The sequence below is a fragment of the Rutidosis leptorrhynchoides genome, chromosome 3, assembly GCF_046630445.1.
Source record: "Rutidosis leptorrhynchoides isolate AG116_Rl617_1_P2 chromosome 3, CSIRO_AGI_Rlap_v1, whole genome shotgun sequence".
NCBI classification, from domain to species: domain Eukaryota; kingdom Viridiplantae; phylum Streptophyta; class Magnoliopsida; order Asterales; family Asteraceae; genus Rutidosis; species Rutidosis leptorrhynchoides.
In genome coordinates, this window is record NC_092335.1 from 37,642,581 (window position 1) to 37,714,669 (window position 72,089).

Sequence of the window (72,089 nt, forward strand, 5' to 3'; positions counted from 1 at the left end):
GAGGTGAATGTGGTGGATGGAAGGGATCACCTTCTTCTTGTCTCCAATGATTAAGTAGGCTACGAACCCATCCCCAATTCATCCAGAATAGGTGATGGCTGATTGGTTGATCCATTCCGGTTACACTTTCTTCAGAGTTCAGGTGAATATCCATATCGGAATAGCTGTCGGAATTTAAGGAATTTAAATTGGATACGGGATCTATCTTGTATAATTAGATATATGATTTTTGATATGAAATAGATTATAGAATTTAGATTGGTACTCTTCAATACATAATTTACATATGTATATATAATACCAAAATTCCGTAAATTACGGAGAAATTTTCGGAAGATGGCAGTCAAAGTTTACAGTAACAGATACGCTAAGATATGAATTTTGTCTATACACTATTCATGCAATCAATGCAGTAAAACGTGTCTAGACTTAAGAATGATAAGCATGTAATTTTCGACAAGAAATGATAAGCAAAACTTTTAACATGCAGACACGATCGAAGTCCAGACTTACTAATGCATCTTAATAAATATCAGTTAGACACACTCATGCAAGACCTGGTTCGCTAGGATCAATGCTCTGATACCAACTGTGACGATCGCTCCAAATCCATATGGAAGAACACGTCATTCATCGATTTCATTGCGAGGTATTTGACCTCTATATGATACGTTTTGTAAACATTGCATTCTTTTGAAAAGGCACACCATAAATGAATATTTAAATCAAAGGTTTTCGACATCTGATGATTTTTACATATAGACAATCACCGTAAATAAGTTTACAATAGTACTTCCATTGACAATGCAGTCAAAATAAGATACATGGTGATGATTTGGTGAATGCAACGTTTCCTTGATAAATATGCCATGTAAGACTCTATGCACATAGCTTGTCTAACACATAAGCAAACAGCGGAAGACTTCTAGGAAACCTGAGAATAAACATGCTAACAAGTGTCAACACAAAGGTTGGTGAGTTCATAGTTTTAATGTTTCGTATAATCTGTATATAAAGGTGGATCACAAGATTTCAGTTGTTTCATCCAGAAACGTTTATCAAAATATTCTACGAAATTGAGCACCCTGGTAACTAAACTTAACGTATATATAATTTGTACCCTTTGTATAATCATCTTAATAAATACACGCAAACCAACGTGTACGCTTCTCAAATAGCATACGTCCGTTAAAAGGCTAGTGCTCTAGCTCGGACGGGGATATCAAGCCCTATGGATCCATATATAACTACTCGCGCCCACCAGTTCTTATAACCGGCAGTTACTAGTTACCAAAGCTAAGGGATTTTCGGTTCAAACTCGGTGTAGAATTTAGTATGTACTTGTGTCCATTGTGTTTAAAATAAAGTGCATGTATTCTCAGCCCAAAAATATATATTGTAAAAGCAATTAAAAAGGGAGCAAATGAAACTCACGCATATAAATATTGTATATCGGTTAATAAAGCATTTGCATGTATTCTCAGCCCAAAAATGTAGAGAGTAAAAGGGATCATATGAAACTCACCTTATCAGCATATAAAGTCGTTCATCGTAATGTGATCGAAACTCAGAGTATCGAATAACCATAGATCTCAACGTATCAATATTGAGATTTAATATTGTAGAAAAGTACGTAGACGTAACGGAGATGATAAACACTAGGTTTGATTCACAAATATACCCCCGAACATTACCCATAACCTCCTTGGCAATAACCCATAATTTCCTTAACTCTAGCTTGCTCGTAAACTTGTTTTGAAATCGTTTGGACATAACCTCGTCGTAGTATTTTATGTATAATACTAATAATATTACTAATAAAAATAATAAGATTAATAATAATAATATTAATCTTAATAATATATATATATATATATATATATATATTTGAGAGACAGAGAGATTTTGAGAAAAAAAGTAAATATATTGGAACAAAACTTGCGAGCTTTATAGACCTGGCCTGATTTCCACTGCCATGCGATCGCATGGCTGGGCAGTGTAATTCCCATGCGATCGCATGGGAAACTTTTCCAGCTCACAATGTTTTGGCAACTAGCTCGTCGACATATTTTTATAATATATATAATATATAATTTAAATTAATTAATTATATATTATATTTTATTCTCGTGCATAGTTGATTTGTAATTTTTGTTTCGATAAGTCGTACGTCGTCACTCGACTTATGTCCCGGTTCTGGTTTTTCGAATGTCCCTTCGTACGCTGAGAAAACTTGTACATTACATTTTGGGACATGTACCTTAGTAAAAATATAGCCTTAAATTATCCCTAAATTATATCACTCAAAATATAACTTATACATTTGAGTGTTTTGGTCATTTACATCTATAAATCATCGTCTCGCTATTTGTTAAAATACATCTTAAAATAGTGTTTACTGTAGCAAAGTCACTGTAGCAATTTTTACTGTAGCAATTCACTGTAGCAAAGTCAATTTCACTGTAGCAAGTAGTGATTTTCGAAAACACTGTAGCATTTTGAGTACTGTAGCGATTTGAAAATACTGTAGCAAATTAGTGTTTTGCTGGTTCATCTTAAATGCTTTAGTTAACTTATCTAAATATCAATCGAATCAATAAACGAATGTTACTATCGTTTACTAAATAACTTGAAATTATATATATGTATATATCTTTTTAATATACATAAATCAGTTTTTAAATACACATTGGAAGTTATTTATAAATAAATTTTAATAATAAATATTCCAACTTATCATATATATTCAAATAGATATTTAAACCAATAAGTTTAATGTACGGTCTCAACAATTAATACATTGTTACCTTTTCAAATTATAGTATATATGTATCTATTTATATATAATTGTTCGCGAATCGTCGAAAACAACCGAAGGGTATTTAAATATATAAAAGTAGTTCAAAAATTTTGAGATTCAGTTTGACAGACTTTGCTTATCGTGTCGGAAATGTTAATCATACAAAGATTAAGTTTAAATTTGGTCAGAAATTTCCGGGTCATCACATGTATTCTCAGCCCAAAAATATATATTGCAAAAGCAATTAAAAAGGGAGCAAATGAAACTCACCATACTGTATTTTGTAGTAAAAATACATATGACGTCATTTAACAAGTGTAGGGTTGACCTCGGATTCACGAACCTATATCATTTACGTATAGATTAACATATATAATGGTAATCGAACAAATTTTCATATTATTTGTGATATAAATGTTATTTTAATAAATTACAGGTTTCATTAGTAACTTACTTAGATATATTTATTTTTATATACTTTAAGTTACTTAAATAATATTTATTACAAAAATATTAGTATAGTTATATTTTATGTCATAAATATATTTTAATATAGAAAATCTTTTTTTTTTAATATGCTAATAATAAAAATGATAAAAATAATACTAATTATGATAAAAATCATGATAATCCTAATAATGATAATAATTTTAATGATAATAAAATATTTATAATAATAGTTATAATATCTATAATAATAATGCTTTTACTTAATAATGATAATAATGATATTAATAATAATAATACTTATATTATTTATCTTTAATCAAATTCGTAAAACATGTTCTTCCTAATCATAACATAAGTGGTAAAGTTGATATCTTTTTCTAAGCTCATATCCATATCAAACTATATTTATAATCTTAATATAAGTATTAAAGTTTATAACTTTTATCAAAATATATTAGTGCTCATAATACTACTTAAATCATTTTTTTTAAATCATAATTTAGTCCTATCTTCACATTTTAATCTTAATCTTAATATTTTAATAACCTTTAGTCATGATGATGATGATGATAATAATAATAATAATAATAATAATAATAATAATAATAATAATAATAATAATAATAATAATAATAATAATAATAATAATAATAATAATCAATATATTTCTACCTTTAAAGAGGTTGTAAAAGTTTTCTAAAAAATATAGCAGCTGCCAAGTCTCGAACCCACGACCTATTGAATACCCGAACACACTTCTAACCATCCATCCATCTGTGTTTTCCTGTTAATATATGTATCAAATTTGTATTTAACCTAAGTTTTCTGTTTATTCTTCTCTTTCTCTTTCAACATCATAATGTGAATATCATCATCATCGATTTTATTATCTTCATCAACATAATCAAATTCTAATCGTTATCATAATCATTATCATAATCGTTATCATAATCATTATCATAATCGTTATCATAATCATTATCATAATCGTTATCATAATCATTATCATAATCGCCATCCATCACCACCGTATATAATTATTATTCTCACTTAATTCAAACATCATCATGCTCTTAGCATTACTGTCAAGGGTTGTAGCAGTCAAAGAATAAAAATCAAACAGCAATAGCAGCGTGTAAGCCTCGATCGTATAGCAAGTAGCCGGTTCTTGGCCCAACAGAACCATAGTTCTCTGCCCAACCGAATCATAGTTCTCGGCCCAACCATTTAAACATAGCCCAACAATGTTAATTGTTTAAGATTCATCTAAGAAGCCCAAGTATATCGACAAGGCTGTTTCAATAATTTGGTGTCAGTATAAAGAATTAATTAAAGAAATCAAAATTTGCAAGTGGAAGACAGAAAGTGATGTTTAGCATCCGCCATATTCTCTCTTTGATTCACAATAAAAACGTCACCATCCAATATGCCAACCGGTACAGTAGCATCTAATAGTACTCCAATTGTGATGGATGATTTTTTTGGTATTATTTTATGGTTGTCAACAAACGAATCGAACAACAAATAAGTGATGGTTGCGTTGATTTTTCGGTGATAGAAGGTGGTGATGTTTAGGCTGCAAGAACAGGAAGATGAGGTGGTGGACGGTTGGACATAAACAGGATTATAAGATGGTGATTCACGATAGAAATTTGGAGAGAAAGAGATAACTAGGTGTTGGTTCCTTCGGTTGAAGATTGACCATGGTGGTGATGGTTATGGAACTATCAAAGTAGAAGTAGAAATAAGAAAGGATAGAAACAATTTACCGGTAATATAGGATTGGAGATTTTCGGTTGACAACTAAAAGAAAGGAAAACAAATAATACAACGCAACAGCAAAAAGGCTGTCTGCTCAAACAGCCCGCCAAGAATCATAAGTATAAACAGCTGCAGCAGTAGTGGCCGTAGCAGTTGGGAGTGATGATTAAATGGGTTCGATGATTTGGTGATTTCATGGTGGTTGTCGTTGGTTAGGCTAGGGTGATAACCGGTGGTTTTAGTATGAAACAGAAAATATAAAAGGGTGTCGTGAGGTGGGGTAATTATGGTTTTGAGATGGGTTTAAGATGGGTGTGGTGTGAGCCGTAGGGTGATGGTTTCGGATGGTGCTTCTGATCGATTGAAAGAAGAATAGCACAAGTGACTCAGGTCTTGTAAAGATCAATTATTTATATATAATATATTAAATATGATAGTGGTTGTTGTCTTTGACAGATAATATAGAAAGATGGATGGAAAGGTGGAGTGGTTAAATGAGTTGTTCAATCAAAAATATATCAAGGGAAATTGAATATGTCGATAGTAAGCAGGGAAGAAGAAATAATTTAATGTAGTGGAGATGAAGAATTTTAGTGTGGAAAGCTAGATGCATGAACATATGTATATGTATAAATTAAAATATGCTATGTAACTATATATACAACATATATCTATATTTTCAATTAGTGAAGAAGTCATAAAGTAACAATAGTATTCTTCAATCATAAAGCAACAATCACGGATGTAATATATGATTGAAATGGAATATGTGAGTGGTACTCACAAATGGCAGACAAAAGGAAATAAGAATTTTGGTGTGATGTGTTTAATCATTCATATTCATAACATATATATATATATATATATATATATATATATATATATATATATATATATATATATATATATATATATATATATATATGTATATATATATATATAATTAATAATTAACTTAATCACATGTGGGAAATAATAGAATGAACTTTAGAAACACAGTAAATGAATTAGAATTAAAATCTTACTTGTATCTTATTCTTATATATATATATATATTAAAAGAGATGTAGATGGAACTTAAAGATATACTCTGTACATATTTTTGCAAATGGTGATAACTTGCATTTTAAATCAAAAGAATGGATTACGTGATATGCAAAACTCCTCAAAGTTAGAGGACGCCAAATTACTATTGCATCCCTGTTCTTATTTACTTAAGTATATGAGAATGTTCTTAGGGAGTTACTACCCTATATGTAAATACACTTTAATAGTATGATTTTACGTAGATAAATATATTAAGTGTATATCGAACTAATAAATTTAAAGTATATCATTTATGTTATAATTCAGTAGGCTTATAACTACCTTTAGTGGTTTGATTCTTGATGTTATAATTCAGTAGGCTTATAACTACCTTTAGTGGTTTGATTCTTGATGTTATAATTCAGTAGGCTTATAACTACCTTTAGTGATTTGATTCTTGATTTAGAATACTAATAATGAAGTGTAAGAACAAAGATGATAATGGAGAGAAAGAAAGAAACACTTTGTAAGTGTGAGAAATGGTGCAAGTTTAATGCTTGCATTCATGAGTATTTATAGCCTAAAATCTCAATATAAAAATACATACTTTGTGTACCAAAATTGACTATATGTATACACCAAAATTGACTATCCATATCTATATTATTATTATTATTATAACACTCCCCCTTGGATAGCAATTTTATTTTGTTGAAGATCAACTATAAATTACTGCCTCGTTAAAAACCTTGCTAAAGAAAACCCAGTGGGAAAAAACTTTAGCTAAGGGAAAAAGAGTGCAGCATGGAGTTGACTCCCCCTCAAGTAGACATCGCTTCAGCTGTTACATCTTTTGAACATGTCTCATGCCAATGTTATGAACGTGTGTTCTGAAAATAGCAGTTGGAAGTGCTTTCGTGAAAAGATCAGCAGAGTTTTTGCTAGATTGCACATATCTCATTTCAATCTGGTTGTCCTTAATGAGATTTTGAGTGTATGAGAAGAATCTAGGTGGTATGTGTTTTGTTCGGTCACTTTTGATATACCCTTCTTTCATCTGTGCTATGCAAGCTGCATTATCTTCATAGATAGTTGTTGGACTTTTATCGCGTTCTAGTCCACAAGAATCAGTAATGAGTTGTGTCATTGATCTCAACCAAAAACATTCTCGAGTAGCTTCATGTAATGCAATCACTTCGGCATGATTTGACGATGTAGCAACAAGTGTTTGTTTTTGAGAACGCCATGATATTGCAGTACCTCCATTTAGGAATACATATCCAGTTTGAGATTTAGCTTTATGTGGATCAGATAAATAACCTGCATCTGCATAACCAACCAAATCTTGTTTTGATTCGTTAGAATAAAATAATCCTAAATCAGTAGTTCCTCGAAGGTATCGAAATATGTGTTTGATCCCATTCCAGTGTCTTTTGGTAGGAGCAGAGCTGAACCTTGCCAACAAATTAACTGCAAAAGAAATGTCAGGTCTTGTACAATTTGTAAGATACATAAGAGCTCCAATTGCACTAAGATATGGTACTTCTGGTCCAAGAATGTCTTCTTGATCTTCACATGGACGAAATGGATCAGCTTCAACATTGAGTGATCTAACAACCATAGGAGTACTTAATGGTTTTGCCTTGTCCATATTGAAACGTTTCAAAATCTTTTCAGTATATGTTGTTTGATGTACAAGTAAACCATTAGGCATATGCTCAATTTGTAAACCAAGGCAATACTTGGTTTTTCCGAGATCTTTCATTTCAAATTCTTTCTTTAGAAGTTGAATGGCTTCATGGATCTCTTTATTTGTACCTATGATGTTAAGATCATCAACATAAACAGCTATGATCACATATCCGGATGTTGTTTTCTTAATGAAAACACAAGGGCAAGTAAGATTATTTGTATACCCTTTGCTTATCAAGTAATCACTTAATCGGTTATACCACATACGTCCCGATTGTTTTAACCCATATAAAGATCTTTGTAATTTAATCGAATACATTTCTTTGGGTTTTGCATTTGATGCTTCTGGTACCTTAAATCCTTCAGGTATCTTCATATATATATCACTATCAAGTGATCCATATAGATAAGCAGTCACAACATCCATGAGATGCATTTCTAAATTTTTAGAAACTGCCAGACTGATTAAGTACCTAAAAGTAATTGCATCCATAACAGGAGAATAAGTTTCTTCATAATCAATTCCCGGTCTTTGAGAAAAACCTTGAGCTACAAGTCTAGCTTTATACCTTGTAACTTCATTTTTTTTCATTTCTTTTTCGGACAAAAATCCATCTGTATCCTACAGGTTTCACATCTTTAGGAGTGAGAATGATGGATCCGAAAACTTTTCTTTTATTGAGTGATTCTAATTCAGCTCGTATTGCTTCTTTCCATTGAGCCCAATCATGTCTATTTTGACATTCAACCATAGATGTTGGTTCTGGATCATCATCATTATTCATGATGTCATATGCAACATTAAATGAAAATTTCTCATCAAGATTTTTCATTTCATTTCGGTTCCATAATATTTTTGAATATGCATAATTGATTGCAATTTCTGTATTGACATCATCAATCTCCTCTGCAGTAGGAGTACTGATTTGTGGTTCTTCTTGAACACTTTCTTTTACTTCATTATCAGCTGATTTTCTTTTTCGAGGATTTTTATCCTTTGAACCGATTGGTCTTCCACGTTTCTGACGTGGCAAAGATTCATGAGTGACGTTATTGCCAGCTTTTGGAATTTCAATTCGAGCTGGAGTATTTACTGCTGGTATATATGATTTTGTCACCGTTTTTGTATCTGTAAATGCATCAGGCAATTGATTTGCAAGTTCTTGTATATGCATTATCTTTTGAACTTCTGTCTCGCATTCTTTTGTGCGAGGATCAAGATACTTTAATTGAGGTTCACACCATGAAACATCATTTTCTTTATTTTTCATTTCTCCCCCTAATCTAGGGAACAATGTTTCATTAAAATGACAATCAGCAAAACGTGCTGTAAAAACGTCACCTGTCATAGGTTCAATATACCTTAATATTGAAGATGTTTCATATCCAACATATATTCCCAACCTCCTTTGAGGACCCATTTTTGTACGTTGTGGTGTCGCAATTGGAACATACACTGCACAACCAAATGTTCTAAGATGGGAAATATTTGGCTCTTGACCAAAAGCAAGTTGTAGGGGGGAATATTTATGACTTGCACTTGGTCTGATGCGAATCAATGCAGCAGCATGTAAAATTGCATGACCCCATATAGATACAGGGAGTTTTGTTCTCATTATCAATGGTCTAGCGATTAACTGTAAACGTTTAATCAATGACTCGGCTAAACCATTTTGTGTATGCACATGAGCAACAGAATGTTCAACAACAATTCCTATAGACATGCAATAGTCATTAAATGCTTGAGATGTAAATTCACCAGCATTATCAAGTCTCACCCTTTTAATGGTGTAATCAGGAAAATGAGCTCTCAATTTAATAATTTGGGCAAGAAATTTTGCAAATGCCACATTACGGCTTGATAACAGACAAACATGAGACCATCTGCTAGATGCGTCTATTAGAACCATGAAATATCTAAATGGTCCACATGGTGGATGAATTGGTCCACATATATCACCTTGAATTCTTTCAAGAAACATTGGTGATTCTTTCTCAACCTTAAGTGGTGAGGGTCTAGTTATCAATTTTCCAAGAGAGCAAGATGTACATGGAACCATTGTATCATGATGGATTTTTCTATCCTTTAGTGGATGTCCATGAGTACATTCAATAATCCTTTTCATCATTGTTGATCCTGGATGGCCTAATCTGTTATGCCATAAACTGAATACACCAGGATCAATATATTTTTCGTTAACTACCATATGTATTTCTGGTACATTTATATGTGTATAATGTAATCCAGAACTAAGTCTTGGCAGTTTTTCAACCACATGACTCTTGTCAGTGATACTTAAATATTTCTCATTTTCTGTTGTCACTGACTGATAATCATACCCGTTAAGGTATATGTCGGAGAAACTCAATAAATTTCTGCTTGACTTGGGAGAAAATAAGGCATCATTTATTAAAAATTTTGTACCATTTGGTAGTATGAAATTTGCCTTTCCTATCCCTTTTATCAAGTTAGCAGGTCCTGATATTGTATGTATAGTTCCTTCCGTTGGTTTTAGATCAATAAAATATTTCTCGGATTTAAGTATAGTGTGTGTAGTTCCACTGTCTGCTATACAGAGATCTCCACCACTTGATTGATGTTGTATTCCAGCAAAATTCATATTGAACTTCATATATAAGAAATAAATAGTGAGTACATTAATATTACACAATATTTTAAACGCAAATAGATAGTACTGAAACATTTAGCAAACATAATGTCAAAGACAGACGATATTAAATCGTTTATTTTTCAAAAGACACACAACTTAAACATTCAAGAAATCTTCATATAAATCAGATGGTTTCTCAGTGACTGTTGGATCAATATTATCCACAAAATTTACTTCCTTTTCTTTACCTTTCAGCGAATCCTGATACATCTTAACAAGATGTTTAGATGTTCGGCAAGTATTAGCCCAGTGGCCCATTCTACCACATCTGTAGCAAGATTCTTCAGAATTTTTAGAAGAATTTTCTTCAACATCTTGTTTAATGGGCTTGTTTTGTGGTTGATATTTATATTTTCGTGGATTACTATTTCTTTGACCACCACGGCCACGACCACGACCACGTCCACGCCCATTACCATTACCATAAGGATGGTTTCTACCATAGTTATGGCTTTTGGCATGATGATGGTGATGGTTATTATAACCACGACCTTGCCCGCGTCCTTGTCCCTGTTTATAATTATTTGCAGTATTTGCTTCAGGGATTGCAAGTGTACCAGTAGGACGGGATTGCTGATTTTTCATTAATAGCTCATCATTTTGCTCTGCAACTAAGAGATATGAATTAAGTTCAGGATATGTTTTGAACTTTAGCATTCTCAAATTTCTTTGCACTGTGATGTTTGCAGCATTCATTGTGGAGAAAGTTTTCTCCATCATGTCTGCATCACTAATTTCATGTCCACAGAATTTAAGTTGTGAACATGTATTATACAGAGCTGAGCTGTATTCATTTACTTTCTTAAAGTCTTGGAACCTTAATGTTCTCCATTGTTCCATTGCAGCTGGAAGTAAAATTTCTCTTTGATTATTGAATCTGCTTTTGAGACCTTCCCATAAAACATGGGGATCTTCTACAGTCACATAATTATTTTGTAAGCATTCATCAATATGTTGATGAATAAAGCAACATGCCGTAGCTTGTTCTTTTTCAGAACAAGTGTTGTTTTCATTTATGGTTTCAAGAATGCCCATTGATTTAAGATGCATTTTTACTTTTATAACCCATGGCATGTAGTTGTTTCCAGTTGATTCTAAAGGAGTAAATTTAAGCTTTTCCAGATTCGACATTTTCTATTATCAAAAATTAAAACAAACATCATGATAAATTAGAGTCAATTTATATTCATAAGTATATAAACATTAAACATAAATTTAATATAACATAAATGATAAGTAGGTGACAGTGTCGACCATGTGTAAGCAATCATAAATAAATGTTATATAACAAAAATATAAATATTAGTAAACATAAATGAAAATTTGGCGACAGTGTCGACCATATATTTTTTTCAGGTGGTATAACCGACCTATATCATTCTGGTGGTATAACCGACCATATATCATTTTGGTGGTATAACCGACCATATATCATTTTGGTGGCAGAGCCAACCATATTTAGTATTAAGATTATCGTGCTGATAACGTGTTATAATTCAGTAGGCTTATAACTACCTTTAGTGGTTTGATTCTTGATGTTATAATTCAGTAGGCTTATAACTACCTTTAGTGGTTTGATTCTTGATGTTATAATTCAGTAGGCTTATAACTACCTTTAGTGATTTGATTCTTGATTTAGAATACTAATAATGAAGTGTAAGAACAAAGATGATAATGGAGAGAAAGAAAGAAACACTTTGTAAGTGTGAGAAATGGTGCAAGTTTAATGCTTGCATTCATGAGTATTTATAGCCTAAAATCTCAATATAAAAATACATACTTTGTGTACCAAAATTGACTATATGTATACACCAAAATTGACTATCCATATCTATATTATTATTATTATTATAACAATTTATACATTTAATTCTTTGTTAACGTTTCCAAGTTATCATAAAAGGTTGTTCGTGAATTGCCGGGAATGGTCGAAGGTCAAATGGATATATGAAACAGTTCAAAATTTTTGAGACTCAACATTAACAGACTTTTCTTATCGTGTCGAAATCACTTAAAGATAAAGTTTAAATTTGGTCGGAAATTTCCGGGTCGTCACACCACGCATGCGAAGATTGCAACAATAACAATGCATGTTCGAATCTCGGGCCTGGCATGCTGTGGGAAAATGGGTGATGGTGTTTCGCCAAGCTCCAGTGGGCTACCGGGGACCGTTGGATGGGTTGACAAAGTCAACACAGGGCTAACATGTCCCTGCCGATACACATGTTTTTGCAACAACAATACTAGAGTCAATCTTATATTTTATTAAAAAAAATTAGAACAACATACTAATAACAAATCAATAATCATAAAAAAAAAAATATTGCTTAGCAATTAACAGTTAGCAATACAACAACACAAGTAGAATTAATTGGATAGCAAATAGTTCAGAACTAGTTTTTTAACCTTCGCTTCGCGCCGGGGTTCGATTCACAATGTATTTTATTGCGTTTATTTTGGAAAAATTATTTTGTGGCTAACGATGATGTCGTTGAAGCGCAACTCGAGTCGAACGAAAAGGTATAACCCGTCAAAGATTTAGATGTTATCTTAAATTAACAATATATGTGTATTTCCGCGCTTCGCTATGGAGTTGTTGACTTTTTAAAATTTAACGCAATTAACTCGTTAGCTTATATTAACATTCCGTATGATTTAAGAATAGAACATTTACTGAGTAATATCAAAAAAATTACTAAATAATTTTTTTAAAAAAATAATAAGACCCATATGTATATACTGTTAATAGATGAAAATAGTTACGGAGCCCGCGAGGAAAAACTCAACATGTATGAAAGGTGGACTCAAATATTTAGCGTTTTTTAAAAAGCGCCCGTTTTGCGTATAGTTAGTGATATTGTGTTCATAAAGTTATTTCGAGCTTAACGATGGTGTCTGAAAAATTTAACTCGTTGCGAGCGAGAAGATATGACCCGTTGAATATTTGAGTGGAGTTTATTTAATATTTTTTTATGAAAATGTTGATTTGACACTTTACCCCACTGTTTGTGGTTGTCGATTTTAATTTTTGAACAAAGTGTGGGGACCGTCGGTGAAAAAAGGGGGAAAAGGTGAAAGGACGAAAATGCCCTTGGTACTATTAATAAATTTTGTCTAATAGATAATATGATAATTGTTATAATATCTTTACAGCCACATAAGTCAAGATATGGCTGCACAATTTTATTGGATTCATATCTCTTTAACTGTTTAACTTTTGACGCATTATTAGGTTGAATAAAAGTTGTACAGTAACTTATGTACTATAAATATGCAATCAAGTGTGGTGTAACAGATGCACAATTCTGAATATATTTTTCATACACTACTCATACATATACTCTCCTTTTCGTTATGTTATTTATTAGTAGTTTATAGTCAAGAACCAGACTACAAAAGGTAGTTATAAACCTACTAAATTATAACACGTTATCAGCACGATTATCTCAACATTTATACTAAATATGGTTGGCTCTGCCACCTAACTAATATATGGTCGGTTATACCACCTAAATGATATATGGTCGACATTGTCGCCTAATTTACATTTATGTTATCTAACATTTATTTATGTATACTAACATTTACATTTATGTTATCTAACATTTATTTATGTATACTAACATTTACAGTTATGTTCACTAACATTTATATTTATGTTATTTAAGTTATATATGGTCGGTTATACCACCTGAATTATATTTTTTTTTGTAATCTAACTCTTATTAACTTCACTAACATTTATATTTATGTTAATAAGACCTCATGATTGTACGCAACACGTCATTTGACAACACGGTACTTTATGTACGCAACACGTCATTTGACAACACGGTACCGTGGGTCGAGATTAATTCCGATCAATACGAATACGATGGGGTCTTTATATGTTATCTAACATTTATGATTACTTATGCAATTTATCATTATTTATTTCATGCATACTAATATTTATTCTTAAAATTTATTATTTATGTATAATTTCTTTTTTTTTGGTTGATCGTTTATGGTGCCTGCTCCAGAAAGTAAGCTTCAAAGATAAATGGTAGGTAAGGGTTTGTTTGTTTTATGGATCCTGATTATTTTTACTCCATATAATTTGTTTACCAGTTAAAAAAATATGGGGAAAGCAACACGTGTGCCACTAACCCAACTACCCATTTTCAGTGAAGGAACATGTGGTCTAGTAACTTTAAATATCCACTTTCAAAACAACTAAAACATGATGAACCATAAAATATATTTTAGAACATAACAGATCAAAAGATTATGGCGTTAAATAAGATTAGTCATGTGTTACAAAACTTAAAGGTGAAAGTAAATGTGGCAAATGGGTGAGTTGAATAAAAAGTCTAAATTACTATTGTTTTGATATGTGAAAGTAAAATGTGGCAAATGGGTGACTTGGAACGTTTTTTTGTCAAAAACTTTAATTTTTTTTTCTATTTGATATCTTATACGCTAATTGTTCATATTAAAAAAACTGATAGGGTTGATAATGTAACTTTTTCATAAAAAAAGGCAAATTTATGTTTACCGGCAGGGGCGAAAATACTAGGGGGCATGGAAAACACCTGCCCCAGTTTACTTGAAATTTTCAGGCTTAAAGAATTTGGATTTTTTTTTATTTTGCCCTTAGTAGATTTTATTTTTATTATCTTATCTTATATACAATCAAGTAAAAAAATAAAAAAAAAACCTTGAAATTTTAGAAACAACATGGTAATTGATTTGTAGAGGGTTTACGTTTAAAGCAATTTTGAGAAATTAAAACAATGTACCTCGAAGTTTATACGGAGTAATTGTTTTGTGTGAAAAAAGGTAGCCTTGAAATTTTAGATGAAACACTCATAAAGGAGGAAGAAATAGTGAACTTTGGGAATGAGAATGGAAAAGGACTTGGATTAGGAATTGGAATTCTGGAAGAAAAAAAAAATTAAAACAATATGGTATTATGGTATAAGGGTAGTTTCATTTCCACTAATAATTGGGGTAAAATGTGAGGTGTCGGTGAATGGCAAGCAACGCGGGACCTGATCCATGAAGTGGGGGCATTGCATGTGATTATGGACAAGAAAGTGTTTAAATGAGTTTTACAGAAAGGGGGAAAGTAAAGTAATTTTTTTTTCTCAAAACGTGTCAAATGTTTTGTTAAAAACGTGACCGTTTGAAAAAGGAGGTTGAATAATAAAACTTAAAAAATAAATTATTTTTTAAGAGTGTGCATCAAAATGGCCCGTTTAATAATGGGAAGTTAAAAAGACAGTCAAATTGTTTCAACGAACAAGGGTTCAATTGGATGTTTGTAAAAAAAAAAAAATCCAAATTTTCAGTTATTTGATTTTTTTTTTTTTTTTTAAAAAAAAAAATTCGCGGGTACGGGTGATGGATCCAATGAATCCACATCCACGACTCGCGGGTGCCATCCCTAATTGTGACGAGTACAAATCAACTAAAAGTCTAAAAGATAAATGCTCCTATAGGGACCAAATGTTCACAATAATTGCTAAGCTAGATATGAAACAAATAGTTCATCAAGAAAAAAAAATATGCATCTAAAGCTTCTACTAAAAATTAATGTGCAATGTACAACATATAACTATATGGTCAAATTCATTTGAGCCTTCAGAGTCACACACACACACACACACACACACACACACACACACACACACACACACACACACACACACATATATATATATATATATATATATATATATATATATATATATATATATATATATATATATATGATGAAAAGCGCAACGCATATGATAAGCGCATATGATAAAAAGCGCATATGATGAAAAGCGCAACGCATATGATAAGCGCATATGATAAAAAGCGAATATGATGAAAATCGCAGCGCATATGATTAAAAGCTCATATGATTAAAAGCGCATATGATGAAAAGGATATATGATGAAAAAAGCACATATGGTGATTAATAAAAAAAAAAAAAACATATGGTGATTAATGGAAAGCACATATGGTGATTAATGAAAAGTATATTGTGAAAAAGAATCACAAATATTTCTTGAAAGAATTCAAGGTAAGATATATGAACCAATTCATCCATCATGTGAACCATTTTGATATTTCATGGTTCTAATAGACGCATCTAGCGGATGGTCTCATATTTGTATGTTATCAAGTCATAATATGGCATTTGCAAAGTTTCTTGCACAAATTATTAAATTGAGAACACATTATTCTGATTACACCATTAAAAGAATGAGACTTGATAATGCTTGTGAGTTAACATCTCAAGCATTTAATGATCATTATATATCTACATGGATTGTTATTGAACATCCAGTTACTCATGTGCATACACAAAATTAGTTTAGCTGAATCAATAGATAAACGCTTGCAGCTAATAACTAGACAATTGATAATGAGTACAAAACTCTCAATATTTATATGTGGACATGTAAATTTACATGTTGCGATATTAATTCGCATTATACCATGTGGAAGTCATAAATATTTTCACTTACTACTTGATTTTGGCCAAGAGCCAAATTTTTTCCACCTTAGAACATTGGTTGTGCAGTGTATGTTCCAATTGTATCACCACAACACAATAAAATGGTTCTTCAAAGAAAGATGGTAATATATTTTGGATATAAAACATCTTCAATCATAAGATATATTGAACCCATGATGGCTGATGTTTTTACAGCACGTTTTGCTGATTGTCATTTTAATGAAACATTGTTCCCTAAATTAGGGGGAGAAATAAAAAAAATGATGCTTCATGATGTGAACATCAATCAAGGTATATTGAACTCGCACAAAAGAATGTGAAACGAAAGTTCAAAAATAATGCATATGCAAGAACTTGCAAATTAATTACTTTACGCATTTACAGATATAAAAAGAGTGACTAAATCATATATATCAGCGATAAATGCTCCAGCTCGAACTGAAATTCCAAAAGCTGGCAATAATGTCACTATTGAGTCTTTGCCACGCATCAAACGTGGAAGATAAATTGGTTCCGAAGATAAAAATCCTCGAAAAAGAAAATCAGCTGATAATGAGGTAAAAGAAAGTGTTCAAGAAGAACCACAAATCAATACTCCTTCTGCAGAGGATATTGATAGATGTAAATACATAAATTGCAATAAATTATGCAATATTATGGAACTGAAATGAAATGAAAAATCTTGATGAGATATTTTCATATAATGTTACAATGACATCATGAATAAAGATGATGATCTGGAACCAAAATATGTCATTGAATATCAAAATAGACGTGATTGAGCTCAACGGAAAGGAGCAATACGAGCTGAATTAGAATCGCTCAATAAAAGAAAAGTTTTTGGATCAATCGTTATCACTTTTAAAGATGTGAAACAATGGGATACAAATGAATTTTTATCCGAAAAGAAATGTGCAAATGAAGTTACAAGGCAAAACTAGACTTGTAACTCAAGATTTCCCACTAAGACCAGAAATGAATTATGAGAAAAACTTATCTTTATGTAATGGATACAATTACTTATTAGATACTTAATCAACCTGGTAGTTACTTAAATGCATCTCATGGATGTTGTTACTACTTATCTATATGGATCACTTGATAGTGATATATATGAATATACCTGAAGGGTTTAAGGTATCAGAAACATCTAATACAAAACCTAAAGAAATGTGTTCCATTGAATCACAAAGATTTTTATATGGTTTGATACAATAGTATAATGGATTAAGTGATTACTTGATAAGAAAAGTGTATACATATAAACTTATTTGCATATATGTTTTAATTATGAAAACAATGACCAGATATATATATATATCGTAGTTATTTATGTTAATGGTCTTAACATCATATGAACAAATAAAGAGATCTATGAAATCATTCAACTTCTATAGAATTAATTTGAAATGAAAGATCTTGAAAAAACTAAGTATTACCTTGGATTGCAAATTGAAAATATGCCTAATTGTTTACTTGTACATCAAACAACTTATATCGAAAAGATTTTAAAACATCTTCATATGTACAATACAAAACCATTAAGTACTCCTATGGTTATTAAATCACTCAATATTGACACTGATCTATTTCATCTCTGTAAAATCATGAAGATCTTCTTGGATCGGAAGTTCCATATCTTAGTGCAATTGGAGTTCTTATGTATCTTACAAATTATACAAAAACTTGACATTTCTTTTGCAGTTAATTTGTTGGCAAAGGTTTAGCTCAACTACTACTAAAAGACACTGGAATGGGATCAAACACATATTTTGATACCTTTGAGGAACTACTGATTTATAATTATTTTATTCTAACGATTCAAAACAAGATTTGTTTGGTTATACAGATGCAGGTTATTTATCTGATCCACATAAAGCTAAATCTTAAACTGGATATGTATTCCTAAATGGGGGTATTACAGTTTCATGGCGTTCTCAAAACAAACACTTGTTGCAACATCATCAAATCATGCCGAAGTAATTGCATTACATGAAGCTACTCGAGAATGTGTTTGGTTGAGAACAATGATACAACTCATTATTGATTCTTGTGGACTATAATGTTATAAAAGTCCAACAACTATCTATGAAGATAATGCAGCCTGCATAACACAGATGAAGAAAGGGTATATCAAAAGTGATCGAACAAAACATATACCTCCTAGACTCTTCTCATATACTCAAGGTCTCATTAAAGATAACCAAGTCAAGTTGAGATATGTTCAATCCAGCAACAACTCTGCTGATCTTTTTACCCAAGCACTCCCGACTGCAATTTTCAGAACACATGTTCGTAATATTGGCATGAGGCATGTTCAAAAGATGTAAAAGCTCAACGATGTCTACTTGAGGGGGAGTAAACTCTATGCTGCACTCTTTTTCCCTTAGCTAAAGTTTTTTTTTTCCCACTGGGTTTTCTTTAGCAAGGTTTTTAACGAGGCAATACTAAATGCTCTCAAATAAAATTGTCATCCAAGGGGGAGTGTTATAATATCTTTACAGCCACATAAGTCAAGATATGGCTGCACAATTTTATTGGATTCATATCTCTTTAACTGTTTAACTTTTGACGCAATATTAGGTTGAATAAAAGTTGTACAGTAACTTATGTACTATAAATATGCAATCAAGTGTGGTGTAACAGATGCACAATTCTGAATATATTTTTCATACACTACTCATACATATACTCTCCTTTTCGTTATGTTATTTATTAGTAGTTTATAGTCAAGAACCAGACTACAAAAGGTAGTTATAAACCTACTAAATTATAACAATAATAATAATTATCATTATCAAAAAAAAAAAAAAAAAAAAAAAAAATTTGCAAAAACTCCCCAATAACGTACTTTAAATTGATATGTCTGAGTCTGTCCACAAAAATCAATAGTCAAAAACATTAGAACAAGACTATATAGTGAAGACACATGATTACTAAATTACCAATTATTAAATTTGAAACTTCTAAAGTAGTGAAAGCAGTTATATCCCTTCATTATTTATGACCCAACTTCACTATTATATATAGCTTTGAACGATTGAAACATAGTTAATTGAAATTGAAGCATATTTACATACCAAATATTCAAATACCAACAAGAAATTGAAGGATTGAATTTTGAAGCCTGAATTTTGAAGTCGATCGATGACGTCGATGTTGCATACGGTCACACTATTTTGAAGGATTGATAGGTTATCATCTTTAACAAGAAACCGGAAACGTATTGCATAATAACACAATTGAACCACCACTTTATTAATTTTTCTGCCCTTATTCCTTAATTTTTTGTTTGGGCCTAACAAGCATATACTTGATGTTTTAATTTTTTTGGGCCCCTATAATATTTGGGCCCTGTACAAATGTGCGGATTGAACACCTATTGGGCCGGGCCTGATTATCATATATGCCCATTGTAAATATAAAAAATTAACATATATACCCAGTTATACCCACTTTAAGAGATTAATGTCGTATATGTTAATTTTAAACACAAAAATTCATCATAAATGCACATCTATTAAACTAACAATCTAATCAATAGAATAGCATTTTTTAATATTTTATGAATCTGCTACTTAACTCGTATATGTTATTATCGTTATTAAGAAGTTCACAGAACCATAAACCTTGTGCAAATTGCGCGCATCCCTGACAGTATTTATTAGAGGATATAGTAGGACTGATGTTTTCAAGTTCACATAATACAGTGCACAAGCTTGGTGATTTTGCTAACAACAAAAGATGTACAAGCATTTATTGATAAAGAGTTATATAATTAAACACAAACACCCTGTATATACGACTAACAATGTGTAATAATTTGGTGCAGCTTGATTCAGTTCCATTCGGGATACTGAAAAAACCGGTACCGCTTTCTTAGTTCGGTCCTTGATTTTAGATAATTTCAGTTTTGGTACGGTTTAGTATCCGTACCGATCTCATTCCTAATAGTAGCATATATAATATAATACAATGATTCAATGATCAATTAAACAAGTTTTATCGAAAAAACTATGCTGATGAATGCATCAATATATTATTTGATTTAAATATCACCATTCTGAATCTATACGCATTTTGGTCACCAAATATTTACTCTGTAATAGTCAACGAATGAATGAGTTTGAATAAATCAGTTATTTGGTGCATCCAATGACATACAACGATTGATGTACATAATTAGTTTGAATACAAATCTATAAGTTTCATAAATAAATAAAAAAAGGTATTCTCACCATGAAATGCCTTTTTATTAGTAGGGAGCATCAAATGAATAAGGAGGTTATTATCACCCATGAGGGAATCATGCACGGGCAGAATAAACTACGGCGTAATGATTTAGGGCCCGTTTATTTTGGACTTAATTGGGATTAATGTCCTAGATAGATTATTCGGTAATCACTATAGGGTGTTTACTTAGACCTTTTTGATTAATCCCAACTGGCTAGAAGGCATTCTGATACATCCCCAAAACCTATGTTGTCCACATACAGCAATCCATATTCCATGGTTACCCTTGCATCTAAAAAAATACAAATAAAATCTTCATCCTCCTTTATGTTATCTTCCTATCAAGATGAGACAACCACAACATTTAGCATTTAGCAGACAACGATCAAGCAGATAATCATTAACCTCTTGTATCTTGTATCTCCGACGAGCATCTAGTTTCTTTGGCAAGCACCACCGCTTGAATCCCATAACCTCTTGTATCTCCGGCGAGCATCAGTTGTGGCTCCGTTTGTATATCCGATGACACCGCTTGTAGCTCCGTATATATCTCCGCCGAGCACCCATCTGTAACTCCGGCGACCATCGCTTAAATTTTATTGTTTCTAGGTAAAAGCAAAGCCAATATGTTGTTTTTATTACTTTGGTGCTCTCTTGTTAAACTTGAAATTCAAATGTTAAATTAGTATTTTGATGATGAGAAATAGATTGAAGAGAGGATTGTTTAAGAAGGAATCGTGAAAAGAAGAAATGAGTGTATTTTTTGTGGTAGGTGATTTTATTAATTGTTACTTTTCCAGATGATGAGAATGATGAGATATTTTACAAGGGTAAAATGGTAATTTGGTTTTATTAAGACAATTTATTAAATGAGAAAGTAAACACCAAGCTTTTATTATCATCTTAGTGGATTATGACTATCATTATCTATATAGCCATCTATATTCATACTGTGACTTAATGAAAAAAAAAGTATACATGCCCTTAGTATGTTTTATTTAGTATACATAATGCTACATGTTACTTAATGGGTAAATAAGATGAATTTATGGGTTTAAATTGGACTTATATGATAATATATTGTTTACGTGGATAAATATGAGATTTTCTAAGTTTAATAAGGGTGTATATGATAATAACCCATTAAAAAGCTCCGATTGGCTGATGACTACTTTAGAAATCATTTACGCTCTTCAACCCGACCCATGCTCCATCCATTATTCCCTTTCAAACCCTAGCTCGACACAAAAATCTCTGGAAGCTAAGAAACCCCAACTATGTCCATCGGTGGTGGTAGGAGCCCCACACCGCAAAACAACGATTCCACTCACCCGATCGCTTAACAGGCCGTACAGGTTGCCTGTACAAATAGCCGAAATAATCATTAGAATAATCGATCGATTTCAATTAAATCAGGTGTTTTTTTTTCTTCGTTTTCTTTTTATGCCTCTTGATTGTTGTTACCTTTGATTATAATGTTAATTCCATTCTAATTTAACATTTTCTTCGTATTTCTTCTTCATCCTTTATTTTCTCTGATCTATGTTCATATCCGTTTTTTATACTTTTGACAGCCTTAAGCCCTAATCTTTGTTGAAATTGTTTATCATCCATCAACAAAATAATGTTTAGGTAAATGATTATTTGAGAGTATATGTTGTTTTTTAACAAGGTTTACAACCTCCATATTGAATCAATGAATGAAGATTTATGTATTAGGATCTCTAACATTCACCAGGTAGTGTCTAATCTCAGTGTTATATTCAGAGATCAGATGTGCAGTGTCTGTTTAAGCTTTATGAATTGTCAAGATATATAAGTTGTTACTGAAAGGCTTTTAACCTTATATTATTTTGTCTATTATATAATTATGTATTATCCTTTCACTTTAATGAAAAAAGGTTTTTGATTTTAGGTTCTAATTATAGACACTGAAATATTAGTACTTTGATTTGTGCTATTTGTTGGAGCTTTATAAACTGTAGATATATCTATAGGTCTTGAAAATCTGTTAACCTTATATTGTAAGTTTTAATATTTACTATTTGTATATCCCCATTGTGTGCATATCTGGATTGAATATTATTTTTATGTATTTTACTATGTTGCAAGTTCAATGGCACTAAACTTGCTCTGTTTTGTAAGTGAAACCTTTTGGATTTTGTAGAACTCAAAGGAATCTTATATCACTTTTTTATTTTATTTTGACAAACAAGAAACACCATTCGTGTTGGTCAAGACTCAAGAGCAAGAATTAGGCCCGCCAAGGTAAAGACACAAACTTTGTAACAAGCATTCAATTAGTCATCGCAACTACCTTTATGCATCCTTAATAAATGTGAATATTAGTTTGATGTTTTTCCGTTTCATGACTTTAATTTACTCTGATGTTTGCAGTTATGGTGCCTCAGGTATTTTGTCTGACAACTTTGGAAAACTGTCAACTTTGACCGTACATGATCGTCGTTGGATTAAGCTGAACAAACATATCATGAGAGAGCAGTTGTTATTCTACATCAGATATAAGCAGAGGTTAGTGCTAACAAATGGATCAACTTTGGTTATGTTTTATGTCAAAACTAAAGTGTAAAGTTAAAAGATACAACTAAAGGATATCATTCCAATGACTTGAATATCACGTCAACTGATTTCAACTACACAATAAGTTTCTGTTTTTTTCGAACAAAAGGGTCGGAACTCGCCTGATTATTAGTTTATAATAATATGGCATATGTAATCATATATTGACATTTAATTCAATACATCAATAATTTAGTGTAAAATGTAGTGCCAGATCCATTTTGATCTATTTACTGAACCAAACCCAACTAACCTTCCCAAACCCAACTAACCTTCCCAGTTAACTTTCTTTACGATCTACAGTTGCAGATATAAATTGTTTGATGTTGTGGACTTTTTGGGAGATAGTATCCGATAAACCAAAAGGAGAGAGTATGCCCGTCATTAGATTAAACGAGGTGCTTCTAACTGAGGTGATGTTTCTCAGTTTCTCATTTCATATAACTCAATACTTCAATCATTGAATAGAAGTATTAACGAAACTCTTTTTAGTTAGACTCCTCTTTTGAAAATATATCTCATGGTTGTGAACAACAGTGAGCATGCTATGTCGGTAAATGTGAAGATAGCGGAACTATAGGTAAATGGTACAAATGGGCTGCAGGGGTTCGGCGAGTGAAAATGGTCACATGTTTATGTGGAATTATACCTATCAAATGCTTATATTTATAGTAAAAAGTTTGACTGTTATAGTTATACCAATGATCTTTTTGTTATATATCTTTGATGACATACACATGTAAGTTTCAGAAAAATACTTTGGCTACAAAAGTTTGTGACAATGATGTGTAACCTGTAAAATAAGGAAGAGAAGTGAAAATTAAAGAGGAACAGTTGTATTGATTACAAATCATTTCATAACCATTATTTTATTTCCGGTTTTTGTAAATATTCATTCATTTGTAACTTATTATAGCCCATTGGTTTTGAAAGCAACGCCTTCGTTGTACAACGTGTACAATCAACATCAATTTCTGCTACTGCAAGTATCCGCCAAGTGGTCGAAATATTGCTGAAACATTGGGACATGACTCTCCTCGAGCTCAGATTGCTCCTCTGGTAGCTCAAAAACCTTCTACATACGCATCTTATGTTAGTACTAGATGTGTCAACTGGGTGGATTGGGTAATGGGTTAAAGAGTACTGTCTGTCTCAGTACAGATTGAATTGAACCGAGTTCAGCTGACTCGAAACAAGTTATGTCTAGTTGGTATTAGTTTGGATATTTCAATTATATAATTTTACAAAATCAGATTGTTACAATAATAATCTTTCTTTTAGACAATGCGAATCGTTATATGCTCTAAATTAAACTGGCATGGGCAACTGCAAATCTTTGCCACCCATTTCTATTTTAGTTATTTTTTTATTTGACCCACTTGACCCACGAGAGATCAAACATTAACTTGAAGCCCCCTATCGCAAGTAGATGGGCCAATATCCATTTTTAGTTACCATACATCATGTACTTATATTTATCATGTTCAATGTAGTGGCCTGTTGGAACTCAAAGGTTGGAAAAGCTTGATGTTAAGCAATCCAGACGGCTAATTCCTATGACTCCTTCCTTGCCTAAGGCCTTGGTAAGAGTGTTTACGAATCCTTTTTTGATTATTGTTATATTGTTTCCATATTTTAATAGATGATGTTTCATCTGTACCCTAATCGTATATTTGGTTTCCATTTCGTAAGATATGGTTTCATGGCTTTCAGTTTATTTTGGTAACGTCTCAATTACACGGAATATCATTGGAGATTATTAAGTTGTTGTTCCGGGTTGCATTTTAAAACAGATTTTTCATTTACAAAACGACATTTTGGAAAAACATTTCTCAACCTCCTTTCGAAATGTTCCAACAATGCATCAAAGACCTCATCCCAAGAAAAAAAAGGAACAAGACACAACAACTATAACTTAGTCCAACACAAACAACTGCATAACTTATGGACATATATATTTTTTATGTGCTCTTACGTAAGCTACGGTTATCTGTTGAACAATTAATTAAGCTATGAAGTGATGAGCCTAAACGCTTCCTATGTATGTAAATGTTTAACACAAAACCGCTGCAAAGCGCGGACCCAAATACTAGTTAACACTCGAAAGGAATTTACTGCCCACACAAAAAGAACCTAAAAATTCAAATCTGATTCCACGTAAAGTGATAAAATTGTAGTACCGTTCCTCGACTTCCTTTCGTCGCAATGTTACGCTTAACCATGGTTCCTCTCAGCCTCAACTTATAGTGTTATCTCTACAAGATTTTGAGAATCTCTAGGTAATTGGGTACCGTTGTTGTAGATTGCCAACATGTTAAAATTATTTTTTGAGATTTGTCTATAAAACTCGGTTTATGATTTTTTAATGTCAACATTTTCTTATATTTTTCCCACAACAATGAATGATGGAGGTATGTTTTTGAATCGAATAAGCACCCTTTTTCCACCCAATAATAGACCACATCCTATGTCAGTCAGGACAAGTATCCTTTGGAGCGAATGGAGATACATATGGACCAAAATTCCCCTGTTATGTTTTTACAAGAATGAGTTTAGTGGATCAACAACTTACCTAGCAACTCAACTAGAAAAGCTAAAAACTCAGTTAGCAACCTCGTTTTTTAATTTGCATCAAACCTTTGACATACCACGTATAGCAAAATTGATGATACGAGAATGTATGTTTTTTGATGATGTAAAGGAAACTTTGTTATTGCATTAGGGCCCACTACTCGAGTTCTCCTTTACTACACATGCAAATAAGATGTGTGCTGAACTTTATTAAATAATAGGCAATTTATCTTGGAGGAATACAGTCAAATATCATTTAGCCTTTTCTTTGATCAGTACAGGTTACCGTCATCTATATTCTCCATGCATCAGTTAACGCACCTATATCTCCGTAACGGTTATATAAACCGTCAACCAACTTCAAAGTATATGGTAACCTGACAAGCTTGGAGTTGCACGATGTAAAGGTCAACTAAAACTCTTGTTCATCTTGTATCTAATTGTTGAGTACTTAAAAGCTTCTGCCTGGTAAGTAAATAAGTTCCGATTATAATATGCATTATTATAATTATAATTAAGTTTGGCAAACGGGTTGGGTTGGGTCGAAACCTAAATGGGTTTGGGTCAAAACGGGATGGGTTGAACGGGTTTCAAAATTAAAATGGGTTGGGTTGGGTTGGGTTGAGACCCATTTTCTATTTAAAAGAAGTATATAGTTCTTCTAAAATATATATAATTCTTTTTAAAAATAAAAATTTGTTTGAAAAATTTGTTTTTTAATTTTTTTTTTTAATATTTTTTATTGCTTAAACAAAACTAAAAAAAGTAAGTTTTTTTTTGTTTTTGTTCTTATTAGTTTTTTCAACATTTTTATATTTCTAATTTTTTAAGTTTTTTTCATTTTTTTTAAATATTTTAAAATTTAAATGGGTTGGAAACTCATTTCCAACTCATTTAATTTTAAAAATAGTAAAAAAATTTAAAAGTGAAAAATGAAAATTTTTAAAAATTAGAAAAATAAAAAAGTTAAAAAACTTTATAAAAATAAAACAAAACAAAACAAAATAAATTTTTTTTTTGTTACATTAAAAAAGTTATAATAAATAATAAAATGGGTCTCAACCTGTCCTGACTCGTTCAACCCCTTTTAATTTTGAGACCCGTTCGACCCATAACCCATTTGAACCAAACCTGTTTGGGTCTCGACCCAACCTGGCTCGTTTGCTAGACATAATTATAACTATAATGCACATTATAACAATAAGAACTAATTTACTTACTAGAACGAAGCTCTTAAGTACTGAACAACATGATAGAAGATGAACATGAGTTTAGTAGATATTCTTTACACCGTGCAACTCGTAACTTGTTAGGTTACCAAATCTTTAAATGTTGGTTGTAGGTTCATATAATCGTTACAGAGATATAGGTACGTTAACTGACGCATGAAAAATATTGATGACGATAACTAATATTCACTGTCGCGATTCAAGAAAAGGCTAAATGATTTGATTGTATTCCTCATTGACAAATTTCTTAGTATTTGGTCAAGTTAGGTATACATCCTGCTTCATCTGTAGTTTGGAAGAACTCTAGTAGTGAGCCCTGATGCAATAGCAAAGTTCCTTTACATAATCAAAAAACATGCAATCCCCGATTACCAGTTTTGCTAGACGTGGTAAGTCAAAGGTTTGGTCCAGATGTGATAACTGAGTTGTTAGGTTTTGTAGCTGAGTATGTTTCGGATCCTTCAAACTCATTCTTGTTAAAACATAGTATAGGAATTTTGGTCCATATGTATCTCAATTCACTCGAATAGATACTTGCTTTGATTTCTTTGATAAGTAAAAGTCTATATGATGGATTCAATTAAAGGGGGAGGAAGAATGCTGATTAGATCTAATGACAAATCTCCACCATTCATATTATGATAATCAATCTTGTAGGAAGAAAAGTAGATGATCATGCAAACAACAATTCATGATAAACTTAGTTTTGGCGATAAACCAAAATGATGATGTATGGGAGTATATAATATATGATAATGAACTCAGTAATCATGAATAATATGTGGTATAATTAGTATGATAATGATTTCCTCGAGGTTCTTTACACGGATGATCTTCTTGACGCATGGACGATATTCGTGTGCAGGCTACCGGATAGCCTTCACATGATCATGTCCGGAGAGCTTACTTAAGGTTACGGCGTTATAATTGTCAGTATTCCTTCAAGGTGGTCTTTTACACGGGTGATCTTCTTCACGATGTTTTTTTACACGGGAGATCTTCACACGATTGGGTTCGAAGGGCTTATGTATGGTTACAACCTTGTTGTGTTCTTCTACGGGAATCTCCTCCTGACATATTCTTCTCGGATAGTTCTCTGGACGGACGTGAGTAGTTCGTCTTCTTCTTCTAGCTGGACAATTCTTAGACGACTAAAATACAGATGTCCGGAGATCAATTATTCGGATCAAGTCTTGTCTTTAGCTGGACACTGATATTAATATGGGTATTTCTAGTAATAATTTGTTCAATAAACGGGTAAAAAGTAAACAAGTCTTTATGTAAATAAGGCTTATTTGATACAGATCGAATATGCGTATCTCAGTTTAGTGACGCTAGCCGGTATGGGTGCGTTACCAAACTTATTAACTACCATCTAATGTGACAGTCATGAAGTGCAGCCTCTATCATGTAAGGTCTTAACTTCTCCATTCGCTGGTTCAACTTTCGAGAAAAAAGGTGAAAAAAGTGTAACCCTTCTGCTTCCCACTTTTGACCTTTAGGCCCATCATCTAACGTCATCACGTATAAATGCTAACGCATTAATATCTACCATCTAACTACCTTTTTCGATAGCTTTCAATTTTTCCGGCGATCCATCAACTAATTCAATAATGGCCACTTGGCGTCATTTGGCGTGAATTGGCGTCACTTGACGTTAGTTGACGTTACTGGACGTTAGTGGACGTTAGTTGACGTTAGTGGACGTTAGTTGACGTTACTTGACGTTAGTTGACGTTACTTGACGTTAGGTGACGTTACTTGACGTTAGTGGACGTTACCTGACGTTAGTTGACGTTAGTGGACGTTACTTGAAGTTAGTGGACGTTACTTGACGTTAGTTGACGTTAGTGGACGTTAGGTGACGTTACTTGGCGTTACTTGACGTTAGTTGACATTAGTGGACGATACTTAACGTTAGTTGACGTTACTTGACGTTTGTTGACATTAGTTGACGTTACTATCACCTTAGTTGACGTTAGTGGACGTTAGTTGACGTTACTTGACGTTACTTAACGTTACTTGAGGTTTGTTGACGTTAGTTGACGTTACTGTCACGTTAGTTGACGTTACTTGACGTTAGTTGACGTTACTTGACGTTAGTGGACGTTACGTGACGTTAGTGGACGTTACGTGACGTTAGTTGACGTTACTTGACGTTAGTTGACGTTACTTGACGTTATTGGACGTTACTTGACGTTATTGGACGTTACTTGACGTTAGTTGACGTTACTTGACGTTACTTGACGTTACTTAGTGGACGTTACGTGACGTTAGTTGACGTTACGTGACGTTAGTTGACGTTAATGGGCGTTACTTGACGTTAGTGGACGTTAATTGACGTTAGTTGACGTTACTTAACGTTAGTTGACGTTAGTGGACGTTACTTGACGTTAGTTGACGTTAGTGGACGTTAATTGACGTTACTTCATGTTAGTTGACGTTAGTTGACGTTACTTGACGTTAGTGCACGATAGGTGACGTTACTTGACGTAACGTTAGTTGACGTTACTTGACGTTAGTTGACGTTACTTGACGTTACTTAACGTTACTTGAAGTTACTGTCACGTTAGTTGACGTTAGTGGACGTTAGTGGGCGTTAGTTGACGTTACGTAACGTTACCTGACGTTTGTTGACGTTAGTGGACGTTACTTGACGTTACTTGACGTTTGTTGACGTTTGTTGACGTTACTTGACGTTACTTGACGTCACTTGACGTCACTTGACGTTAGTGGACGTTAGTGGACGTTACTTGAGGTTAGTGGATGTTACTTGACGTTAGTGGACGTTACTTGAAGTTAATGGACGTTAGTGGACGTTCGGTAACGTTACTTGACGTTAATTGACGTTAATTGACGTTAGCGGAAGTTACTTGACGTTACTTGACGTTACTTGACGTTAGTGGACGTTACTGTCACGTTAGTTGACGTTAGTGGACGTTACTGCCACGTTAGTTGACGTTACTTGACGTTAGTGGACGTTAGTTGACGTTACTTGACAGTTACTTGACGTTACTTAACATTACCCGACGTTACTTGACGTTACTGTCACGTTAGTTGACGTTAGTCACGTTAGTTGATTTTACTTGACGTTAGTGTACGCTAGTGGACGTTACTTGACGTTAGTGGACGTTACTTGTCGTTAGTGGACGTTACATGACGTTAGTGGACGTTACTTGACGTTAGTTGACACTTGACGTTAGTTGACGTTAATGGACGGTAGTTGACGTTACTTGACATTACTTGACGTTACTTGACATTTGTTGACGTTACAGTCAGGTTACTTGACGTTAGTTGACATTACTTGATGTTACTTGACGTTAGTGGACGCTAGTGGACGTTAGTTGACGTTAGTGGACGTTAGTGGACGTTAGTTGACGTTAGTGGACGTTAGTTGACGTTACTTGACGTTACTTGACGTTAGTTGACGTTACTTGACGTTAGTTGACGTTACTTGACGTTACTTGACGTTAGTGAACGTTAGTGGACATTAGTGGACGCTACTTGACGTTACTTGACGTTAGTGGACGTTACTTGACGTTAGTGGACGTTAGTTGACGTTAGTGGACGTTAGTTGACGTTAGTTGGTGGACGTTAGTTGATGTTAATTGACGTTAGTTAACATTACTTGACGTTAGTTGATATTACTTGACGTTAGTGGACGTTAGGTGACGTTACTTAACGTTATTTGACGTTACTTGACGTTTGTTGACGTTACTGTCCGTTACTGTCACGTTACTTGACGTTAGTGGACGTTATTTGACGTTACTTGACGTTAGTGGACGTTACTGTCACGTTACTTGACGTTAGTTGACGCTACTTGACGTTAGTGGACGCTAGTGGACGTTACTTGACGTTAGTGGACGTTACTTGGCGTTTGTTGGCGCTACTTGACGTTACTGGACGTTTGTTGGCGTTACTTGACGTTTGTTGGCGTTACTTGATGTTACTTGACGTTAGTGGACGTTACTTGACGTTAGTGGACGTTACTTGACGTTAGTGGACGTTACTTGACGTTAGTGGATGTTACTTGACGTTAGTTGACGTTGACGTTAGTTGACGCTAGTGGACGTTACTTGACGCTAGTTGACGTTACTTGACGCTAGTTGACGTTAGTTGACGTTAGTTGACGTTAGTGGACGTTAGTGAACGTTAGTGGTCGTTAGTTGACGTTAGTGAACGTTAGTGGACGTTACTTGACGTTAGTTGACGTTAGTTGACGTTAGTGGACCTTAGTGGACGTTAGTAGACGTTACTTGACGTTAGTGGACGTTAGGTGACGTTAGTTGACGTTAGTTGACGTTACTTGACAGTAGTGGATGTTACTTGACGTTTGATGACGTTAGTGGACGGTTACTTGACGTTTGTTGACGTTATTGGACGTTACTTAACGTTAGTTGACGTTACTTGACGTTAGTTGACGTTACGTTACGTGACGTTAGTTGACGTTACTTAACGTTACTTAGTGGACGTTACTTGACGTTAGTTGACGTTACGTGACGTTAGTGGACGTTAGGTGACGTTACCTGACGGTAGTTGACGTTACTTGACATTACTTGACGTTTGTACGTTACTTGACGTTTGTTGACGTTACAGTCAGGTTACTTGACGTTAGTTGACATTACTTGACGTTACTTGACGTTACTTGACGTTAGTGGACGTTAGTGAACGTTACTTGCGTTAGTTGACGTTATTTGACGTTAGTGGACGTTAGTGACGTTAGTGGACGTTACTTGACGTTAGTTGACGCTATTTGACGTTACTTGACGTTAGTGGACGTTACTTAACGTTAGTTGACGTTACTTGACGTTAGTTGGTGGACGTTAGTTGATGTTAATTGACGTTAGTTAACATTACTTGACGTTAGTTGATGTTACTTGACGTTAGTGGACGTTACTTGACGTTACTTGACATTATTTGACGTTACTTTACGTTTGTTGACGTTAGTGGACGTTACTGTCACGTTACTTGACGTTAGTGGACGTTACTTGACGTTAGTGGACGTTACTTGACGTTAGTTGACGCTACTTGACGTTAGTGGACGGTAGTAGACGTTAGGTGACGTTACTTGACGTTAGGTGACGCTACTTGACGTTACTGGACGTTACTTGACGTTGGTTGACGTTTGTTGGCGTTACTTGACGTTAGTTGACGTTTGTTGGCGTTAGTCGACGTTACTTGACGTTAGTCGACGTTACTTGACGTTACGTGACGTTACTTGACGTTACGTGACGTTACTTGACGTTACGTGACGGTAGTTGACGTTACGTTACTTAGTTGACGTTACTTGACGTTACGTGACGTTAGTGGACGTTTAGGTGACGTTACGTGACGTTTGTGGACGTTAGGTGACGTTACTTGACATTACTTGACTGTAGTTGACGTTTGTTGACGTTACTGTCAGGTTACTTGACGTTAGTTGACGTTAGTGGACGTTACTGGACGTTAGTTGACGTTACTTGACGTTAGTGGACGTTACTTGTCGTTAGTGGACGTTACTTGTCGTTAGTGGACGTTACTTGACGTTAGTTGACACTTGACGTTAGTTGACGTTCCTTGATGTGTGTTGACATTACTGTCAGGTTACTTGACGTTTGTTGACATTACATGACGTTACTTGACGTTAGTTGACGTTAGTGGACGTTAGTGGACGTTAGTGGACGTTAGTTGACGTTAGTGAACGTTAGTTGACGTTAGTGAACGTTACTTTACGTTAGTTGACGTTACTTGACGTTACTTGACATTAGTGGACGTTAGTGAACGTTAGTTGACGCTACTTGACGTTACTTGACGTTAGTTGACGCTACTTGACGTTACTTGACGTTACTTGACGTTAGTGGACGTTACTTAACGTTAGTTGACGTTACTTGACGTTAGTTGGTGGACGTTAGTTGACGTTAGTGGACGTTACTTGACGTTAGTGGACGTTACTTGACGTTAGTTGACGTTACTTGACGTTAGTTGGTGGACGTTAGTTGATGTTAATTGACGTTAGTTAACATTACTTGACGTTAGTTGATGTTACTTGACGTTAGTGGACGTAAGGTGATGTTACTTGACGTTACTGGACGTTATTTGACGTTACTTAACGTTTGTTGACGTTAGTGGACATTACTGTCACGTTACTTGACGTTAGTGGACGTTATTTGACGTTACTTGACGTTTGTTGACGTTAGTGGACGTTACTGTCACGTTACTTGACGTTAGTGGACGTTACTTGACGTTAGTGGACGCTACTTGGCGTTTGTTGGCGCTACTTGACGTTACTGGACGTTACTTGACGTTGGTTGACGTTTGTTGGCGTTACTTGACTTTGGTTGACGTTTGTTGGCGTTACTTGACGTTAGTGGATGATGTTATGCGAGGTGTATATAAAATAGCTTATATTTTACAAGGAAATACTATTAAATACGATACAATTTTACTCAAGATATTTATTTATTTATTGAATGGATATACTTAAATCTTGCTACAACACTTATAGGCAGTGTACCTAATCGTACAGTAGTGTAGTTTTTAGTAAGTCCGGTTCGTTTCACAGGGAAAATCTTTTAATCAAAGCTTAACGCTATATTAGTTTTATTTTATAAAAATACAAATATATATATAAGTAATATTATTATTATAAAGGGGGGTTTTTACCGTTTAATGACCGTTTTGTCGATTTTAAAACTTTAGTCGCAGTTAAAACAAAATGTAAAATATTAAATAAATAAAAGACTTAATTTAAAGCGTAAAGTAAATAACGATAAATAAAAGTGAGATAAAATAAACTTGCGATAATTAAAAAGTACGATAATTAAAAGTGCAATTAAATACAATAACAATAAATAAAAGTGCTATAATTAGAAGTGTAATTAAATATAAAATAAAGGAAATTAAATATGAAATAAAAGAATTATGCTTATTTAAACTTCCGTAATTATGATATTTGACGTGTTGATTTTAGTTTTATGTCCATGGGTTAATTGTCCTTTGTCCTGGATTATTTAATATGTCCGTCTGGTTTTTGTCCATAACAGTCCATCAGTCATAAATATAAAGTGCGAGTGTCCTCGTCAAATTATCCTTATACCCGAAGTTAAATATTCCAACTAATTGGGGACTTAAACTGTAACAAGATATTAATACTTTGTTTAATAATTACACCAGGATGTCGACTGAATGTAACCCAAGGTTTTAATACTTTGTTATCAATTATGCCAAGTGTCCTTGTACATAATTTCACCCCTGTTTTAATAATTCTAGTGACTATTAATCCATTCCCGTGTCCGGTTAAATGAACGATTATTCGTACATATAAATACCCCGCCCATCGTGTCCGATCGAGTGTATATGGTTATTTATAGGGACGTTCAATTGTAAATCTTTATATTAAAATTAACAAACTATCATTTAGTTAAACAAATATAAAGTCCATTAATAGCCCATAGTCTAATTTTCACAAGTGTCGTTCTTTTGTCCAAACTCCAATTATGGTACAAAGCCCAATTACCCAATTTTAATATTTTTAGCCCAACATCATGATTACTTCGGATTAAATAAGCATAATAATAACTTAGCTACGAGACATTAAATTAAAAAGGTTGAACATAACTTACAATGATTAAAAATAGCGTAGCGTTACACGGACAGAATTTCGACTTACACCCTTACAACATTCGCTAACACACCCTTATTATTATAAATTAAAATTAAAATTATAATATAAATATAAATATTATACGTTGAATGAGGAGAAGAAAAAGATGTGTTTTTACGTTCACCAAACTGCGAATTTATAGGCCTGTGGGCTGGAAAATATGCTCATGCGATCGCATGGAGTTTCTTCCTCCAGGCCATGCGATCACATGGCCAGCTGGGGAGACTCAAAGGTCTTTGTTTTTTTATGCCGTCGGTTTTTAAATATAATATAATATAATATATATATTAATTTTAAGAATTAATTATATATTATATTATATTCATGTGCATAGTTGACTTGAAATTTTTAGTCCGTTGCGTCGAGCGTTGAGAGTTGACTCTGGTCCCGGTTCTGGATTTTCGAACGTCCTTGCGTACAATTTAATATCTTGTACTTTGCGTTTTGAATCTTGTACTCTTGTAATTTCGAGACGTTTCTTATCAATAATTGGAACCTCTTTGATTGTAATTTGTTCTTTTGAGCTTTTTGGTTGTTTGCGTCTTTAATTCGTCGAATCTGTCTTTTGTCTTCACCTTTTATTATTTAAACGAATATCACTTGTAAATAGAACAATTGCAACTAAAAGCTTGTCTTTCTTAAGGAATAATGCTATGAAATATATGTTCGTTTTTAGCATTATCAAATATTTTCACACTTGAGCTTTGCTTGTCCTCAAGCAATATAGTCTTGAAATACTAGAATCACTTCTTTATTCTTCACACTTTGTACATCAGTGATTTCTTTACGGCGGTATAAACAATGGTAGTAACGTTGTGGTTTACAGTCCCACATGACTATAAAAATTTAGATCCTTTAAGAAATTGGATCTTTATGAAAACATTTGATCTTTTTGAAAATTCAATCTAGCTTTTACCCTAGATAAGTTTTCCGGAATAACCCTTCACCGGTGTTTGCAAAATATTTTTGTGGGTTTGGTGGGTTTCAGATTTGAAAATTTTAGCTCAAAACTTGTGGTTTTGTGTCACCCACTTGCTAACCTTGTATTGGAAAAGCAACACGTCCAGTATACTTGCTCCGTATATTACCTTTCGGTAAACTACCGTCCGGTTGTAAAGGAAAGCGTTTGAACAAGCAACTGTTAAGGCAATGTCCCCTGACATGCTTTTAATTATGGTCTATAACGTGTCGGACGCAATTACTATCCTTGGTAGGAGCAATAGTAAAGCTCACCCTTATGATTTTTCGGTCTGGCACAAGGTCCTGTCTTTGATCATGCTATGCAACCACCGTTCTTACGATTGACACCCGATTTGGTTCAGGCGACCTAATGAATTCCAGGTGAATTCCTAGAATTTTACGTTCAATGGTAATGAACGCATTGAAAATGGGTTTTCAGAAAACAAATCGGTTTGTAATTTTGATCAAAATATTTTCTCGTTCAAGCTCGAGTTTAGATATCATTGAATTCCATGAGTTTGTAATTCTCAATCTTTAAGGTCAATCTCTAGGATTGAGAAATATCAGTCTTAAAAGCTGATTTTTGATCTTTAAAGGAGATTATCCTTTCTGGGGATCTGATTTATTAGTCTTATCAAGCTAATTTGCACGGTGCCCCCCCATTGTACGAGACAGATCCTCTCATGGTTAGGATAAGTCTGACCACTTGGCGACCCTGTTTGATACTGAGGTCCGTGGATTTCCTGCTGATTTTAATGATGACTTTTCTAGGTTTTTCGTCAACCTACAGCTGGTCTGGACGACAACTTCATGACCTAAATCAAGAAGCGCGTGTCTTTTTCGGAAGACTTTACTTCCTTTAAATGATGGAATTGATTCATCGTGTAGATCCATCTTTCTTTCAAATATATTACAGTAAATCGGGTAAAACTGTTTAGTTTAGTCCAAAGCAAAAGTATCTTCAATTATTTGTTACAGAAATATGTGATATATGTTTAAGATAACTTGGTAAATTTTCCCACACTTGGCTTTTATTTTCCTTTTTATTGTCCTCTATTCCATTTTAAATGAATTTTAACATTTTTGTTTGTTTCTCAATTTATGTCATTTCTGAGGTAACAATAATTTCGGTGTTAACACCTAGTTTTATCGTTCATAAATATGTAACAACCCAAACCGTAACCGACCAAACTCGACGAAATTTCAAACAAAAAAAAAAAATTTTCTGGTGCAGGTCATCTGCGCGGCGCGCCAGGTGGCCGCGCGGCGCGCCAAACCACCTGGACAGCCCGCTGTCCCCGGAAGTCAATTTAATGAAAATGTTTGACTAGTTCCCGACACATTTAGCTCAAACGCTTTTAACCATGACTTCATATATGAAAAACTAGCACGTTTAATTAATAAAATCAAATTTACGAAGCGGGGCCCACATTGACCCAAATTACCCCTTAAGTACCAAAATACAATTTTCGACCATAAGACTTTTAATACAAAACAAAGCCGAGCATGGCGATTGGGGACACGCTACCCAATCCTAATAAATCCAAAAGCAAGCCTTCTACGCAAACTATGCAAGTCCTCTAATCCTCGCGCTTACCCGAGCCACCATCCGCATGCAATCTATAAAAAGAGTCAACAACGAGAGGGTAAGCTAATGCTTAGTGAATGATAATATACTACATACATATATATGTATAAAATGGACACGCCACAAAATAGCAAATACCGCATACCGAGGCATCCATATAAGGCACTACACTAAGCATACCGTACGATCTCTAAGCAACGAGCTAAAGATACAATAACAATATAAGTTCACCAACGACGATGTGAACAACGCCAAATAGCTACACCCGGAGGGTTAGCTACAACACAACAATACATTAATATATAACAATATAAACGAACAAGGTTAACACCTTAACCCAATACCGAGAACCAAATACCACAATGAAGATTGGCCGAACTACACGAGCCTTAGTAATCCGAAACCACACGAGATTACTATCTTCACAACATCGAGGTTGGCCGAACTACACGAGCCTTAGTAATCCGAAACCACACGAGATTACTACCTCAATAAGATGACCGAACTACACGAGTCACCATGAATCCGAACTACACGAGATTCATTCGATAAGATGACCGAAACTACACGCGTCATCGTGAATCCGAAACCACACGCGATTCACTTCTCCAACTCAAACCCACGGTCACGGGATTATATAATCCACCACATCGGGGCCACAACATCCAAATCACAATCACGTGTGATAATGTACACACGAACGTGTACTTCGCCAAAGATGGTCAACCAAAACGCACAACCGTGCCAATTGGACTTATACAAAAGTCCATCAAGTCCACCTACACGTGAAGTGAGCTCTATAGCCGAGATTCACTTCACCCGACCCGCACCCATCCTACACATACATATGTACATAGGATAATATCACTCACCTTGAAGTCTTGAAGAAAGCTTCCAAGTAATCCGCAACTCGCCAATGGAAAATACCTATTCCATTATCACAATTACAACAATACACTTAGAGTGGATTTACAAATCAACCCAATTCGTCACTAAGTTCAATTTCGACCCAAATGCACTTCCAAGCACAAACCGTGCCCAAACTAACCAATAGTCACTAACACAAGTGAGAATGGTCCTAATATGCCAATTAAACCCGAACACAAGTGTTAAACACGTGTCATACCCATTTTGACACTTAAACCCTAATTTTGACCCATAAAGGTCAAAATCTCATTCTTTGCAAGTTTTGACACCAAAACACATTTAACTCGGTTTAATACTTCAACTTAATCCATTTTAAGTTTATAAACTTCATTAAATCGCCAATTGGGTCATAATCACCACGAAACCCTAATTTGACCCAAAGTCAAAGTTAGTCAACCAAATACCCTAAATGGGTTTCAACACTTCCATAATCACTAACTTAAGTGATTAAACTCAAATTAAAGTTCTAAACATGGCCAATTAGTTCACCAAACCCAAAATCCACCAACAATTAACAACAACCCGATTACTAGCTTCACTAAACCCATTTCATCACATAAAAGGGTTTTACAACTAATTAACTCAAAACCCTAACTTGAATATCAAATTAGATAATTGAAATTCGGAGTTTGAGCTTACCAATACTATCACCGTGTAGCCGAGAACGAAAGGAACAACTTTAAAACCCGAGACTTTGCACGATTCGAGCTTCTTCCTCACCAAAACCTCCAATCTCTCTCTAAACTCTTACTCTCTCTCTAAAAATGGATGAAGATGATGAGTGGATGTGAATGGGATCCAAAACTGATCCAAACTAGCTCATAAGCCTCACAAATCCGGCCTCAAGTGAAATTACCCATTTGCCCTTCATTTAAGCCAATTAAAAACAAGGGATTCTGTCAGCAGCAAACGGCGCGGCGCGCCAAATCCCCGCGCGGCGCGCGACATAACTGAAACAGATTCTTTTGCATTTTAACTCCCATAAATAGCCAACGAAACCCAATCTCGAATGTTATAAGTACACGAGTATGCAAGATAAATATTTGGGTCTTACAACTCTCCCCCACTTAAACTCGATCACGTCCTCGTGATCCTCGTCACTTAACCAAACGGACCCCACTTACGGTCCTAAACATAAGTTCCAACCCGACTTTCCTAGGCAACTATTCTCATTGAAGCACCTTTAACACTAAAATCGTCATCCGCGATTTTCTCAAATCCACAATCCGAGCACTAAAACCATGCTCCTTCCCTAACATCGGGAAAACTCAACCAATCTCGTACCGAGATATAAATCCCTTAGCGTACTATTACCGAGTACAACGCTAAAAGCACCCAAGTCCCAACCTAAGGTCAACAACCCGAACCGATGAAGACCGATCCAAACGAATCCTTACGGATAGCACCAATCACAATACATCCTTTGTAGTGCGCAATACGACCAATACGCAACTACCGTAACATATAATCCAACGGCTAGAACCGATAGCGCCCAACCGACTATGGCAACGCTAAATCCAAAGGTGTACAAAATCGACTCTAGTCACACCCGTAACAACATGTGAGCGAAACACGGCTATCGCATCACTAATCACACAACATGGTCCTCACGACCCCACCATCGGTGTATCAAACAACCGATAGATCAAACAACACGGTCCTCACGACCCCACCATTGGTGTATAAAACAACCAATAGATCAAACATCCCGGTCCTTACGACCCCACCATCGGTGTATAAAACAACCAATAGATCAAACATCCCGGTCCTTACGACCCCACCATCGGTGTATAAAACAACCGACGGATCACACAACATACGAAGGCTGGCCGAAAACACACGCGCCTTAGTGAATCCGAACTACACGCGACTCACTACCTTCACCACAACAACAATCGGGAATGGCCGAACTACACGCGCCATAGTGAATCCGAACTACACGAGAGTCACTATCCCGGAGGAATGACCGAACTACACGAGTCATTTGTGAATCCGAACTACACGAGATTCACTTCCACAACATCGAGGTTGGCCGAACTACACGAGCCTTAGTAATCCGAAACCACACGAGATTACTACCTCAATAAGATGACCGAACTACACGAGTCACCATGAATCCGAACTACACGAGATTCATTCCAATAAGATGACCGAACTACACGCGTCATCGTGAATCCGAAACCACACGCGATTCACAACCATGATGAAGTCAGCGGACCCGAAGATCATGCTTCACCAATCTCAACACCGGATGAAGTCAGCGGACCCGAAGATCATGCTTCACCGATCTCAACACCACGATGAAGTCAGCGGACCCGAAGATCATGCTCCACCGATCAACCATACCATAATGAAGTCAGCGGACCCTAAAGATCATGCTTCATTAATCATCAACACCACGATGAAGTCAGCGGACCCGAAGATCATGCTTCATCGATCACATACGCACTTTCGGCCTCAAACAACGAGTAATGCAACATCGCGCTCTGCTACACTATAGTGAACCCTAGCGGAACACTAACCATCCATAATCAAGCAAGAACCACCTATACCAAACATAGGTACCAAACAATAATTCTCCACAAGAGAACCCGACACACACCTCCCTTAACCGGAGGATTTCACTTTGCTCGTCAAACACGTCCATTATCTCTCAATGAGATTTACCACGTTACCACCTCGGTGATGATTCAAATCCAAACCATAAGTACAATTTATCCGAAATTGTACTCTATCACAAATCGACCCAACCAGGTCTCGACAACATTTTCCGGATCTACCAATAGCATCATCCGAAATCTCACACTAAAACTTCCTCGTGCGGGAGTGTAACTCCCCCACTTAGAATTACGTTCCATAACCGCATCTCGTACACTCGTACAATGCTACCAAAGGTAGACTTTACCAATAATAGGGTTCGCACGACCCATTACCACATCTTGCTCCAACCTTGAGCACACGAAGGATTTTAACCAACCCTTAAACACTTTGAACGAAAAGTGTACCGCAACACAATCGGAGTCGAACACCACGCTAGTAGGTATAAAAGAGGCACCTAATGTCGCGTCATAAAGACTCCATTACCAACACCCATCGAGATTTAAAACACTCGATCTCAAGGGTTCCACCCAACCGACGAACCTCATGATTCGTCACTTCAACATCAAAGCGAACACGCGCTTAACAACCAAACACCAAAACCATTTCCGTGGCTTGGTAGAAACGTTTCCCAAATACTAAGGAATGCTTGGTTACGCCAAGTCTTACGCCCTTCGCCCGTCAATCAAACATCAACACAGGGTACTTCCATTAGGAACGTCACCCGTAGCATAACATGCACAACAAAGGCACGCAGCTCAAACTCAAACGGCATTTAATAAATAATCAAAAGACATATTTATCAAAATTAAACGTACCTTAACGTCTCCTGGCCGCACCCGTCCCCGCTAACTTGGGACATTCCGACTTACGATGTCCTTCCTTTTGGCAATTGAAGCACACCATACTACCACCCTTTGGTACCGAACATTCCCAAGACTTGTGACCCCTTACGCCACAATTGTAACATCTAGCCGTACTAGAATCCGATATACCCGTTCGCGTACCACCCGTGCTCACACTCGGACCCTTAGTCCTCTTACTCGGAGCACCATAAGAAACAACTCTTCTCTCACTTGAAGATTCACCCCTCTTCGATCGTGAATACGACTCGAAACCTCTAGCCAAGTCGAATAATTCCGAAAACGATTTCGCTTGACCCCGACTAATCTTACCCTTCAAGTCATCATTCAAGGTCCGATAGAAATCCCCCATTAACAAACGATCATTCCCCAAATACTCCGGACAAAAACGAGCCTTCGCCATAAAGGTCGTCTTAAGAGTACTCAAATCCATAGATCCTTGTCGCAAATTTCGCAACTCATTACGCAATTCCCACAAATCGGCCGAAGTCCGGAACTCCTCAAAGAATTCTTCCTTAAACTCGTCCCATGATAAGGCCATAAACGTCTCACCACCGACAAGATCAATCTTACCATCCAACCAATCCCTTGCCCTACCCCGCAACAAACTCGTAGCGAGTCTCGTCTTCCTCTCGGGAGGGCAATCAATAGTACGAAAACACCCTTCGACATCCGAAATCCATGTTGTGCTCACCAAAGGATCCGGTTTCCCGTCATACATCGGGGGTTTAGTCCTCATGAAGCTCTTAAGATAACGCTCCATTTCACCACTACTTTGAAGTTCGGAATACCTCCTTTCCATTCTTTCTTCTAACGCACCCATTTGCTCCGCAACGGCGGCCGCAACTCTAGTATTAAACTCCTCGTCATTCGTCTCGATCTCGTTTCGCGTCGCCATTCTAAAGAATGCAAAACGATTAGTCCACGAACGTGTAAAACCGTACGCACGACACAGCCCCATCTTGCTAAACACTCATCGTACATCACTTGTTAGACACGATTTGCACCCGTAATAAGGTTTGCAAGTTCTTATTACGCACACATGCCGCATCGACTCGTTAGTACAACGACCGTCTCGCTCGATGATATACACAAACACAACCAAAATTCTACGCGGTACAAACACACGCGAGAATTATTATCACAACACAACAACATATTAATAATATCCGCATTACTAATATAAACGTTAGTCAACCTATAGCCAAGGCACTAACCAACCCATTCCGACCCGTAATCCTACAAGTCCCGCAACAATTTAAGCACACACAAGTCTAAGTCTAGGCACCTATCTCAAGTCACCTAAATCCCTTAGACCATGCTCTGATACCACTTGTAACAACCCAAACCGTAACCGACCAAACTCGACGAAATTTCAAACAAAAAAAAAAAATTTTCTGGTGCAGGTCATCTCCGCGGCGCGCCAGGTGGCCGCGCGGCGCGCCAAACCACCTGGACAGCCCGCTGTCCCCGGAAGTCAATTTAATGAAAATGTTTGACTAGTTCCCGACACATTTAGCTCAAACGCTTTTAACCATGACTTCATATATGAAAAACTAGCACGTTTAATTAATAAAATCAAATTTACGAAGCGGGGCCCACATTGACCCAAATTACCCCTTAAGTACCAAAATACAATTTTCGACCATAAGACTTTTAATACAAAACAAAGCCGAGCATGGCGATTGGGGACACGCTACCCAATCCTAATAAATCCAAAAGCAAGCCTTCTACGCAAACTATGCAAGTCCTCTAATCCTCGCGCTTACCCGAGCCACCATCCGCATGCAATCTATAAAAAGAGTCAACAACGAGAGGGTAAGCTAATGCTTAGTGAATGATAATATACTACATACATATATATGTATAAAATGGACACGCCACAAAATAGCAAATACCGCATACCGAGGCATCCATATAAGGCACTACACTAAGCATACCGTACGATCTCTAAGCAACGAGCTAAAGATACAATAACAATATAAGTTCACCAACGACGATGTGAACAACGCCAAATAGCTACACCCGGAGGGTTAGCTACAACACAACAATACATTAATATATAACAATATAAACGAACAAGGTTAACACCTTAACCCAATACCGAGAACCAAATACCACAATGAAGATTGGCCGAACTACACGAGCCTTAGTAATCCGAAACCACACGAGATTACTATCTTCACAACATCGAGGTTGGCCGAACTACACGAGCCTTAGTAATCCGAAACCACACGAGATTACTACCTCAATAAGATGACCGAACTACACGAGTCACCATGAATCCGAACTACACGAGATTCATTCGATAAGATGACCGAAACTACACGCGTCATCGTGAATCCGAAACCACACGCGATTCACTTCTCCAACTCAAACCCACGGTCACGGGATTATATAATCCACCACATCGGGGCCACAACATCCAAATCACAATCACGTGTGATAATGTACACACGAACGTGTACTTCGCCAAAGATGGTCAACCAAAACGCACAACCGTGCCAATTGGACTTATACAAAAGTCCATCAAGTCCACCTACACGTGAAGTGAGCTCTATAGCCGAGATTCACTTCACCCGACCCGCACCCATCCTACACATACATATGTACATAGGATAATATCACTCACCTTGAAGTCTTGAAGAAAGCTTCCAAGTAATCCGCAACTCGCCAATGGAAAATACCTATTCCATTATCACAATTACAACAATACACTTAGAGTGGATTTACAAATCAACCCAATTCGTCACTAAGTTCAATTTCGACCCAAATGCACTTCCAAGCACAAACCGTGCCCAAACTAACCAATAGTCACTAACACAAGTGAGAATGGTCCTAATATGCCAATTAAACCCGAACACAAGTGTTAAACACGTGTCATACCCATTTTGACACTTAAACCCTAATTTTGACCCATAAAGGTCAAAATCTCATTCTTTGCAAGTTTTGACACCAAAACACATTTAACTCAGTTTAATACTTCAACTTAATCCATTTTAAGTTTATAAACTTCATTAAATCGCCAATTGGGTCATAATCACCACGAAACCCTAATTTGACCCAAAGTCAAAGTTAGTCAACCAAATACCCTAAATGGGTTTCAACACTTCCATAATCACTAACTTAAGTGATTAAACTCAAATTAAAGTTCTAAACATGGCCAATTAGTTCACCAAACCCAAAATCCACCAACAATTAACAACAACCCGATTACTAGCTTCACTAAACCCATTTCATCACATAAAAGGGTTTTACAACTAATTAACTCAAAACCCTAACTTGAATATCAAATTAGATAATTGAAATTCGGAGTTTGAGCTTACCAATACTATCACCGTGTAGCCGAGAACGAAAGGAACAACTTTAAAACCCGAGACTTTGCACGATTCGAGCTTCTTCCTCACCAAAACCTCCAATCTCTCTCTAAACTCTTACTCTCTCTCTAAAAATGGATGAAGATGATGAGTGGATGTGAATGGGATCCAAAACTGATCCAAACTAGCTCATAAGCCTCACAAATCCGGCCTCAAGTGAAATTACCCATTTGCCCTTCATTTAAGCCAATTAAAAACAAGGGATTCTGTCAGCAGCAAACGGCGCGGCGCGCCAAATCCCCGCGCGGCGCGCGACATAACTGAAACAGATTCTTTTGCATTTTAACTCCCATAAATAGCCAACGAAACCCAATCTCGAATGTTATAAGTACACGAGTATGCAAGATAAATATTTGGGTCTTACAAAATATGTATAAACATGATTTTGAGTTCATTTAATTGAAAATTTTGAAAATTTTTACTAGAATTGGGTAGTCAGTATATAAGACTAGGGCTGTTCTTTATCAGAGAGCACTAGATTCTAATACAACTACTACTTTACTAGTATTTCTAATGGTAATCAAGTGTATAAAGTAAAAATTTTAAAATCCGAAAGAATTTAACCCCTTCCCACACTTAAGATCTTGCAATGCCCTCATTTGCAAGAAATCAGTAACAATTTAAATTATTGAGGGTGATTAGTGTGAAAATGATTAAATTTTACCAAAGTTTCCAAACATATTGGCGTTTGTTTGCTGAATGATAAATGGTGCATATCATTTGTTCATTCCGTCTCTTGTTACATCACATTTATCTTGTCGTCAAAATTAGTAGCTTTTACTGAACTTAATGCAAGTCTTTGAAAATGCGCTGTTTTACCCTGTTTTGTACAATTTACAATATACATACATACAAATATAAACATGCATGACAATTTGAAATGGGACTTAATATCCCACTTTCAAATCCTAAATGTGAAATATTAGTACACAATAATAATAAAAATTATAAAAATTACATAAGTATATTCAATAACATAAGTTTAAACATGAATAAGTAAAAAGATAAAAACATAAAAATCATATAAATAACCAAATGGAACCAAATCAGTCTGGATAGGGGTTACAGTTCATCTCATCAGGTGGGTTCCATTGTTGGTTATAGGTGTTCTGATAGGCTTGGTTATAGTCATACCGGTTAAAGGGTGGTGGGATATCGGGGCTGTGTGGCGGAAAATGAGCAGATCGAGTAGGTACATAGTTATTTGGTACCTGATATGATAGCTGGCTCATGATTTGGTGCTGATGAACTACCCAGCTATCGTGTTGGCGTCGCCTATAATCCTCGTATACTCGCTCGGAGTTCCACTGCTCATACATACTATGTCTGGCCGCGTTCGTCATTGCTTCCTCATCTATACGAACGTGGACGTCAAGAATAGCATCTCGAAAGACATCCCTAATGTCTTCCGCCTCCTCCATTTCCTCGTCTGAACCTCTCTCTACCTGAGGATGAGATCCCTCATAGGGTACTGCCTGGTTACGTCTACTTTTCAATACCTTAGCACCCACATAAACTTTCAATCCTAAGGGCTCAACCTGTTCTCTACAAAGCTGTAATGGACCCCCTTGGTTCCTATCAATACCTAAATACTCTCCAATGAGAGTAACAAAAATACCTCCTCCTATTATACTCCCGTCCTGCATTCCCTCTACCATTTTAGATAAATAAAAAGCAACACAGTAAGGGATATTGACAAAGCTTCTAGGATCCCGAATACACTTTAGGTAGAATAAATCATGTAAGGTAATTTTTTCTTTATTGTGACCTCTCTGTGTAATCGAGTTAGCTAAAAATCTATGAATAATACGAAGCTCGGCTCTGTCAATATGTGTATAGGAGTGTCCTCCTGCTCGTGTAAAAACATCAAAATGTGACATACGCCTCCAAATGGCGTCAGCGTCAAAGTTGCTATCTACCCTTTCACCATAATGAATCAAATTTGTACAATCGGGTAATAGCAACTCACCAGGAGTATATATCTGTAAGGCCCTGGCCATGTCCAGCATGGACATTCTGTACATCCTACCGCCAAGGATAAACCTAAGAAATCTTCTATCATCTATTCTAACTATATTTGTATCAAGTGATACAGTACTCATCAACTCAACACACCATTCCTTATAAACAGGTCTACGAATGGTGAAGAGACGTTCCCAATCTGTAAAAGAAGAACTGCCATACCTTTGAACCAAAAGCTGTCTAACACGGTCAGCTAGATGGACCGTTTCCAAAGGGGCTCAATCGATTACCCTTGGCACCTCTACATTTTTTGTTACCAATTTGAATTTGTTCCTTTGATATGTCTCGTAATCTCTCCATCTCCTATCAAATCTCAGATTAGGATGCAGAGTGTGCTCAGGAATCGTTGGGAATTCTACTGGCGGCCTCATTGGGAATACTATGAATTCATCAACAAACTGTACCGGATCATAATAAGGTACGTGCTGATCAGGCTGTTGTTGTTGTTCCTGTTGTGGTTGTTGTTCGTTTTACATTTCTTGTTCTGGTTCTGGTGCTGGTCGTCTAGATGATGATGCTCTTGAACCTCCAGTATCGGGTTTCTGCAAAACACATTAACCACAAAATTTGTGCATCCAAATATGCATTAGTGTTAGCAAAATAACAACTTAAAACAATCACTATAACATGTTAAATCAAAATTAAACTTATACACATTTTCACAATTTTTCACAATTATACACTTTTCAAATAAGCACATATGAAAATGTATACAAAATTCATAAGCTTTTAACTCAAATAACATGTCAAAATAGTCATTACTAATAATTAAACAAGTCTCAAATGGCAAATATATCAAATTAATCAGGTTCATGAATTTTCGACTTAAAAAGTCCACTTTAATCTCTAAAAATCATGTTTAGGATCAATGTTTGGATCATTTAACTATCTAAACATGTTACACTACTCAATTTAGCAATAATTCATGACAAAAATCGGCCATAACCTGTTTATATCAAAAAGCCCCAAATTGCTCAAGAACACAAATGCTAGATTTCTAAAAATTTTGAAGTTTTTGGCTTCAAATCATGTTAAATAGCATCAATCTAGATTATACATGCATAAAATACTAACAATTTAACACTAATTACACTAGAAATTAACAAAATTGCATTAGGTAAAAAAATTGGAATTTATCACAAAAACTAGCAAATTTATGAGTTTAGGGGTGTAATTTTTACCATTTTGCTGAAGAATGAGAATCTAGGCATGATTAGAGCAAGAAAAATGATGAATTACGGTGAAAAATGGCGAATTTTAGAGAGGATTTTGGGGTTGATTCGTGTAAATGTGTTTGTTTGTGTTGAAGAACAGACTCGCTGTCTGTTTTGATCTGGCCAGAAATTTGCCTCCATGCGATCGCATGGAGGTATAGGGTGATTCCCATGCGATCGCATGGGTACCCGGCTACAGTGTTTTGCCTTTTTTTTTTTTTTAAATAAAACCTTATACTTTATAAAACTTATAATTAATTAAATTTTAAAAATTTGTTTTCCTTTAGGAGCGAGGGTGTTTCGGATCGATGTCCTAGTCTGTCCCTTGACATAATTTTTAAAATTTGTCAAATCAAAGCGCGGTTTTAAAAGTAAAGATTTTTGGGTTTTTTAATATTTTTGGCATACTTTAATTCAATAAGATTAAAAATAATGATAATAAAAGTTCTCGTCCCTCCCTCGGGTAAAGCAATTTCGGTTCAACGACCTAGTATTCAACTCATGACGAATTTTAAAAAACATATTTTTAACTTAGCGAAATAAAGTAAATTTTTGTTTTTAAATTCAAACCAAACTTAAATTTAAAATGCATAAAATTAAAAATTCACACCAAACTTAATTAAAAATTTATATTATAAATTCACACCAAACTTATATTATATTTTTGTTTTTATACATACAAACTTATATTAAAAAGATTAATTTTTCAAATATTTACAATTTTAAATATATTAATTTTAAAAAGTTTACAATATTATTTTAATTTTTATATATTAATTTTAAAACATGGTAAAAATAAAATTAAAATTTTTTTTGGCTTTTATCCCACTTTAATCAATCAAATATTATCAAAAATATACGCCCCTCTTTTCGGTAAAGTAATTTCGGTTCCATGACCTAATTTAACTCATGACGAATTTTTGAAATATTTTGGGTTGATTGATTAAAGATATTTATACCTTAAGAATAAACGTTAAATTTCGCAGTGATGTAATAAATTTTTGAATGATATCAATAATTTCGGTCGCCAAACCTAATTTTATTCAATACCAATTTAATACTTTATAGCGAACAAATTAGCGTTTATTATCAAAAGGTTAAAAATAAAAATAAAAAATAAAAACTGTACAGACTTACCTGTGAGATAGTATTCTTAGTGATACGATCTATCCCATTCATAAGATAGTCGGTTTAATTGATTTTTCATGGCTACATAGGCGTAACCTCGAGCATTCAGTGTTTTTTCTTCTAAACATATGAACGGTCCGTCTCTGCATAAAGTAACAAATTCGGTGTTTGAATAGGTTTGATTATTTGAACATTTACCTCCATGTGACCATTTTCCGCATTTGTGACATCTTTCAAGGTGTCGTGCTCTTCTTTTCGCTGCGGATTTTGATTTTCCTTTACCAAATTGTAACTTATTATCTTCGCATCTGTATTCTTTTCTTACTCCGTCCAATCTTTCTCTGATTACTGATACTAGTTCACTCGGAAGTGTGTCATTATTACGTTTAGTGATCAAAGCGTGTAGCATTAGACCATGGTTTAGTTCACAGGAAGTCTTCATTTCCTAAATAAAAATAAAAATTCAGAATGAGGGGAGAAGACTAGTTCTTTAGGGTCTGCTAGGGAAAGACCATTCGGGTTCCATTTTCGAGAACTACACGAAAACAGACAATCTAACTCTAACAGAAATACATATTATCCTTTAAAGACTTGATTCTCCCCACACTTAGTTAGCTGTGGTATCGAAATTGTGATTAACTTCGTTGTCGACTTCCATCGGACTATCTATGTAATGTTTAACTCTGTGACCATTAACTTTAAATTCAATTCCATTTGAATTTATTAATTTTATCGTTCCGTATGGGAAAACTCTTTTGACTATGAATGGTCCAGACCATCTCGATTTCAATTTTCCAAGAAATAGGTTGAATCGTGAATTGAAAAGAAGAACTCTGTCTCCTTCTTTAAATTCTTTTGAACTTCTGATTCTTTTATCATGTCATTTCTTCGTTCTTTCCTTATAGATTAACGAATTTTCGTATGCTTCATGTCTTAATTCTTCTAATTCGTTTAATTGACTTAATCGTAGACGTCCGGCTTCATGTAAATCAAGATTACATGTCTTCAAAGCCCAAAATGCTTTGTGTTCAATTTCTACTGGAAGATGACATGCTTTTCCGTAGACGAGTTTAAAAGGTGTGGTTCCAATTGGAGTTTTGTAGGCTGTTCTAAAAGCCCAGAGTGCATCCTCCAATTTATTGGACCATTCCTTCGGATTTGATCCTACATTTTTTTCTAGAATACGTTTTAAAGCTCGGTTGGTATTTTCAACTTGTCCACTTGTTTGTGGATGATATGCGGTGGAGATTTTATGAGTTACTCAATATCTTTTGAGAACTTTCTCAAGTTGATTATTACAGAAATGAGTACCCCGATCACTTATTAAAGCTTTCGGTGTTCCAAACCTTGCAAAAAGACGTTTTAAAAAGTTGACTACAACTCGTGCATCGTTAGTTGGGAGAGCTTGTGCTTCCGCCCATTTAGATACATAATCAATGGCTACGAGAATGTAGAGATTATTATGAGATTTTGGAAATGGACCCATAAAGTCAATACCCCAAATGTCAAATACTTCGCATACTTGAATGACATTTTGTGGCATTTCATCACGTTGACTTATTTTTCCGGCCCTTTGACAAGCATCACAGGATTTGCAAAGAAGGTGTGCGTCTTTGTAAATTGTAGGCCAATAGAATTCAGCATCATAAACTTTTCTTGCTGTTAGTTGAGGCCCATAGTGCCCTCCTGTTGGTCCTGTGTGACAATGGTTTAAAATTTTACTAGCTTCATCTCCAAATACACATCGGCGTATTATTTCATCGGGACAACTTTTAAACAAATGTGGATCTTTCCAGAAATAGTGTTTTATATCACTGAAGAATTTCTTTCGTTTTTGGTACGATAATCCTTTTTCAAGGAATCCACATACTAAGTAGTTTGCATAGTCTGCAAACCATGGAATTTCATTATAATCTATCTTCAATAGATATTCATCAGGAAAGTTGTCTTGTATGGCCGATTCATTTAGAACTTCTAATTCGGGATTTTCAAGACGAGAAAGATGATCAGCGGCGAGATTTTCTGCTCCTCTTTTATCTCGGATTTCAATATCGAACTCTTGTAAGAGTAAGATCCAACGGATTAATCTTGGTTTGGCGTCTTGTTTCGAAAATAGGTATCTAAGAGCAGAATGGTCGGTATAGACCACCGTTTTTGCTAGAACGAGATATGAACGAAATTTGTCAAAAGCAAAGACAATAGCAAGGAGTTCTTTTTCAGTAGTTGTATAGTTCGTTTGCGCTCCTTGTAACGTCTTACTAGCATAATATATAGGTTGAAATCGTTTTTCAATCCTTTGTCCTAAAACGGCTCCCATTACAAAATCACTTGCATCGCACATTAGTTCAAAAGGTAGATTCCAATTTGGTGTTATCATGATCGGCGCATTAGTGAGTTTCTCTTTAAGAATATTAAAAGATTTGATGCATTCATCTGAAAAGATGAATGGAGCATCCTTTTCTAGGAGTTTATTCATAGGAGTGGCAATTTTAGAAAAATCTTTTATGAAACGTCGGTAAAAACCGGCATGCCCTAGAAAACTCCTAACTCCTCTAACATTGGTGGGATGTGGAAGTTTAGCAATTACATCTACTTTAGCTCTATCCACTTCAATTCCTTCTTTTGAAATTTTATGTCCAAGAACGATGCCTTCTTTAACCATGAAATGGCATTTCTCCCAATTAAGTACTAGATTTGATTGTTCGCATCTAATAAGCATTCGTTCAAGATTAACTAGACATGATTCAAATGTATCACCGAAGACTGAAAAATCATCCATGAAAACTTCCATGCATTCTTCTATCATGTAGTGAAAAATCGCCATCATGCACCTTTGAAAGGTTGCAGGGGCGTTGCAAAGTCCAAATGGCATGCGTTTGTAAGCAAAAGTACCATAAGGGCACGTGAACGTGGTTTTCTATTGATCTTCGGGTGCTATTGGAATTTGAAAATATCCGGAAAATCCATCAAGAAAACAATAGTAACTGTTTCCGGCTAATCTTTCCAACATTTGATCAATAAAAGGTAAGGGAAAGTGATCTTTTCTGGTGGCGTCATTTAATTTTCTATAATCAATACATACACGCCATCCTGTTACAGTCCTAGTAGGAATAAGCTCATTTTTTTTCATTTGTAATGACAGTCATGCCACCCTTCTTAGGCACGCATTGAACTGGGCTTACCCATGGACTATCAGAGATTGGATAAATTAAACCTGCATCTAGCAGTTTAATAATTTCTTTTTTAACTACATCTTGCATATTCGGATTTAGTCTTCGTTGGCGTTGCACATACGTTTTATGACCTTCTTCCATAAGGATTTTATGTGTGCAATACGAAGGACTTATTCCTTTAATATCATGAATCTTCCATGCAATGGCTGGTTTATGAGCTTTCAACACAGAAATAAGTTGTGATTTTTCATTTTCAGTAAGAGAAGACGATATTATTACAGGTAATTCAGATTCACCATGTAAATAAGCGTATTCCAAATGGTTTGGAAGTGGCTTTAATTCTAATTTCGGAGGTTCTTCTATCGATGATTTATATCGATATCTGTCTTCTTCTTTTAGCATTTGAATTTCTTCTGTTGTTGGTTCATATCCATTAGCTATTAGTGTAGCTAACATTTCAGCTTCATCAATTGGTTCAGTTCCTTCTCCTAAAGAACATTCTCCTGTTCCTTGTAATTCTGGAAATTCTTCTAATAATTCTGCATGTGAATCTATAGTTTGAATATAATAACATGTATCATCTGCAGATTGCGGTTGTTGCATTGCTCTATCAACTGAAAAGGTAACACTCTCATCCTCTATACTTAGGGTCAATTTCTTACCGAACACGTCTATCATTGCTTTAGCCGTGTTTAAGAATGGTCTTCCTAATATGAGAGGAACTTGAGAATCTTCTTCCATGTCCAGAACAACAAAATCTACTGGAAATACTAAAGTACCAACTTTAACTAGCATGTTCTCCATTATCCCTCTAGGATATTTTATTGATCTATCGGCTAGTTGTATACTTATTCTTGTTGGTTTCAATTCTCCAAGGTCTAGTTTAGCGTATAATGAATACGGCATTAAATTTATACTAGCACCTAAGTCTGCCAATGCTTCTATTGAACTAAGACTACCCAGAAAATATGGAATTGTGAAACTTTCTGGATCAGATAATTTTTCTGGTATCTTATTCAACAGCACTGCTGAACAATTAGCATTCATAGTAACAGCCGAGAGTTCTTCCATTTTCTTTCTATTTGAGATTAGATCTTTCAGAAATTTAGCATATCTAGGCATTCCTGAAATCACATCAATGAAAGGAAGATTTACATTTATCTGTTTAAACATATCCAAGAATTTGGATTGCTCGGCTTCAAGTTTCTCTTTTTTCATTTTACTCGGGTAAGGAAGTGGTGGTTGGTATGGTTTAACATAAGGTTTAGCCTTAACTGTGTTATCTTCATTAACCTTTTCAACTACCGGTTCTTTTTCCTTATCTTGATCAGGTTGTGGTTCTTGTGGAGTAGGAATAGCTTCATCAGAAGTTACAGGTATTTCAGGTGGTTTAAGTGTTGTACCACTTCTTGTGGTAATGGTTTTAGCTGTTTCATTCCGGGGGTTAGCATTTGTATCACTAGGTAAACTTCTCGGTTTTCTTTCACCTATTAACCTTGCTAGGTTACTTACTTCTTGTTCCAAGTTTTGAATAGAAGCTTGTTGATTTCTAAATGCTTGAGCATTTTGTTCATTAGTTTGTTTTTGAGATGTGAAAAACTGCGTTTGAGTTTCAACTAGCTTTGTCATCATATCTTCTAAATTCGGCTTTTTATCATCGGTTTGTGGTGGTTTGTTTTGAAAATTAGGTCTTTGCTGATTATAAGTATTATTGGATACTTGTTGATTGTTAGGACCTTGTTGGTTGTTGTATGGAATATTTCGATTATAATTCTGGTTTTGATTGTAGATCGGTCTTGGCGGTTGATAATTATTCTGATAATTATATCCAGGCCTTTGGTTTAGATATGAAACATTCTCTCTTTGTTCCATTGTTAATTCAATACTGAGACAATCTTTTGTCAAATGTGGTCCTCCACACTGCTCACAACTAATTCGTATTGAGTGGATATCTTTAGTCATCTTTTCCATTCGTCTCTCGACAGCATCTATCTTTGCGGAAATGGAATCTAAGTCATGGCTAGAATCGGCTCTAGCTGCTTTAGATGATCTAACGATATCTTTTTCTTGGTGCCACTCATGTGAGTGGGAAGCAGTGTTATCAATAATTTTGTAAGCATCAGTTTCGGTTTTCTTCATAATAGAACCACCAGCTGCTATATCGATGTCTTAGCTTGTAGTGATGTCGCATCCTTGGTAGAATATTTGTACTATTTGACAGGTGTCTAAACCATGTTGCGGACATCCTCTTAATAACTTTCAAAATCTTGTCCACGCCTCATATAGAGTTTCATTCGGCTTCTGTGTGAACGTAACAATTTCTCCTTGAAGTCTTACGGCTTTAGATGCCGGAAAGAATTGTTTAAGAAATTTTTCAACTAAAACGTCCCATGTATCAATCGCCCCTTCAGGTAACGATTCCAACCAATCTTTGGCTTCTCCCTTTAAAGTCCAGGGAAATAACATAAGATATATCTGTTCATCCTCCACTTCTCGGATTTTAAATAGTGTGCAGATCCTATTAAAGGTACGAAGATGTTCATTTGGATCTTCCTTCGGCGCACCACTAAATTGGCATTGATTAGTCACCATGTGTAGAATTTGTCCTTTGATTTCATAATCTGGCGCATTAATGTCAGGATGAGTAATTGTGTGACCTTGGCCAGTGCGTTTAGCTCTCATTCGGTCTTCCATACTTAAAGGTTCCAGATTCTCCATAATTGAATTTGTTGAATCGGAATCACTAGAGGATTCTGATTTAATGGTTCGTTCCTCAACAATCTCTGTTTGAATGATTGGTGGTTCCGGAGAAAAATTTAATGGTTCAGGATCTATGAATCGTCCCTGAATATTCTCCGGATTCTCAATTGTGAGGTCGGGTTCAAAAAATGGATTATCGAAAATTTGAACTGGAGTACTTGGTTGACTGGATGACGATTCTAAAGAAAAATCAACGGCGGTAATATTTGCTAGATGTCTTGATCTAGTTACAGGTGGTGAACGTACAAAAGGTGGTGAACGTCTTGCTCGGTGCATTCACTGAATATCCTATTAGTTTTTAAAAGGAAAGAAAAAATTATATAAGTTATCCAATTAATAGACTTTTCTGATTTTGCCCACGTTTCGAATAGCCAAAAGATGCAGCAGAGGGGCAGGATTCGTTTGGTCTCAATATAATTGAGGACTGTTTGGCTCCAATAACCCGGTCCACGTACAAATCCAACTATTACTACGAACCAGAAAATTTTGATGTCTATCAATTTAACCACTTAAAATAAATTTTCATAATTTTAAGAAATTTAGATAAGAAGTAGAATAAAAATCTATGTCCTAAAACTAGAATAGCGAGAAATAAGAAAGAAAAAGAGTGCGTCGAAAAAGGTCGAAAAAGAAAAGATCGAAAAAATAAAAGGCGTCAAAAAATAAGAAATAATAAATAAAAAATGACTTATAGAACTTAAAAACACTCGACTAACCCAACCTTATTACTATCACTAACTTAAAATTATAATCGCAAATTGAGATTACTAATTGGAATGATAATTGATACATAGGTAAAAGGCGTCTAAAAATATTAGAGCTTACAAGTAAAACTATATCCCAAATGGCAATATCTTAAAAAGGTACTAAAACTTAAAAAGGCGTCGCAAAATTCTAAATCACCTAAATCTTAGTCTAAAAAAAAAGCACTTAAGGGATTTTACGGCAAAGCCTAAAAATCTAGAAATAAAAATAACTATGGCAAAAACTATGAATTAAAACTAAATACGAGCGAAAAATACAAAAAAATTACGCTAAAACAATTAAAAAGGGACAAAATATAAAAATATACTAAAAGTTGTAAAAAGTACAATTTTTTATAAAAAATATTATTTTTATATTATTTATTTAATAAAACTATTAATTTTACAATTTAAATAAACTAATTTAACTAAATATAAAATAAATTAAAAACTAAAATTAAACTAAATAATAAAATATTAAAACCTAATTAGGCTTTATTAATTAATAATAATAATAATAATACACCGTAATTAATGCAGTTAGGGTTTCCTGTTGGCGTGTCAGACACTCATGCGATCGCATGAGTTTATGCCTTCGGGCTTATGGATCGCATGAGCCAGGATTTTGGGCCAGGTTACGGGCTGCTACAGTAGCAGACCCGAGAGTTTATTATTTTTTATTTTTATTTTGCTGTGTTTATTTTTTTTGTTTTAAATATTTATATAATATATTTTTATAAATTAAATAAAACTTATATTTTTATAAAATAAATATAAAGAAACTTTTATAGAACTTAAATATTTAACAAACTCTTAAAAATATTTATATTTTTGTTTTTCTTTTTATATTTTCGAATATATTAAAACGTATTTTTACAAAAGCGTATTTTAATAAAAGTAAACTAAAAATAAAAATCTTTTTTATTTTATTTAGCGTTGCGCTTCCGGCTTTTAAGCAAGAAAAATCCCCGGCAGCGGCGCCAAAAATACTTGATGTTAAAGCTAAGGGGTATAAAATACTATTAAATTTTACAAGCAAATACTATTAAATACGATACAATTTTACTCAAGATATTTATTTATTTATTGAATGGATATACTTAAACCTTGCTACAACACTTATAGGCAGTGTACCTAATCGTACATAGTGTAGTTTTTAGTAAGTCCGGTTCGTTTCACAGGGAAAATCTTTTAATCAAAGCTTAACGCTATATTAGTTTTATTTATAAAAATACAAATATATATATAAGTAATATTATTATTATAAAGGGGGTTTTTAGCAGTTAAAATAAAATGTAAAATATTAAATAAATAAAAGACTTAATTTAAAGCGTAAAGTAAATAACGATAATGAAATTGCGATAAATAAAAGTGCGATAAAATAAACTTGCGATAATTAAAAAGTACGATAATTAAAAGTGCAATTAAATACAATAACAATAAATAAAAGTGCTATAATTAGAAGTGTAATTAAATATAAAATAAAGGAAATTAAATATGAAATAAAAGAATTATGCTTATTTAAACTTCCGTAATTATGATGTCTGACGTGTTGATTTTAGTTTTATGCCCATGGGTTAATTGTCCTTTGTCCTGGATTATTTAATATGTCCGTCTGGTTTTGTCCATAACAGTCCATCAGTCATAAATATAAAGTGCGAGTGTCCTCGTCAAATTATCCTTATACCCGAAGTTAAATATTCCAACTAATTGGGGACTTAAACTGTAACAAGATTTTAATACTTTGTTTAATAATTACACCAGGATGTCGACTGAATGTAACCCGAGGTTTTAATACTTTGTTATCAATTATGCCAAGTGTCCTTGTACATAATTTCACCCCTGTTTTAATAATTCTAGTGGCTATTAATCCATTCCCGTGTCCGGTTAAATGAACGATTATTCGTACATATAAATACCCCGCCCATCGTGTCCGATCGAGTGTATATGGTTATTTATAGGGACGTTCAATTGTAAATCTTTATATTAAAATTAACAAACTATCATTTAGTTAAACAAATATAAAGCCCATTAATAGCCCATAGTCTAATTTTCACAAGTGTCGTTCTTTTGTCCAAACCCCAATTATGGTACAAAGCCCAATTACCCAATTTTAATATTTTTAGCCCAACATCATGATTACTTCGGATTAAATAAGCATAATAATAACTTAGCTACGAGACATTAAATTAAAAAGGTTGAACATAACTTACAATGATTAAAAATAGCGTAGCGTTACACGGACAGAATTTCGACTTACACCCTTACAACATTCGCTAACACACCCTTATTATTATAAATTAAAATTAAAATTATAATATAAATATAAATATTATACGTTGAATGAGGAGAAGAAAAAGATGTGTTTTTACGTTCACCAAACTGCGAATTTATAGGCCTGTGGGCTGGAAAATATGCTCATGCGATCGCATGGAGTTTCTTCCTCCAGGCCATGCGATCGCATGGCCAGCTGGGGAGACTCAAAAGTCTTTGTTTTTTTATTCCGACGGTTTTTAAATATAATATAATATATATATTAATTTTAAGAATTAATTATATATTATATTATATTCATGTGCATAGTTGACTTGAAATTTTTAGTCCGTTGCGTCGAGCGTTGAGAGTTGACTCTAGTCCCGGTTCCGGATTTTCGAATGTCCTTGCGTACAATTTAATATCTTGTACTTTGCGTTTTGAATCTTGTACTCTTGTAATTTCGAGATGTTTCTTATCAATAATTGGAACCTCTTTGATTGTAATTTGTTCTTTTGAGCATTTTGGTCGTTTGCGTCTTTAATTCGTCGAATCTGTCTTTTGTCTTCACCTTTTATTATTTAAACGAATATCACTTGTAAATAGAACAACTGCAACTAAAAGCTTGTCTTTCTTGAGGAATAATGCTATGAAATATATGTTCGTTTTTAGCATTATCAGTGGACGTTAGTTGACGTTAGTTGATGTTACTTGACGTTAGTGGACGTTACTTGACGTTAGTTGACGTTAGTTGACGTTACTTGACGTTAGTGGACGTTAGTGGACGTTAGTGGACGAAACTTTACGTTACTTGACGTTAGTGGACGTTAGGTGACGTTACTTGACGTTAGTGGACGTTAGGTGACGTTACTTGACGTTACTTGACGGTAGTGGAAGTTACTTGACATTTGATGACGTTAGTGGACGGTTACTTGACGTTACTTGACGTTTATTGACGTTATTGGACGTTACTTAACGTCAGTTGACGTTAGTTGACGTTAGTGGACGTTACTTGACGTTAGTTAATGTCGTTACGTGACGTTAGTTGACGTTAGTAGACGTTACTTAACGTTAGTTGACGTTACTTGACGTTAGTGGACGTTAGTGGACTTTAGTGGACGTTAGTGAACTTTAGTGGACGTTAGTGGACGTTAGTTGACGTTAGTGGACGTTAGTGAACGTTACTTTACGTTAGTAGACGTTAGTTGACGTTACTTGACGTTAGTGGACATTAGTTGACGTTACTTGACGTTAGTTGACGTTACTTGACGTTAGTGGACGTTAGTGGACATTAGTGGACGTTACTTGACGTTAGTTGACGCTACCTGACGTTACTTGACGTTACCTGACGTTACTTGACGTTAATGGACGTTACTTAACGTTAGTTGACGTTACTTGACGTTAGTTGGTGGACGTTAGTTGATGTTAATTGACGTTAGTTAACATTACTTGACGTTAGGTGATGTTACTTGACGTTACTTGACATTATTTGACGTTACTTGACGTTTGTTGACGTTAGTGGACGTTACTGTCACGTTACTTGACGTTAGTGGACGTTAGTAGACGTTACTTGACGTTAGTTGACGCTACTTGACGTTAGTCGACGTTAGTGGACGTTAGGTGACGTTACTTGACGTTTGTTGGCGCTACTTGACGTTACTGGACGTTACTTGACGTTGGTTGACGTTTGTTGGCGTTACTTGACGTTAGTTGACGTTTGTTGGCGTTACTTGACGTTAGTGGACGTTACTTGACGTTAGTGGACGTTAGTTGACGTTACTTGACGTTAGTTGACGTTACTTAACGTTAGTTGACGTTACTTGACGTTAGTGGACGTTACTTGACGTTAGTTAACGTTACGTGACGTTAGTTGACGTTATTTAACGTAACTTAGTGGACGTTAGTTGACGATACGCGACGTTAGTGGACGTTAGGTGACGTTACTTGACGGTAGTTGACGGTAGTTGACGTTACTTGACATTACTTGACGTGAACGTTAGTGGACGTTAGTGAACGTTACTTTACGTTAGTTGACGTTAGTGGACGTTAGTTGACGTTACTTGACGTAAGTTGACGTTACTTGACGTTAGTGGACGTTACTTGACGTTAGTTGACGCTACTTGACGTTACTTGACGTTACCTGACGTTACTTGACGTTAGTGGACGTTACTTAACGTTAGTTGACGTTACTTGACGTTAGTTGGTGGACGTTAGTTGATGTTAATTGACGTTAGTTAACGTTGACGTTAGTGAACGTTAGTGGACTTTACTTCACGTTACTTGACGTTAGTTGACGTTAGTGGACCTTAGTGGACGTTAGTAGACGTTACTTGACGTTACTAGACGTTAGTGGACGTTAGGTGACGTTACTTGACGTTAGTTGACGTTACTTGATGGTAGTGGACGTTACTTGACGTTTGATGACGTTAGTGGACGGTTACTTGAGGTTACTTGACGTTTGTTGACGTTATTGGACGTTACTTAACGTTAGTTGACGTTAGTTGACGTTAGTGGACGTTACTTGACGTTAGTTAACGTTACGTGACGTTATTTGACGTTACTTAACGTTACTTAGTGGACGTTACTTGACGTTAGTTGACGTTAGTGGACGTTAGTGGACATTAGTAGACGTTACTTGACGTTAGTTGACGTTACTTGACGTTAGTTGACACTAGTTGACGTTACTTGACGTTAGTTGACGTTAGTGGATGTTAGTCGACGTTACTTGACGTTAGTTGACGTTAGTGGACGTTAATTGACGTTAGTGGACGTTACTTCACGTTACTTGACGTTAGTTGACGTTACTTGGAGTTACTTGACGTTACTTGACGTTAGTGGACGTTAGGTGACGTTACTTGACGTTACTTGACGGTAGTGGACGTTACTTGACGTTTGATGACGTTAGTGGACGTTTACTTGACGTTACTTGACGTTTGTTGACGTTATTGGACGTTACTTGACGTTAGTTGACGTTACTTGACGTTAGTTGACGTTAGTGGACGTTACTTGACGTTAGTTAACGTTACGTGACGTTACTTAACGTTAGTTGGCGTTACTTAACGTTACTTAGTGGACGTTACTTGACGTTAATGGACGTTACTTGACGTTAGTTGACGTTAGTGGACGTTAATTGACACTCGACGGTAGTTGACGGTAGTTGACGTTAGTGGACGTTACTTGACATTACTTGACGTTAGTTGACGTTACTTGACAATAGTGGACGTTAGGTGGCGTTACTTGACGTTACTTGATGTTACTTGACGTTACTTTACTTGACGTTACTTTACGTTAGTGGAGGCTAGTTGACGTTACTTGATGTTACTTTACTTGACGTTAGTGGACGTTACTTGACGTTAGTTGACGTTAGTTGACGTTAATTGACGTTAATTGACGTAAGTTGACGTTACTTGACTTTACTTGACGTAACTTGACGTTAGTGGACGTTACTTGACGTTAGTGAACGTTAGTGGACATTAGTGGACGTTACTTGACGCTAGTTGACGCTACTTGACGTTACTTGACGTTACTTGACGTTAGTGGACGTTACTTGACGTTAGTGGACGTTACTTAACGTTAGTTGACGTTAGTTGGTGGACGTTAGTTGATGTTAATTGACGTTAGTTAACATTACTTGACGTTATTAGATGTTACTTGACGTTAGTGGACGTTACTGTCACGTTACTTGACGTTAGTGGACGTTGCTTGATGTTAGTGGACGTTACTTGACGTTAGTTGACGCTACTTGACGTTAGTCGACGTTAGTGGACGTTAGGTGTCGTTACTTGACGTTTGTTGGCGCTACTTGATGTTACTGGACGTTACTTGACGTTGGTTGACGTTTGTTGGCGTTACTTGACGTTGGTTGACGTTTGTTGGCGTTACTTGATGTTACTTGACGTTAGTGGACGTTACTTGACATTAGTGGACGTTAGTTGACGTTAGTGGACTCTACTTGACGTTAGTTGATGTTACTTGACGTTAGTTGACGTTAGTGGACATTAGTGGACGTTACTTGACGTTAGTTGGTGTTACTCGACGTTAGTTGACGCTAGTGGACGTTACTTGACGTTAGTTGACGTTAGTGGATGTTAGTTGACGTTACTTGTTGTTAGTGGACGTTAGTTGACGTTAGTGAAAGTTAGTGGACCTTAGTGGACGTTAGTTGACGTTACTTGACGTTAGTGGACGTTAGGTGACGTTAGTTGACGTTAGTGGACGTTACTTGACGGTAGTGGACGTTACTTGACGTTTGATGACGTTAGTGGACGTTACTTGACGTTTGTTGATGTTATTTGACGTTAGTTGACGTTACTTGACGTTAGTGGACGTTACTTGACGTTAGTTAACGTTACGTGACGTTACTTGACGTTAGTTGACGTTACTTAACGTTACTTAGTGGGCGTTACTTGACGTTTGTTGACGTTAGTGGACGTTAGTGGACATTAGTGGACGTTACTTGACGTTAGTTGACGTTACTTGACGCTAGTTAACGTTAGTGGACGTTAGGTGATGTTACTTGACGTTACTTGACATTATTTGACGTTACTTGACGTTTGTTGACGTTAGTAGACGTTACTGTCACGTTACTTGAAGTTAGTGGACGTTACTGGACGATAGTGGACGTTACTTGACGTAAGTTGACGCTACTTGACGTTGGTCGATGTTAGTGGACGTTAGGTGACGTTACTTGACGTTTGTTGGCGCTACTTGACGTTACTGGACTTTACTTGACGTTGGTTGACGTTTGTTGGCGTTACTTGACGTTAGTTGACGTTTGTTGGCGTTACTTGATGTTACTTGACGTTAGTGGACGTTACTTGACGTTAGTGGACGTTAGTTGACGTTACTTGACGTTAGTGGACGTTACTTGACGTTAGTTAACGTTACGTGACGTTAGTTGACGTTACTTGACGTTACTTAGCGGACGTTAGTTGACGTTAGTTGACGTTACGTGACGTTAGTGGACGTTAGGCGACGTTACTTGACGGTAGTTGACGGTAGTTGACGTTACTTGACGTTTGTTGACGTTAAAGTCAGCTTACTTGACGTTAGTTGACATTACTTGACGTTACTTGACGTTAGACGACGTTAGTGGACGTTAGTGGACGTTAGTGGACGTTAGTTGACGTTAGTGAACGTTAGTGGACGTTAGTGAACGTTACTTTACGTTAGTTGACGTTAGTTGACGTTAGTGGACGTTAGTGGACGTTACTTGACGTAAGTTGACGTTAGTTGACGTTACTTGACGTTAGTGGGCTTTAGTGGACGTTAGTGGACGTTACTTGACGTTAGTTGACGCTACTTGACGTTACTTGACGTTACCTGACGTTACTTGACGTTAGTGGACGTTACTTAACGTTAGTTGACGTTACTTGACGTTAGTTGGTGGACGTTAGTTGATGTTAATTGACGTTAGTTAACATTACTTGACGTTATTAGATGTTACTTGACGTTAGTGGATGTTAGGTGATGTTACTTCACGTTACTTGACATTATTTGACGTTACTATTTGACGTTACTGTCACGTTAGTTGACGTTAGTGGACGTTACTGTCACGTTAGTTGACGTTAGTGGACGTTAGTGGACGTTGCTTGACGTTAATGGACGTTACTTGACGTTAGTTGACGCTACTTGACGTTAGTCGACGTTAGTGGACGTTAGGTGACGTTACTTGACGTTTGTTGGCGCTACTTGATGTTACTGGACGTTACTTGACGTTGGTTGACGTTTTTTGGCGTTACTTGACGTTGGTTGACGTTTGTTGGCGTTACTTGAGGTTACTTGACGTTAGTGGAAGTTATTTGAAGTTAGTGGACGTTAGTTGACGTTACTTGACGTTAGTTGACGTTAGTGGACGTTACTTGACGTTAGTTGATGTTACTTGACGTTAGTTGACGTTAGTGGACGTTAGTGGACATTAGTGGACGTTACTTGACGTTAGTTGACGTTACTTGACGTTACTTAACGTTACTTGGTGTACGTTACTTTACGTTAGTTGACGTTACGTGACGTTAGTGGACGTTAGGTGACGTTACTTGACGGTAGTTGACGTTACTTGACGTTACTTGACGTTTGTTGACGTTACAGTCAGGTTACTTGACGTTAGTTGACATTACTTGACGTTACTTGACGTTAGTTGACGTTAGTGGACGTTAGTTGACGTTAGTTGATGTTACTTGACGTTAGTGGACGTTACTTGTCGTTAGTGGACTTTACATGACGTTAGTTGACGTTAGTGGACGTTACTTGACGTTAGTTGACACTTGACGTTAGTTGACGTTAGTGGACGGTAGTTGACGTTACTTGACATTACTTGACGTTACTTGACGTTTGTTGACGTTACAGTCAGGTTACTTGACGTTAGTTGACATTACTTGACGTTACTTGACGTTAGTGGACGTTAGTAGACGTTAGTGGACGTTAGTGGACGTTAGTGAACGTTACTTTACGTTAGTTGACGTTACTTGACGTTACGTGACGTTAGTTGACGTTACGTGACGTTAGTTGACGTTAGTGAACGTTAGTGGACATTAGTGGACGTTATTTGACGTTATTTGACGCTACTTGACGTTACTTGACGTTAGTGGACGTTACTTGACGTTAGTAGACGTTACTTAACGTTAGATGACGTTACTTGACGTTAGTTGGTGGACGTTAGTTGATGTTAATTGACGTTAGTTAACATTACTTGACGTTAGTTGATGTTACTTGACGTTAGTGGACGTTAGGTGATGTTACTTGACGTTACTTGACGTTATTTGACGTTACTTGACGTTTGTTGACGTTAGTGGACGTTACTGTCACGTTACTTGACGTTAGTGGACGTTATTTGACGTTACTTGACGTTTGTTGACGTTAGTGGACGTTACTGTCACGTTACTTGACGTTAGTTGACGCTACTTGACGTTAGTGGACGCTAGTGGACGTTACTTGACGTTAGTGGACGTTACTTGGCGTTTGTTGGCGCTACTTGACGTTACTGGACGTTACTTGACGTTGGTTGACGTTTGTTGGCATTACTTGACGTTGGTTTACGTTTGTTGGCGTTACTTGACGTTAGTGGATGTTACTTGACGTTAGTTGATGTTACTTGACGTTAGTTGATGTTAGTGGACGTTAGTGGATGTTAGTGGACGTTACTTGACGTTTGTTGACGTTACTTGACGTTAGTTGACGTTAGTGGACGTTAGTGGATGTTAGTTGACGTTAGTGGACGTTAGTTGACGTTAGTGGACGTTAGTGGACGTTACTTGACGTTACTTGACGTTACTTGACGTTACTTGACGTTAGCGGACGTTAGGTGACGTTACTTGACGTTAGTTGACGTTACTTGACGGTAGTGGACGTTACTTGACGTTTGATGACGTTAGTGGACGGTTACTTGACGTTACTTGACGTTTGTTGACGTTATTGGACGTTACTTAACGTTAGTTGACGTTAGTGGACGTTACTTGACGTTAGTTAACGTTACGTGACGTTAGTTGACGTTAGTGGACGTTACTTAACGTTTGTTGACGTTACTTGACATTAGTGGACGTTAGTGGACTTTAGTGAACGTTAATGGACTTTAGTGGACGTTAGTTGACGTTAGTGGACGTTAGTGAACGTTACTTTACGTTAGTTGACGTTAGTTGACGTTACTTGACGTTAGTGGACATTAGTTGACGTTACTTGACGTTAGTTGACGTTACTTGACATTACTTGACGTTAGTGGACGTTAGTGGACATTAGTGGACGTTACTTGACGTTAGTTGACGCTACCTGACGTTACTTGACGTTACCTGATGTTACTTGACGTTAATGGACGTTACTTAACGTTAGTTGACGTTACTTGACGTTCGTTGGTGGACGTTAGTTGATGTTACTTGACGTTAGTTAACATTGCTTGACGTTAGTTGATGTTAGTTGACGTTAGTAGACGTTAGGTGATGTTACTTGACGTTACTTGACATTATTTGACGTTACTTGGCGTTTATTGACGTTAGTGGACGTTACTGTCACGTTACTTGACGTTAGTGGACGTTACTTGACGTTAGTGGACGTTACTTGACGTTAGTTGACGCTACTTGACGTTACTTGACGTTAGTCGACGTTAGTGGACGTTAGGTGACGTTACTTGACGTTTGTTGGCGCTACTTGACGTTACTGGACGTTACATGACGTTGGTTGACATTTGTTGGCGTTACTTGACGTTAGTCGACATTACTTGACGTTACTTGACGTTAGTGGACGTTACTTGACGTTAGTGGACGTTAGTTGACGTTACTTGACGTTACTTGACGTTAGTTGACGTTAGTGGACGTTACTTAACGTTAGTTGACGTTACTTGACGTTAGTGGACGTTACTTGACGTTAGTTAACGTTACGTGACGTTAGTTGACGTTACTTAACATTACTTAGTGGACGTTACTTGACGTTAGTTGACGTTACGTGACGTTAGTGGACGTTAGGTGACGTTACTTGACAGTAGTTGACGGTAGTGGACATTACTTGACATTACTTGACGTTACTTGACGTTTGTTGACGTTACAGTCAGGTTACATGACGTTAGTTGACATTACTTGACGTTACTTGACGTTAGTTGACGTTAGTGGACGTTAGTGTACGTTAGTGGACGTTAGTGGACGTTAGTGGACGTTAGTTGACGTTAGTTGACGTTAGTTGACGTTAGTGGGCGTTAGTGGACGTTACTTGACGTTAGTGGACGTTAGTTGACGTTACTTGACGTTAGTGGACTTTAGTTGACGTTACTTGACGTTAGTGGACGTTACTTGACGTTAGTTGACGATACTTGACGTTACTTGACGTTACCTGACGTTACTTGACGTTAGTGGACGTTACTTAACGTTAGTTGACGTTACTTGACGTTAGTTGGTGGACGATAGTTGATGTTAATGGACGTTAGTTAACATTACTTGACGTTAGTGGACGTTAGGTGATGTTACTTGACGTTACTTGACATTATTTGACGTTACTTGACGTTTGTTGACGTTAGTGGACGTTACTGTCACGTTACTTGACGTTAGTGGACGTTAGTGGACGTTGCTTGACGTTAGTGGACGTTACTTGACGTTAGTTGACGCTACTTGACGTTACTTGACGTTAGTCGACGTTAGTGGACGTTAGGTGACGTTACTTGACGTTTGTTGGCGCTACTTGACGTTACTGGACGTTACTTGACGTTGGTGGACGTTTGTTGGCGTTACTTGACGTTGGTTGACGTTTATTGGCGTTAGTGGACGTTACTTGACGTTAGTGGACGTTAGTTGACGTTAGTGGACGTTAGTTGACGTTACTTGACGTTAGTTGACGTTAGTGGACGTTACTTGACGTTAGTTGACGTTAGTGGACGTTAGTGGACATTTGTGGACGTTAATTGACGTTAGTTGACGCTAGACGACGTTACTTGACGTTAGTTGACGTTAGTTGACGTTAGTGGACGTTAGTTCACGTTAGTGAACGTTAGTGGACGTTACTTCACGTTACTTGACGTTAGTTGACGTTAGTTGACCTTAATGGACGTTAGTAGACGTTACTTGACGTTACTTGGCGTGACTTGACGTTAGTAGACGTTAGGTGACGTTACTTGACGTTAGTTGACGTTACTTGACAGTAGTGGACGTTACTTGACGTTAATGGACGGTTACTTGACGTTACTTGACGTTTGTTGACGTTATTGGACGTTACTTGACGTTAGTTGACGTTACTTGACGTTAGTTGACGTTAGTGGACGTTACTTGACGTTAGTTAACGTTACGTGACGTTACTTGACGTTAGTTGACGTTACTTAACGTTACTTAGTGGACGTTACTTGACGTTAGTTGACGTTAGTGGACGTTAGTGGACATTAGTGGACGTTACTTGACGTTACTTGACGTTAGTTGACGCTAGTTGACGTTACTTGACGTTAGTTGACGTTAGTGGATGTTAGTCGACGTTACTTGACGTTAGTTGACGTTAGTTGACGTTAGTGAACGTTAGTGGACGTTAATTCACGTTACTTGACGTTAGTTGACGTTAGAGGACCTTAGTGGACGTTAGTTGACGTTAGTTGACGTTACTTGAAGTTAGTGGACGTTAGGTGACGTTACTTGACGTTAGTTGACGTTACTTGACATTACTTGACGGTAGTGGACGTTACTTGACGTTTGATGACGTTAATGGACGGTTACTTGACGTTACTTGACGTTTGTTGACGTTATTGGACGTTACTTAACGTTAGTTGACGTTACTTGACGTTAGTTGACGTAAGTGGACGTTACTTGACGTTACTTAACGTTACGTGACGTTACTTAACGTTAGTTGACGTTACTTAATGTACTTAGTGGACGTTACTTGACGTTAGTTGACGTTACTTAATGTACTTAGTGGACGTTACTTGACGTTAGTTGACGTTAGTGGACGTTACTTGACGTTAGTTGACACTTGATGTTAGTTGACGTTAGTTGACGGTAGTTGACGTTAGTTGTCGTTACTTGACATTACTGGACGTTAGTTGACGTTACTTGACAATAGTGGACGTTAGGTGGCGTTACTTGACGTTAGTGGACGTTAGTTGACGTTACTTGATGTTACTTGACGTTACTTTACTTGACGTTACTTAATGTTAGTGGATGTTAGTTGACGTTACTTGACGTTAGTGGACGTTAGTTGACGTTGGTTGACGTTACTTGGCGTTACTTGACGTTGGTTGACATTTGTTGGCGTTACTTGACGTTGGTTGACGTTTGTTGGCGTTACTTGATGTTACTTGACGTTAGTGGACGTTACTTGACGTTAGTGGACGTTAGTGGACGTTACTTTACGTTAGTTGACGTTAGTGGACGTTACTGTGACAACCCGGAAATTTTCAACCAAATTTAAACTTTAATCTTTATATGTTTCCGACACGATAAGCAATATTTGTTAAGTTAAATTTCAAGAATTTTAAACTATGTTCATACATTCATTCAACCTCGACCAAGTTCCAACGATTCACGAACCATTAAACGAATATGATTATATATGTATATGTGTATATATATTATAACTTGAAACGTAAACAAAATATTAGATTAAATACTTTATATGATTGTATCTGTTTCAAAATGTTTATCAATGGAATTAGAAGATAAGATCAAATGATTGAATTATCAGATATATTGAATTATGATTACAAGTCTCTGTTGAAAGGCCCACGTTGATTTGAGAAATCTTTCCATTTTAACAATATTCGGAAAATGGTAAAGTGATTTATAAATAAGAACAAATTGTCAATCATTGAGAACTAGACAAAGGATAGTGGAAGATTGAATCTCATAAAGACTCGATTGAACTATTTAGTTTTAAACGTACAAAAACGTTTTCAGTTTAAAAAGAACTTTATCATTAAAACGTATATAGCTTTTATAAATATCTAGAACCACTTTTGACAACTCATTACTTAACTAGTATGATAAAGATAACGATATTTATATTTTATTTTATATATATAACGATTTAAATTAATATTATATATATTTATACGCGTATTATACGTACATAGTTTTATACTTTTACTATACTTAAACTTTACCTTTACTTTATTTTTACTTTACTTTAACTTTAATAATTCACTTTAATAATTAATACTTTAATAATTCACTTTAATAATTCATACTTTAATAATTCACTTTAATAATTCATACTTTAATAATTCACTTTAATAATTCATACTTTAATAATTCACTTTAATAATTCAAAAATCTATTATAAATAGAATTCAATAGGTTTCATTATTTCATAGAAACTTGAAAATATTTTTCTCTAAACTCTCTCAATCGATTTACATATATATATTTACTCCGTATTATTTCAAGATATTATTAGTATACATAAAATATTACGACGGAGTGCTGTCCGAGTGATTTCGAAATTGTTTTTCGAGTGGGATAGGATTAAGGAAATTATGGGTTATAGCTATGGAGGTGATTGAGTATGGTTCATGTTTATGCTCGTGAGGTCAATATAGTGTTTATCATTTCCGTTGCGTCTACGTACCTTTCCTGCAATATTGAATCTCAATATTGATACGTGAGTACTCATAATTTAACTTTTACATACTAATAGTGTATCCCTGACTAGTGCTCGAGTATTTAGGATTATGCATGCTTGTACTTTTAATATTGCCCTTAGACAGGTTAGGTTGAATGTTGAATTAGTTACACTTGCAGTTGAGATAAGGTATAAGATATGCATGTCCTTGGAAAGCTAGCGAAAAATTAAGAACTTTTCCTTTAGATATCGAATGGTTTCGATGAACGGATTAGAAGTTATAATCAATTGAATTTTCGATATTTTTATTAAAAATGATTATTATTATCGTCGTTTTTATCGTCGTTCTAGTTTTATCTTATTATTATGATTATTATTATCTTTATCAATAAAAGGGATTTATCATTAAAAATTGTTATTTTTTTTTATTATTACTATCGTTATTATCGTTAAAGTTATAATTAGTATTATTATTATTATCCAATTATTATTATTATTATTATTATTAGTATTAATATTATTATTATCGTTATTAATATATATATCATTATTTAAAAATGGTTATTGTTATTGTTATTATTATTATTACTATATTATCATTACGATAATTATTAGTATTATCGTTAATAATGTTATAGTAACTATCATTATTAATATTAGTGTATTTAAAACAAATATTTGTAACACCTAATTATTTTGATTACTATTATTATTATTATTATGAACACGATATAAAAGACGATTAAAAGCTATTAAACGAAACGATTAGGAAATAATGAGTAAGAGTATCATGATGAAATTAAAATATTATAAGATATTGATTTAGATAAAATTATCGTTCTTATTATTTTTATCATTACTATTATTATTAAAAGTATCGTTAGTATTAAAACTATCATTTTAACAAAAATTATCATTTTAATAGAAATGTCATTGTTACTATAAAATATCATTATTATTATTATTATTTTAAATAGAATTATTATTTTAAAGATAATATTAAAAATTATCGTAAATATTAAAGTTATCATAATTAGAATTATCGTTTTATCATAATGTCATCTTAGTAATTATAAATATTGATATTTTTATAATAATAATTATTATTACAAAATAATACAACTTTTACTTACTATCATTATAGATATTATTTTATCAAATAAATATGTGATACAAACATATTTTACTACGTGTAATAACTTACTTTAATAATACCTATCATATTATCTTTATGATATTAAATGAACCCTATAAATTTTATTACTTAATATATATAAAAGTATATTTTATTATATAAATTTAATATAAAATTTTATTTATTA

General features: G+C 35.2%; 3 long non-coding RNA genes across 4 annotated transcripts; 1 reads left to right on the forward strand and 2 right to left on the reverse strand.

The window, feature by feature from the left end:
• Nucleotides 1–22,321: 22,321 nt before the first annotated feature.
• LOC139895950 (uncharacterized) lies at nucleotides 22,322–24,584 on the forward strand. Of its 2 annotated transcripts, XR_011776084.1 has the most exons (5): nucleotides 22,322–22,543; nucleotides 23,295–23,395; nucleotides 23,525–23,659; nucleotides 24,011–24,120; nucleotides 24,245–24,584. It is a non-coding gene; the product is annotated as an uncharacterized lncRNA (long non-coding RNA). The 2 variants fall into 2 exon arrangements; XR_011776083.1 differs by lacking the exon at nucleotides 22,322–22,543 and having other exon boundaries at nucleotides 22,766–23,395.
• Nucleotides 24,585–37,502: 12,918 nt separating this feature from the next.
• LOC139897331 (uncharacterized) lies at nucleotides 37,503–39,455 on the reverse strand. The gene is made up of 3 exons (XR_011776524.1): nucleotides 39,264–39,455; nucleotides 38,570–38,624; nucleotides 37,503–37,729 (listed from the first exon to the last, which is right to left on the reverse strand). It is a non-coding gene; the product is annotated as an uncharacterized lncRNA (long non-coding RNA).
• A 4,199-nt stretch (nucleotides 39,456–43,654) lies between these two features.
• On the reverse strand, nucleotides 43,655–45,603 carry LOC139897411 (uncharacterized). The gene is made up of 3 exons (XR_011776563.1): nucleotides 45,412–45,603; nucleotides 44,718–44,772; nucleotides 43,655–43,877 (listed from the first exon to the last, which is right to left on the reverse strand). It is a non-coding gene; the product is annotated as an uncharacterized lncRNA (long non-coding RNA).
• Between the last annotated feature and the right edge of the window lie 26,486 nt (nucleotides 45,604–72,089).